The sequence below is a fragment of the Anomaloglossus baeobatrachus genome, chromosome 4 (assembly GCF_048569485.1).
Source record: "Anomaloglossus baeobatrachus isolate aAnoBae1 chromosome 4, aAnoBae1.hap1, whole genome shotgun sequence".
NCBI lineage: Eukaryota > Metazoa > Chordata > Amphibia > Anura > Aromobatidae > Anomaloglossus > Anomaloglossus baeobatrachus.
The window spans coordinates 426,988,965-427,061,053 of NC_134356.1; the positions used below are offsets into that span (position 1 = coordinate 426,988,965).

The 72,089-nt window shown below is 45.4% G+C and overlaps 2 protein-coding genes across 3 annotated transcripts in view; one reads left to right on the top strand and one right to left on the bottom strand.

Annotated features, from left to right (window-relative positions):
• The first annotated feature begins 1,020 nt into the window (after nucleotides 1–1,020).
• GCC1 (GRIP and coiled-coil domain containing 1) lies at nucleotides 1,021–29,443 on the top strand. 2 transcript variants are annotated; one of them, XM_075345410.1, is made up of 4 exons: nucleotides 1,021–1,110; nucleotides 11,852–12,346; nucleotides 22,515–23,037; nucleotides 26,097–29,443. In XM_075345410.1, exons 2-4 carry the CDS (start codon nucleotides 11,874–11,876, stop codon nucleotides 27,207–27,209), a joined length of 2,109 nt encoding a protein of 702 aa, XP_075201525.1. In that variant the 5' UTR covers nucleotides 1,021–1,110; nucleotides 11,852–11,873; the 3' UTR covers nucleotides 27,210–29,443. The 2 variants fall into 2 exon arrangements, with proteins under 2 accessions (XP_075201525.1, XP_075201526.1); XM_075345411.1 differs by lacking the exon at nucleotides 1,021–1,110 and adding an exon at nucleotides 1,113–1,173.
• A 24,593-nt stretch (nucleotides 29,444–54,036) lies between these two features.
• Nucleotides 54,037–72,089, bottom strand: part of DENND6B (DENN domain containing 6B) — an 81,240-nt gene continuing 63,187 nt past the window's right edge. The window contains exons 17-20 of the mRNA XM_075345412.1: nucleotides 64,660–64,769; nucleotides 61,934–62,036; nucleotides 59,841–59,915; nucleotides 54,037–57,868 (exon numbers count right to left, since the gene is read on the bottom strand). Coding sequence (XP_075201527.1) covers nucleotides 57,746–57,868; nucleotides 59,841–59,915; nucleotides 61,934–62,036; nucleotides 64,660–64,769 — 411 coding nt within the window. The 3' untranslated portion in view covers nucleotides 54,037–57,745. The remainder of the gene's footprint in view (nucleotides 57,869–59,840; nucleotides 59,916–61,933; nucleotides 62,037–64,659; nucleotides 64,770–72,089) is intronic.

Below are 72,089 nucleotides of genomic sequence, written 5' to 3' on the forward strand. Positions count from 1 at the left end.
ATACCCCAACGCCTCGTCCATACGTCCGATATTCACGAACAGGTTCTGCGTTTTTCACAAATTCTTTTACGTTATAATCTGTGAAATGTACACGTTTGTGTCAGCAGACACAGGCCTTGGTCCATCAAAGTGCATATTGCATATGCCAAAAATCTGCTGGAAAACACTTTGAAAAGTTGTACAAACATTTTGCAACTTTTTCACGCCAGCTCTGCCAAAAGGGTGACGCCCACTTGTCTAATTAATAACAAGCTGTGGTGTGGATTGTGCCAGAAATCTTACCCCAGTGCTTGACCGGAGTAGGATTAGTGATGAGGTTCAATTCATTTTTAAGACGTGCCAGGTTTCTTAAGAGGCGCGCGCTAATTAATGCCTCTGACGCAATATGCCCCATCATCAAGACCAGAGTAAACAAGGAATGAATCAGGGCCCAAAATAAAAACAAACATGGCTGATTTGGATACAAGTGACCGATCAAACTCAACAGATCTATGGTGGAAAAACAAATGTATGGATGCTGCGCACCTGCTATACAGAGTTTACTGCTCAGACGCTTAGATTTTACGCGCTGTATTCGGACTGCGATGCTCATACGTTTTCTGCCCAAGCATACCGCCTATATATATCGATGAAGCCGCAGGGAGACCATCAGTCTGGGATATGTGGACCCCGAAATCCGAGCGCCTGAGCCTGGACTAATGGGGCAGAAGCTGGAAAAACTCAAACAGACAAAATGGGTGAAAATTGGATCAAATAAAACTAACAACTGATCAAAATTGATCCTTTTTTTCTAGTACACAAATAAGAACGAATTGAGCGGGATTGGAGGGGCTGGTGAAGCGTCAGGGGGGGTCATCAAGCAAAGACCCCAAAATGATGCAGCCCTAACTGCACAGCGGTGACCGCGGCCACATCACGTGTCCGGGAGGCTTTCCCACCAGAACACGGACCTGGCATCCATCATGTCGGGTGTACAGGAAGTCCGCCGGCCGCCATGTTTGTACACCCGCCCGAGAAGTAACCGGAAGTACTGGAAATACCGTGGATGGATCCGGGTAGACGCCGCGGTGACCAGCCGGGGAGCGGACACGTCAGTCTCACCTCCTGGGGGTGAGTACCGGGGTGCGGGGCTGCGCCCTCATGGTGGAGGTCCGACAGCAGGAGAGGAAAGAGGTGGGCACTGATGTACGGGATGGTGGGCTCTGCTGTGCTGACAGGTGTCATGGAGAGCGCCCACCCACAGATTACCTACCTCTCTGTATCATCTATCTATCAATCATTGCATGTCATTCACCTACATACTGTAGACAATCTACATGTCATCTCTCCAGTATCCACACTGTATATAGTAATACACAGAATCTCAGTCTCCAGTGTTAGAATTCAATAGGAGAAGCAATCGGGTATATGCTGCGCTAACAGCACGGAATCCGATATTATAATTCCTTTATTGTTTGTAGAGGTCGATGCGCTTCAGAGAAATCCGTCTCCTTCATCAGGATATCCTATAGGACACGGATGTCTCTGAAGCGCATCGACCTGTACAAACAATAAAGGAATTATAATAATATCGGATTCCGTGCTGTTAGCGCAGCATATACCCAATTTCTTCTCCTATTGAATTCTACCTCTAAGGCTATGTTCACACTTCCGTTGTTTTGCATCAGTCACAATCAGTTGTGTGACTGATGCAACGGATGCGTTGCAGATAGTGGCATGACTGATGCTGCAAAAAAAACGGATCCATGTTGGGTTTTTTTTTTACCGTTTAATCGGCAGTCAGCTTTTGTGGGCGCTCAGCTGATCACTCAGAAAAGCCGGGCGCTCAGCTGATCACTCAGAAAAGCCGGGCGCTCAGCTGATCACTCAGAAAAGCCGGGCGCTCAGCTGATCACTCAGAAAAGCCGGGCGCTCAGCTGATCACTCAGAAAAGCCGGGCGCTCAGCTGATCACTCACAAAAGCCGGGCGCTCAGCTGATCACTCACAAAAGCCGGGCGCTCAGCTGATCACTCACAAAAGCCGGGCGCTCAGCTGATCACTCACAAAAGCCGGGCGCTCAGCTGATCACTCAGAAAAGCCGGGCACTCAGCTGATCACTCACAAAAGCCGGGCGCTCAGCTGATCACTCACAAAAGCCGGGCGCTCAGCTGATCACTCCCAAAAGCCGGGCGCTCAGCTGATCACTCCCAAAAGCCGGGCGCTCAGCTGATCACTCACAAAAGCCGGGCGCTCAGCTGATCACTCCCAAAAGCTGGGCGCTCAGCTGATCACTCCCAAAAGCCGGGCGCTCAGCTGATCACTCCCAAAAGCCGGGCACTCAGCTGATCACTCACAAAAGCCGTGCAATCAGCTGATCGTTCCTGCCGCTGGAACTGAATTTACAGTCGGTCATGGTTTTTTATTGTGCGTATGTTCACAGTAAAAAAAAACAATCTGCTGTAGACAAAAAAACGTTACAGTGTGCGTTCCTACCACCTGACGGTCAGTCAGTAAACGACTGATCCATCACGCGGCAGATGCAACGCAGGGCCATCAGTCACAATCCATCGCTAATAAAGCCTATGGGGAAAAAAACGGATTCCTGCAAAATATATTGCAGGATACCGTAATTCCTCAAGACAACGGATTGTGACTGATGCAAAACAACGGAAGTGTGAACTTAACCTTACACTTCGGGGCTGCGGCTGGTACCATCACTGTACGTGCTTAAAGAGGTTGTGACTGTCACAACCTAAATAGGTGAGTGCGCCTTGATTTTGTCTATTATTTTCCCTACTGGATAAGACCCTATTGTGCTTCTTTGCTCCACAGTATTATTACCTAGTCTCCAGTGTTAGTAATGGGCTGTATGCTGCTGACATTCCTCAATGATCAGTGTTTGTGGAACCAGTGAATCCCATATCAGAATCACATAGTGGTATTTATATACCCGGAGAACACCTGTGACCAGTCTGATTTTTCCTATTCCTTTTGTCCTTGTCTATTCCTTGTGCTTTTATGGTCTTCATAGTCCTTTCTATCCTTTTCTTAAAGGGACCTGTCAGCAGTTTGACCCCTATACTGGTGTCCCTGCTATAAGAACATATAGACGTGTGTGGCACATAATACAGTGTACGTTAGAAAAAAAGTTTTTATCTTATCGCTGCAAAGTTTCTAATAGTGCATTTACATCAGTAGATATTCATGTAATGATCATTCATCGTAATGCCCATTCCAGATTATCTGCCAGTGTAAACATGCCAGCAATCAACCAACCAACAGGATGCTGGCAAAGAACCCATTGGTATCAGCAGCACCTCGTCCAGTGGAAATAGAGGATGTGCAGCAGATTCTCTGATACTGTATGAGAACAGGACTATTGTATTAGTGATCATTCTGCCTCCATCTTTGTCAGCTGCTAAATAAGCACCGAACCACTCGTGTATAGTCGATGAGCATAGGCTAATGGCTCAATGATGAGCAGAAATCACCCCTTGTAAATGCACCACTAGACATGTCCGCTGGTCATATTTTTAGTTGGGAAGTGTTATTATTTTGGGGCCAAATCTTTCCATCTTTGTTTGATTGCCATCTGATTCTGCCTGCGTCATGCACTGTCCCCTGCACAGATGGGAGTTAAAAAGGTTGTCCTCGTTCAGAAAACTTACTGCTATAAGCTGCGGCAGCTATGAAAAACCAATATGTGTATTACTTACACTCCCCAGGTCCGGCACTTCACCACTGCCCCATCACTGAGCTCAGCGGCACTGCCCGTCTAGATGGCGCTATCCTCTAAGCCTCTAAGGGGTGGGCAATTAATTTTCCCATGGGGCCGCAGGAGAAATTGGGATGGTTTTAAAGGGCCGGACTAATATAATTAACTCAGTTCTACCCAATATACTACATTACTACACCCCCTCCATATACTACACCTATAATAAACTACACCACTACACCCCCCTATACTACACCTGTAATATACTACAACCCCCATATACTACACCTGTAATATACTACATCACTACACCCCTATATACACCTGTAATAAACTACATCACTAGACCCCCTCCATATACTACACCTGTAATATACATCACTACACCCCTATACTACACCTGTAATATACTACATCACTACACTCCTATATACTACACCTGTAATATACCACATCACCACACCCCCCCCATACTACACCTGTAATATACTACATCACTACACCCCTATATACACCTGTAATATACTACATCACTACACTCCTATATACTACACCTGTAATATACCACATCACTACCCCCCCCCCCCCATACTACACCTGTAATAAACTACATCACTACACCCCTATATATACCTGTAATATACTACATCACTACACCCCCTCCATATACTACACCTATAATAAACTACACCACTACACCCCCCATATACACTTGTAATAAACTACATCACTAGACCCCCTCCATATACTACACCTGTAATATACTACATCCCTATATACACCTGTAATATACTACATCACTACACCCCTATATACACCTGTAATATACATCACTACACCCCTATATACACCTGTAATATACATCACTACACCCCTATATACACCTGTAATATACATCACTACACCCCTATACTACACCTGTAATATACATCACTACACTCCCCATATACTACACCTGTAATATACTACATCACTACACCCCTATATACTACACCTGTAATATACTACATCACTACACCCCTATATACTAAACCTGTAATATACTACATCACTACACCCCATATACTACACCTGTAATATACTACATCACCACACCTCTATATACACCTGTAATATACTACATCACTACACTCCTATATACACCTGTAATATACTACATCACTACACCCCTATATACACCTGTAATATACTACATCACTACACCCCTATATACACCTGTAATATACTACATCACTACACCCTTATATACACCTGTAATATACTACATCACTACACCCTTATATACACCTGTAATATACATCACTAGACCCCTATATACACCTGTAATATACTACATCACTACACCCCCATATACTACACCTGTAATAAACTACACCACTACACCCCCCATATACTACACCTGTAATATACTACATCACTACACCCCTATACACACCTGTAATATACTACATCCCTATATACACCTGTAATATACTACATCACTACACCCTTATATACACCTGTAATATACTACATCACTAGACCCCTATATACACCTGTAATATACTACATCCCTATATACTCCTGTAATATACTACACCACTCCACCCCCCATATACTACACCTGTGATATGCTACATCACTACACCCCTATATACACCTATAATATACTACATCACTACATCCCTATATACACCTGTAATATACTACATCACTACACCCCTATATACACCTGTAATATACATCACTACACCCCTATATTCACCTGTAATATACTACATCACTACATCCCTATATACACCTGTAATATACTACATCACTACACCCCTATATACACCTGTAATATACTACATCCCTATATACACCTGTAATATACTACATCACTACACCCCTATATACACCTGTAATATACTACATCACTACACCCCTATATACACCTGTAATATACTACATCACTACACCCCTATATACACCTGTAATATACTACATCACTACACCCCCATATACTACACCTGTAATAAACTACACCACTACACCCCCCATATACTACACCTGTAATATACTACATCACTACACCCCTATACACACCTGTAATATACTACATCCCTATATACACCTGTAATATACTACATCACTACACCCTTATATACACCTGTAATATACTACATCACTAGACCCCTATATACACCTGTAATATACTACATCCCTATATACTCCTGTAATATACTACACCACTCCACCCCCCATATACTACACCTGTGATATGCTACATCACTACACCCCTATATACACCTATAATATACTACATCACTACATCCCTATATACACCTGTAATATACTACATCACTACATCCCTATATACACCTGTAATATACTACATCACTACACCCCTATATACACCTGTAATATACATCACTACACCCCTATATTCACCTGTAATATACTACATCACTACATCCCTATATACACCTGTAATATACTACATCACTACACCCCTATATACACCTGTAATATACTACATCCCTATATACACCTGTAATATACTACATCACTACACCCCTATATACACCTGTAATATACTACATCACTACACCCCTATATACACCTGTAATATACTACATCACTATATACACCTGTAATATATTTTTAACCAAGAGAACAAGAGTCATAAAAGTGCAGAAAATAAGTGTAATTTTATTATTAATATAATTTTCTGTATATAAGTGCAACCAGCAAAACAAGAGGATAAAAGCACAAAGGGATGTGAATCACATGAACAGGACAGCCAGAACAAGTAATACAGAGAAATGACCGGTCACAGTAACATGGCAATGGTGGGTGACAAGGATAATACAGGCAATAAATATATTATAAAGTGCAAGTGCATGAGCAATAGATATTTTCCACATAAGCCTGCCAGGCATCCCCAATGGATCAACAAAACCAGGTCAGATCAATGAATGGAGCAATTACTGAAACAAAATAAAGTGGCCAGTGCATTTTTAAAGTGGCCAGTGCATAGTCCTGAGAAAGGAGCTTCCCCATACCCCACCAACTTACGTTTCGCCTATTTGGGATGGAGTGCCCAAATTCGGCTTCCTCAAGGAGGGAGAAGGCTGCGCCTTGCTCGTTGTATCCAGGGGTTTTTTTATATGTTGCGCCCGCTATACTTCTGCATACGTCACCTCCTTGAATGACGCGCACACGTGCTGGCGGCGTCATGGTGAAGGCAGGCCAGCCGTCGGGCGGCAATGCACACGCGCGGGAGCAGGGACGCGCCATCCCACTCCCGCGAGAGCGCAGCCACCATAGCGAAGGCGGGCGTGTCAGCAACAGGAGGACACAGGCGTGCTGCGCGTGCAGAGGTAAGTAAACGTGGGAAATGTAAATAGAGACCGGACTGTGAATCTCAACGGAGTACAGAAAAATACTTAGCATCATAGGTAAATAAAAAGAAGCAATATAGACATAGCACAAATGCAGAGGCCAGGTCCGGTATTCTTAATAACTTGATTGCTGTCATAGCACAATAAATCTGGAAGAGGCAAAAGTCCAATTTCCAAAAAGAAGAGAGGGACCACAGTCCAGGCAGACAAAATGCTGGAAAATAATGCATAAAAAGTATAGAAATTACAAAACTGGGGCACAAGTAGTGGGTACATGGGATTTTTAGGATATTTTATTCCTTTTTATCTCCTGTGATACAGACACGGGCATGGCATATAATAAGAGAGAGAGGGAAAGCAGAGACAATAAAATAGAGAATAAAAACACACAGACCCTAGGATGAAATAAAACCAAACCGGTGATGATAAAACCTGGAAGAATAATATGTCAGAGGAACGGGGCAAAGCTCAATGATTCATTAAGTCCTTTTGGGACCAGCGTGTCCAGACGGTGGATCCAACGAGCCTCACATTGGGCTAATGCTTTCTTAAGATTACCACCCCTGGACCCGCTGTTCACCATGTCGGTGCCCCGCACCTCCAACCGTGCAGAATCACAACCGTGGTGGGCCTTAAAGTGCCGGGGCAGGGTTTTGAGTAACGTATTATCCGTGACTGACTTAGCTGCCTCAATATCGCGGACATGCTCCCTGACCCTAATGCGGAGCTCACGGGAAGTGAGCCCCACGTAGATCAGGGGACATGGGCACACAGCAAAGTACACCACATGTGTGGAACTGCACGTAATATACTTCCTAATTTGAAATGTCTTAGCCCCATCGGAAGAATGGAAAGTCATACTGCGGACCACGTTTCTACACGCCAAACAGTGGCCACATTTGTGGCAGCCAACCAATGGGCTCCTAGTGTTAAAGGGATTGCGGATGGGGGAGACGTAGTGGCTTGCCACCAGGATGTCCCTCAAATTTTTAGCTTGACGTGCTGCGACCAGCGGGGTCTGTGGGAGGAAGTCCGACAGCACGGGATCCAACAGAAGTACCGGCCAGTGCCTATTAAGAATCCCCCTCACAGTACCCCACTCATGGTTAAAGGTGCCAATGAAACGCAGTTCGGGCTCCGAAGGACCTCTCCTGGACTTATATGAAAGCAACTGAGATCTAGGGGTATTCCTAGCACGAAGATACCCCCTTTTAATGGCCCGATTGCTGTAGCCTCGATCCTGGAAGCGGCGATGGAGATCGGCAGATTGATGTTCGAAGGTGGTGTCCGACGAGCAGATCCGCTCCATCTTAAGGAACTGGCCGGTCGGTACGGCCCGGATGGTGGATGGGGTGTGAGCAGAAGAAGCATGCAGCAGTGCGTTGACTGATGTGTCCTTTCTGTGAACGTCAGTGTATATGACTCGTTCAGGACCAACTGAAATTTTGATGTCTAAAAAGTCAACGCAACTGCTGCTATGCTTATGCATCAATTTGATGTTAAAAATGTTATTTAATTCCCTCATGAACATCTCGAGCTGCTCCACAGTGCCCTGCCAAAAAAATCAAAATATCGTCGATATACCTTAGCCAGCACTGCACATGGGCGCCAGCCCCCGCACCTCCGTCACCAAAAACCAACCTCTCCCAAAATCCTAGGAAGAGGTTGGCATACGAAGGCGCGCAGGCCGCGCCCATCGCAGTGCCACGCCCTGAAGGTAATATCAATCATTAAACACAAAAAAATTATGAGTAAGGGCAAAGTGGAGCAACTCGAGAATAAAATCCTACACCCCTATATACACCTGTAATATACTACATCACTACACCCCATATACACCTGTAATATACTACATCACTACACCCCCATATACACCTGTAATAAACTACTGTACACCACTACACCCCTATATACACCTGTAATAAAGTATTGTACACCACTACACCCCTATATACTATATCTGTAATATACCACATCACTACACCCCTATATACACCTGTAATATACATTACTACACCCCTATATACACTATACCTGTAATAAACTACTGTACATTACTACACCCCTATATACTACATCTGTAATATACCACATCACTACACCCCTATATACACCTGTAATATACTACATCACTACACCCCTATATACTACACCTGTAATAAACTACTGTACACCACTACACCCCTATATACACCTGTAATATACTACATCACTACACCCCTATATACACCTGTAATATTACATCACTATACCCCTATATACTACACCTGTAATATACTACATCACTACACCCCTATATACTCACCTGTAATAAAATACTGTACACCACTACACCGCTATATACACCTGTAATATAATCACCACTACACCCCTATATAAATCTGTAATATACTACATCACTACACCCCTATATACACCTGTAATATACTACATCACTACACCCCCATATACACCTGTAATATACTACATCACTACACCCCCATATACACCTGTAATATACTACATCACTACACCCCTATATACACCTGTAATATACTACATCACTACACCCCCATATACACCTGTAATATACTACATCACTACACCCCCATATACACCTGTAATATACTACATCACTACACCCCTATATACACCTGTAATAAACTACTGTACACCACTTCACCCCTATATACTACATCTGTAATATACCACATCACTACACCCCTATATACACCTGTAATATACATCACTACACCCCTATATACACCTGTAATAAACTACTGTACACCACTACACCCCTATATACTATATCTGTAATATACCACATCACTACACCCCTATATACACCTGTAATATACATCACTACACCCCTATATACACCCCTATATACACTATACCTGTAATAAACTACTGTACATTACTACACCCCTATATATTACATCTGTAATATACCACATCACTACACCCCTATATACACCTGTAATATACTACATCACTACACCCCTATATACACCTGTAATATACTACATCACTACACCCCTATATACACCTGTAATATACTACATCACTACACCCCCATATACACCTGTAATATACTACATCACTACACCCCCATATACACCTGTAATATACCACATCACTACACCCCCATATACACCTGTAATATACCACATCACTACACCCCTATATACACCTGTATTATACATCACTACACCCCTATATACACCTGTAATAAACTACTGTACACCACTACACCCCTATATACTACATCTGTAATATACCACATCACTACACCCCATATACTACACCACTACCTGTAACACTACACCCCCAGTATTAGTCACCAGCCCCCCCCCTCCCCCATTGTCCCCTCCTCAGCTTATTAGACACTACTTAGCTCTCCCTTCTTATCGTCCCCGTCCTCAGGCACCTCCGTACAGGTCCCCCGCTGGGCTGCTCCTTCTTTTCTACGGGCCCTGGCTGCGCCGATGCTGTTCTTGTACGGGTCCCCGCCGCTGCTTCTCTTCAGGCCACGGCTGCTGCAGCTTCTTCTCCTGCCCGGCGGGAACTTTTGAAATGACACACGCGCGCCGTACTGACGACATCGGGCGCGCGCGTGTGTCACAGAGAACGGTGCCGGGCAGGGAACAGAGGAGAGATTCCTGCGTTCCGCTGCCTACACTGTGCGGAGCTGCAGTATCTCTCCCTGCCCAGCATGCAGCAGCCCGACTCCACTGCACCGGCTGAAGACGGGTGGGCCGGTCACAGACAGTAGGCGGATCGGATGTGGCCCGCAGGCCGCCCCTTGCCCAGGTCTGCTCTAAGCTCACTGAGCCGTTCGTTACAGCACTGTCAACATGACGCCAGCGCTGCAGCCAAACAGCAGTGGTGGTGCAGCAGGTTAGAACCGTCACTAGATTTGGTGAGGGATGGTTTATACTTTTATTTTCATACCTTCCGCAGCTTATAGCAGACAGTTTTCTGAAAAGGGATAACCCCTTTAGAGGGGTCGTCCACTGCTTAGTCAACCTCTGCCTATTCAATTTAGCGCCCTATGGAAAATAAAAGCAATGTATAGTCTCCTCCTTCAGCGGTGCTGTTCCAGAAACTGTGCCGCTGTTCCAAGTGGGTGACATGACGTTGATATATTACGTGATCACTGCAGTCTTTACTCTTTAGTCAGAGTGGGCTTCTGGCCTGATGGAATATTGATGAGCTGCAGCCGATCAGTAGCCGCAGATTGTTGTCATTTGAATTCTCCTTCCAATGTCATGTTACCCACCGAGAAAAGCAGTGCCAACAATACTGGGATGGCGCCGCTGCAGGAGGCGGGTGGACATTATTTTTATTCTCAGCCTGGCATTGAATTGATTAAGCAGGGGTTATCCAACAGTGGATTACTCCTCTAAGCCTAGATGGCAGGGGTTGCTGCTGAGATCACTGGACATTTGCCTGGTGAAGAAACAGCCAATGGACATTTTTAAAGGAACAGGTGCAAAATTAAAGTTCTATTCCCAATGTATACATTATTACACAAACATGCGTATGGGTCCAATATTTCTCTGTAGCCCCTAAACCGCAGTTCAACATGGTGACAACTGCAGACAGTTTCCCTTTAAACTCAATTTTTGTATTCTATTTCATTGGCATTTGTCCCAACTATGTAGCTACCAATGAATTGTGCAGGAATATAGTCACATAATAAGTGAAGCGTGAAAAAAACAAAGCACAAAAGAAAAAAAAAGAACAATTCATTAGGATAAAGTGTTACCCTGCAAAGAGAATTTGAGTTTTATTTATTTTTTTTTACAGGGTGAAGAATTGAGTAACAACCATGGAGAAGCTGGGTATGAATTTCGGAGGTGGCCCCAGTAAGAAGGAACTACAAGAGTTGGTGGAAACTCAGAGGAAGCAGCTGCTTCAATATCAGACTCGGCTGAAAGATGTTGTGCGGGCGTACAAGAGCCTCTCAAAAGAAAAAGAGGCTTTAGAGGCTAGCCTTCATGTGCTGTCCACTTCACAGGAGCCTGGGACACTTTCCACAGAGGTTGAGGAGCCACATGACGACCAGCACTCCACACACAGTGAGGACAGTGTGGACACAGCAGGGAGCCTGCCCAGTGCTAGAGGTGGAGAGACCAGTGAGGATGAAAGACTGGAACCGGCTCCGCACCATGGTGGCACAGAAGAGGCAAGTGGCTCCGAAAGTGGCGTCAGCACAGCCAGCGGAGATGGTGGGCCCTCTACTATGGCAGATACAGACAGAAGGATTGTGCAGCTTAAAAACCAGCTCGCTACACTAACCAGGTAATCTTACCAATAGCATTTAATGTATTTATATACCACCTTGTCCCCCCATTTGTTTTGTTTAAAAATAAACTTTCTTTGTCGCTCCTAATTGGGAGACCCAGACAATTGGGGTGTATAGCTATGCCTCCGGAGGCCACACAAAGTATTACACTAAAAGTGTAAAGCCCCTCCCCTTCAGCCTATACACCCCCCGTACTGCTACGGGCTCATCAGTTTTTATGCTTTGTGCAAAGGAGGTCAGACATCCACGCATAGCTCCACAGCTTAGTCAGCAGCAGCTGCTGACTATGTCGGATGGAAGAAAAGAGGGCCCATAACAGGGCTCCCAGCATGCTCCCTTCTCACCCCACTCTTGTCGGCGGTGTTGTTAAGGTTGAGGTATCCATTGCGGGTACGGAGGCTGGAGCCCACATGCTGCTTTCCTTCCCCATCCCTCAATTAGGGCTCTGGGTGAAGTGGGATCCCATCGGTCTCCAGGCACATGAGACCGTGCTCCATCCACAGCTCCTGAGGACCCTGCTGGATAGGAGCCGAGTATTGTTCAGGGACATGGCCCTGCTACTTGGAGGTACTCTGTGTCCCCGTGGGGACCGCGCACAGCAACACTCCAGCATTGCTGGGTGTGCTAGTGCACCGGGGACAGCAGTGCTGGCTGCATTTGTGCCACTATACACTTCAGCGTCGCTGAGTGTATTTGTGTAGGGGACTGCCGCGCTGACCGCCGCTGCCATGGTTATCACTGCGGCGCGGCTGGGACTGTTAGTGCGCCGGGGACTTCCGCGCCGACCGCGCTTATACGGCGGCCGCGCTTATAACTATAGTCCCCGGCTTCTGCGGCCTAGTCTCATTCTTTTCCCGCCCCCAGCCCTGCCAGTCAGGGGAAGGGCGGGACGCTGTACAGGACGGCAGCACTGAGGGCTGGAGCATGCTTTGCATACTCCACCCCCCTCACTCTGCACAGTGGGGCACCAGTTCCCGCACTTTTCTGGGTCACGCCCACGGCTCCCTCCTCTCCCCAGGACGCTGGCAGCCATTCCTCTCAGCTCTGCTAACGCTGGAGAGGAGAGACAAGCTCAAAGAGACCCAGGCAGGAATTCTGGTGCCCACACAAACGCTTTGCGCAGGCGGTAAGCAGCACCTGTGGTGCTGGCCCCACTAGTGCAGAAGTGTATTTATAGTTTATATGATTATAGTCTATACTTTACACTGTAGGGTGCACTGTTGATTTGTGGCTATTTACCCTCCTGTATTGCTCAGAGGAGACAACATACTATGCTGCCTGTGCAGCATGTACGGCTATACTGCCGGCAGGTTCCACTGACCCTCATTGTGTGCAATGCTCCGCCCCTGTGGCACTTTCTCAGCCGGAGCCTCTGCTAGGGGTGGCCCAGGGAGAACCACCTGTTAACACTGTCCAGGTGACAGGGACGGAGTTTGCAGTTTTTACTGAAAGACTTTCTGAGACTATGGCTAAGATATTAGAAGCCTTGCAGTCCAGGCCGGCATCTCAAGCCAGGGGCACTGTGGTATCATTGTCCCCTGGTCCCCCTCAGTTGGAACAGCAATGTCTTCCCGGGGTGTCTCATGGATCTCAGGGTGAGGTCTCTGACACGGACCGCAGCCCCAGACCGACTAAGCGAGCTCGCTATGAAATTCCCTCGACATCATCACAATGTTCAGGGTCTCAGTGAGAGGACTCTCTGTATGATGAAGCGGAGGTAGCTGATCAGGATTCTGATCCTGAAGCCGCTCTCAACCTTGATACTCCTGATGGGGACGCCATAGTGAATGATCTTATTGCGTCCATCAATGAAATGTTGAATATTTCTCCCTCAGCTCCTCCAGTAGAGGAGTCAGCTTCTCAGCAGGAGAAATTCCGTTTCAGGTTTCCCAAGCGTACAAAGAGTATGTTTCTGGACCACTCTGACTTCAGAGAGGCAGTCCAGAAACACCGAGCTTATCCAGATAAGCGTTTTTCCAAGCGCCTTAAGGATAAACGTTACCCTTTTCCCCCTGACGTGGTCAAGGGCTGGACTCAGTGTCCCAAGGTGGATCCTCCAATCTCCAGACTGGCGGCTAGATCCATAGTTGCAGTGGAAGATGGAGCTTCACTCAAGGATGCCACTGACAGACAGATGGAGCTCTGGTTGAGATCCATCTATGAAGCTATCGGCGCGTCTTTTGCTCCAGCATTCGCAGCCGTATGGGCACTCCAAGCTATCTCAGCTGGTCAGGCGCAAATTGACGCACTCACGTACGTCTGCGCCGCAGGTGGCGTCCATAACCTCTCAAACGTCGGCATTTGCGTCCTACGCTATTAATGCTGTCCTGGACTCTGCGACCCGTACGGCGGTTGCAGCCGCCAATTCGGTGGTAATACGCAGGGCCTTGTGGCTGCGGGAATGGAAGGCAGATTCGGCTTCCAAAAAGTGCTTAACTGGATTGCCATTTTCTGGCGACCGTTTGTTTGGTGAGAGATTGGATGAAATCATCAAACAATCCAAGGGAAAGGAAACATCCTTACCCCAAGCCAAACCAAAAACACCCCAACAGAGGAGGGGACGGTCGAGGTTTCGGCCCTTTCGGGGTGCGGGCAGGTCACAATTCTCCTCGTCCAAAAGGCCTCAGAAGGATCAGAGGAACGCCGACGCATGGCGGTCTAAATCACGCCCTAAAAAGACCGCCGGAGGTGCCGCTACCAAGGCGGCTTCCTCATGACTTACGGCCTCCTCACACCGCATCCTCGGTCGGTGGCAGGCTCTCCCGCTTTTGCGACACCTGGCTGCCACAAGTAAAAGACCGTTGGGTGAGAGACATTTTGTCTCACGGTTACAGGATAGAGTTCAGCTCTCGTCCTCCGACTCGATTCTTCAGAACATCTCCGCCTCCCGAGCGAGCCGAGGCTCTTCTGCAGGCGGTGGGCATTCTGAAGGCAGAAGGAGTGGTGGTCCCATTCCTCTTCAGCAACAGGGTCACGGTTTCTACTCCAACCTGTTTGTGGTTCCAAAGAAGGACGGGTCCTTCTGTCCTGTTTTGGACCTAAAACTGCTCAACAAACACGTAAAGACCAGGCGGTTCCGGATGGAATCCCTCCGCTCCGTCATCGCCTCAATGTCCCAAGGAGATTTCCTAGCATCGATCGATATCAAGGATGCTTATCTCCACGTACCAATTGCTCCAGAGCATCAGCGCTTCTTGCGCTTCGCCATAGGAGACGAACACCTTCAGTTCGCGGCACTGCCGTTCGGCCTGGCGACAGCCCCAAGGGTTTTCACCAAGGTCATGGCTACAGTAGTTGCGGTCCTCCACTCTCAGGGTCACTCAGTGATACCTTACTTAGACGATCTGCTGGTCAAGGCACCCTCTCAAGAGGCATGCCAACACAGCCTCAACGTTACTCTGGAGATTCTCCAGAGTTTCGGGTGGATCATCAATTTTCCAAAGTCAAATCTGACACCGGTCCAATCACTGACATATCTTGGCATGGAGTTTCATACTCTTCCAGCGATAGTGAAGCTTCCGCTGGACAAACAGCGTTCACTACACACAGGGGTACAATCTCTCCTTTAAGGTCGGTCACACCCCTTGAGGCACCTCATGCACTTCCTGGGGAAGATGGTGGCAGCAATGGAAGCAGTCCCTTTCGCGCAGTTTCACCTGCGTCCTCTTCAATGGGACATCCTACGCAAGTGGGACAGGAGGCCGACGTCCCTAGACAGGAACGTCTCCCTCTCTCAAGCAACCAAAGCTTCCCTTCGGTGGTGGCTTCTTCCCACCTCATTATCGAAAGGGAAATCCTTCCTACCCCCATCCTGGGCGGTGGTCACGACGGACGCGAGCCTGTCAGGGTGGGGAGCAGTTTTTCTCCACCACAGGGCTCAGGGTACGTGGACTCAGCAAGAGTCCTCACTTCAGATCAATGTTCTGGAGATCAGGGCAGTGTATCTTGCCCTAAAAGCGTTCCAGCAGTGGCTGGAAGGCAAGCAGATCCGAATTCAGTCGGACAACTCCACAGCGGTGGCTTACATCAACCACCAAGGTGGGACACGCAGTCGGCAAGCCTTCCAGGAAGTCCGGAGGATTCTGCTGTGGGTGGAAGCCACAGCATCCACCATATCCGCAGTTCACATCCCGGGCGTAGAAAACTGGGAAGCAGACTTTCTCAGTCGCCAGGGCATGGACGCAGGGGAATGGTCCCTTCACCCGGACGTGTTTCAGGAGATCTGTTGCCGCTGGGGGATGCCGGACGTCGACCTAATGGCGTCACGGCACAACAACAAGGTCCCAACATTCATGGCTCGATCTCAAGATCACAGAGCTCTGGCGGCAGACGCCTTAGTTCAGGATTGGTCGCAGTTTCGGCTTCCTTATGTGTTTCTTCCTCTGGCTCTGTTGCCCAGAGTGTTACGCAAGATAAGAGCCGACTGCCGCCGCGCCATCCTCGTCGCTCCAGACTGGCCGAGGAGGTCGTGGTACCCGGATCTGTGGCATCTCACGGTCGGCCAACCGTGGGCACTGCCAGACCGACCAGATTTGCTGTCTCAAGGGCCGTTTTTCCATCTGAATTCTGCGGCCCTCAACCTGACTGTGTGGCCATTGAGTCCTGGATCCTAGCGTCTTCAGGTTTATCTCAAGACGTCATTGCCACTATGAGACAGGCTAGGAAACCAACGTCCGCCAAGATCTACCACAGGACGTGGAAAATATTCCTGTCGTGGTGCTCTGCTCAGGCGTTTTCTCCCTGGCCATTTGCCGTGCCCACTTTTCATCTCAATCAGGACATCTCCTTACCCTCGTTTTTTCCTCATCCAGTTCACCAATGTGAAAAGGATTTGCACTTGTTAGATCTGGTGAGAGCACTCAGACTCTACATTTCTCGTACGGCGCCCCTGCGCCGCTCCGATGCTCTCTTTGTCCTTGTCGCTGGCCAGCGTAAAGGGACACAAGCTTCCAAATCAACCCTGGCTCGGTGGATCAAGGAACCAATTCTCGAAGCTTACCGTTCCTCGGGGCTTCCGGTTCCCTCAGGACTGAAGGCCCATTCTACCAGGGCCGTGGGAGCGTCCTGGGCCTTGCGACACCAGGCTACGGCTCAGCAGATGTGTCAGGCAGCTACCTGGTCGAGCCTGCACACTTTCACGAAACACTATCAGATGCATACCTATGCTTCGGCAGATGCCAGCCTAGGTAGGCGAGTCCTTCAGGCGGCAGTTGCCCACCTGTAGGACGGAGCCGTTACGGCTCTATTATGAGGTATTATTTACCCACCCAGGGACTGCTTTTGAACGTCCCAATTGTCTGGGTCTCCCAATTAGGAGCGACAAAGAAGAAGGGAATTTTGTTTACTTACCGTAAATTCCTTTTCTTCTAGCTCCAATTGGGAGACCCAGCACCCGCCCCTGTTTTTTGTATACACATGTTGTTCATGTTAAATGGTTTCAGTTCTCCGATATTCCTTCGGATTGAATTTACTTTAAACCAGTTTATAATTTTTTCCTCCTTCTGGCTTTTGCACCAAAACTGATGAGCCCGTAGCAGTACGGGGGGTGTATAGGCTGAAGGGGAGGGGCTTTACACTTTTAGTGTAATACTTTGTGTGGCCTCCGGAGGCATAGCTATACACCCCAATTGTCTGGGTCTCCCAATTGGAGCTAGAAGAAAAGGAATTTACGGTAAGTAAACAAAATTCCCTTCTTATAAGGTCTGTTATATTATCATGTTAGAGAGAGTCTTAGAACAGTTACCGGGTCCCTCTGTTTGGTTTTTATGAGTATCTTTGGAAGAGGATGGAGACGTAAGGGTACGTCTCCATTTGTTCTCCAGCTGGATGTGATGGGATGCATGTTCAATGTCATCTATGGAAAAATTTAATTGATTCAATAGACGTCACACATACAAACTTGTTAAAGCGCACTTAGGCTTGAAATGTACTGTAAAGGGAACCTGTAACCAGATTTTGGCCTCCTAAACTAAAGCTAGCCCTTTAAGCACCGCCTGTGCTGTATTTTATAAAGGTGAAACCCCCCCCCCCTCTCTTGGACCCCAAAAATGCCTTTATAAAATCTCCCACCTTGTATGTAATTTGTCTGGTCCGATAGGCGTCCTAATCTGTTCCTCCTGTCCCTCTTTTTGCCCTCCTCCTGTGCTGATTGATGTGGCTGACGCCACGGATGCCATCCATGTAGGCGGGCAAAATCTCCATATTCCCGTCTCACACAGGTGCACTTCACTCTGCCCTGTTGTGGGCAGAGAGGAAAATTGGGTGCGCCTGCGCGAACCAGCAAGTTCTTTGCGTAGGCGTGAGATTTTGCAATAAGGTAGAGCGAAGTGCACGAGCGCGAGCCGGGAATATGGAGATTTTGCCCACCTACCTGGATGGCGTCCGAGGCGTCATCCATGTCAATCAACACAGGAGGAGGGCGACAGGAAGAACAGGTGGCGCAGATTAGGACACACATCGGACCAGACATTTTACATACAGGGCAGGAGATTTTATAAGTTGTTTTTGGGGTCTACAGGAGGGTCAGGGGGTAATGTGCACATTCATGGAATGCAGCACAGGCGCTGCTTGCGGTGCTAGTTTTAGGGTATGTACACACGTCTGCGTTCTGCCGTGAAAAATATTCTGCAGCGTTTTGTTACTGCATGTGCGTTTCAAAATGCAGCCGAAAAGCTGCGTTTTGGATGTATTTTGAGTGTAGAATTGATGCAGAATTCATGCGTTCTGGAAGCTTTCTCTCCCTATAGACAGAGTGGGAAAGCATCCAAAGCGTACAAAATAAGTGACATGTTGCTTATTTGAACGCAGCGTTCCGGCCACAAATTTCAGCATGCAAATCGCTGCATTCTAAAACGCGATGTCGCATGGAATTTGTACAAGTTGCATAGACTTTGCTGGGGACGCAGAACGCATGCATTTACGCTGCAGTGCAAAGCGCTACGTAAACGCATGCAAAGCGCACACGTGTGCTCATGGCCTAAGTTTAAAAGGCCAACATTTGATGCCAGGTTCCCTTTAAGGATACAACCACAGAAAATAAATACACGGAGGAAAAAAGAGACGTCTATTTGCTCCGGAACCAGCAGTAGAAATCGAAGGCAAAATCTTGAGTTTTCTGCTGTATATTTGCAGTTTAATCTACTGTTTCACCTGTAAATTGGCCCTCAACCCATCGGGGTATTCTTCATGCAGCTTCCCAGAAATGGCTTCAATACATGATGTGTTCAGGTGTATGAACCTCACTGCTGTTTTTCCAATTAAAACAAAGTGACACGGTTAGTAGCCACTCTCATACTGATTTCCACACCAAAAATCACATAAAAAAACTTGTTTAACCCCTTCACGACCCATGACGGATATATCCGTCATGGATCGTGTGAGGTTAATCCCTGCCCCCTGCCGTGGGCAGGTCGCAGCGATCCGCGCACATATCAGCTGTTTTTAACAGCTGACATCTATGCCTGCAAGTTACAAGTGGAATCGCTTCCACCTGCAACTTTTAACCTCTTACATTTCGCTGCCAAAGTCTGGCAGCGAGATGTATACGCGCCCTAGGAGGACTAGTAAAATAAAAAAGTTTAAAAAAGGCAAAAAATCTAAAAGTTCAAATCATCCCCTTTTACCCCATTGAAAATTAAAGGGTTAAACAAAATATACATATTTGGTATCGCCGCTTTCAGAATTGCTCGATCAATCAAAATGTAAAATTAATTAATCTGATTGGTAAATGGTGTAGTAGCAAAAAAATTCCAAACGCCAAAATTACGTTTTTTGATCGCCGCAAGTTTTGCGCAAAATGCAATAACAGGCGATCAAAACGTAGCATCTGCGCAAAAATGGTACCATTAAAAATGTCAGTACGAGACGCAAAAAATAAGCCGACACTGAGCCATAGAGCCCAAAAAATGAGAACGCTACGGGTTTCAGAAAATGGCGCAAAACGTACGCCACTTTTATTGGACGAGCTTGTGAATTTTTTTTAACCTCTTAGATACAAGTAAACCTATACATGTTTGGTGTCTACAAACTCGCACCGACCTCAGGCATCACATTGACACATCAGTTTTACCTTATAGTGAACACCGTGAATAAAACATCCCAAAAACTATTGTGCGATCACACTTTTTTTTTTTTTGCAGTTTTTCCACACTTTAATTTTTTTTTGCTGTTTTCCAGTACACTATATGGTAAAACTTATGGTTTCATTTAAAAGTACAACTCGTCCCGCAAAAAAGAAGCCCTCATATGGCAAGATTGAAGATAAAATAAAAACGTTAAGGCTCTCGAAAGAAGGGGAGCAAAAAAAAACCCCCCCAAAAAACGGAAAGTGCTTGGGGGCTGAAGGGGTTAAATACCCTAAAAGATCCCGCATGTAAAAGCAATGAACATGTACTTGGCAATATAAAAACGACTGGCTTTGCATATGTTCAGTCTTTTTGAATGTTTTATCTGCTTTTGGCTTCGAAAGCTGTGAGGCGATTACTAGAAGTGATCTGCTCATCCTTCAGGCAACTTCCACTTAAAAGCTTCACACTAATCCATACAATGTAAAAAAAAAAAAAAAAGGTGCAAAAGATATCCGGAAAGATGTTAATGAAGACATTTCAGAAAATACACCACTAGTGGTTTCGGAAGCGTCCTTTGACGCAGTCTGATAATACCCTGCTTGAGAAATGCTTCATAATAATCTTAGCATAGAAATTAAATCTGTGTAGATATTTATTTTTACAATTTGAAAGTGCAATTCAGCAATGAAGGTTTTTTTAAAAATTTTTTTTTATTTTTTAAAGGTAAAAAAGTTGTATTGGTTATTGTGGATCACTGCTAGCTTCGGTAGTGATGAGCGAGTACTACCATGCTTAGTCAGTATAATGAGCAATTAATGCTCGGATGGGCGCGACTTGAGTACCCGAGTATATTGGAAGTCAATGGGGAGCTCGAGCAGTTTTCTGGAAAATTTTCTGGAACAATGCTCAAGTTCCCCATTGATTTCCATTATACTCTGGTACTTGTTTGACACCCATCCAAGTATCCAACTGCTTGTACCGAGCACCCGAGCATTGTAGTGCAGACTCATCACTACTGGAGGCTCCAACACATAAAGCGCTGAGCCGTAAGTCCTGCAGTCTGGACCTGTGCGGTTACCAGAGGTTCTGGGCATGATGAATGCTGTTACTATATTAGTAAGTGATATAACTTACTGTATAGAGCGGTTTTACGTATATTCTTTTCCTGGAAATTCCCTTTAACAATTTATAGAGAAATAGAAGATTATTTTAGCAGATACTAAAAAAACAAGGTGTTCCGGCACTACTAACACACACTACGTCTTGAAAGACAGCATAGCTGGGAAGGTAGGTGGAGATGCAAGAGTCATGGGGTGTTGTATCTAAGCAGATATAAACTATATACAGCAGCAAAGGGTCTCGCAGAAGCGTGAGCATACGGGCGAAACGGCAGCCGTCGTCCTTCTGCTTTCCGCATCCTCCCCTTCCCCTCCATTCTGCTTTTATCAGCTGAAATAAAGGATTGACTTTTTCGAGATGTCGGGTGAGTGCTGACCTTTCTTCCTGGGTATGCTGCTGTGTATAGAAGACTCTTTTAGTTCGCTTTTTCCTCTGGAATCCAGGTGTCTTTTATGCACTTCAATTTTTAGCTTCTATAGGCCCCTTTACACACTGAGACTTTCTAGCGATCCCACCAGCGATCCCAACCTGGCCGGGATCGCTACAAAGTCTCTGGTGAGCTGTCAAACAGGCAAACCTGGCCAACGACGCAACAGCGATCCGGACCTGCAGAACGACCTAGCTAGTCATTGGGGACGTAAAGCAGCTTTTTGAAAGGGAAGTTGCTGTAAAGTCCCTTTTACACACTGAGACTTTCTAGCGATCATGCTGCACAGCGGGAAACAAAGGACCAAAGAATGGTCCTGAACAATTTGTAGCGATCACAACTTCACAGCAGGGGCCAGGTCGCTGATGTGTTTCACACACTGCAATGTCGCTGGGGAGGTCGCTATTACGTCACAAAACCGGTGACGTTACAGCAATGTCGTTTGCGATGTTGCAGTGTGTAAAGCCACCTTATGTCCTAAAAAGATACCATCCTATGTATCCTGAAGAACATTTTGGTTGTAATATCAGTTCTTTTGTTTTCTTCCATCAGTGCTTTAGCCACAGTAACACAAGAGAAGTCTCGCATGGAAGCTTCCTACCAAGCAGACAAGAGAAAAGCAAAGCAGGACATGGAGGAAATGGTACAAGGAATGGAGGAAGAACACGACCACTTGCGAGGGGAGATTCAGGGACTACAAGCTCAGTTGGCAGAGAACAGGGTAAAACTGATTAGTCAGCAGCATGACCGCGCTCAGGAGCAGGCAGATCATGCCATCATGCTGAAGGAGTTACAGCGTCTGGTGCAAGGAGAGCGAGACCAGAGGCAAGAGGTAGAGCTGCGGCTGGAGGAAGCTAGGCAAGAATTGGCGGGTAGATCTGAACTTGCTGTTAGAACCGAGGTAGCAGAGGAACAAGGCAAAAAGCTCCGCAGGGAAATTGAAGATCTGAAAAAGGACCTTTCTGAGGCAAGGAGGCAGAGAAAAGAGCCTGATCCTATGGTTCACGAGCTGCAGCAAGAGCTATGCGCAGTGAAGAAAGATCTGGAAGCACTGCTACAAGAGGAAAGACGTAAGGTATGGTCCATCCTCAATAAAAAGGATTAGGCAACACTGTTATGATACCACAAGGCAAATTAGAAATGTAATAACTTTTAAATTAACATTTGATTAAACTTTATTTGCTTATAAAATGGTAAAGCAGCTTCACTGTGTATAATAGATGTCACTCACAATATGGTTTATACATGATGTATGTTTCCTGAGGAGCCTCTGTATATGACCAGAATTGATAGATGGAATTGTTAAATGGGAACGGTCACCAGATTTCATGATACAAACTGTATACATTAGTTAGTTGACTTGGAGAGGTTGGTGTACTTACATTTGTCAGGATGCCTGTATAAACCTATGATTAAGGTTTTCTTGCCTAATATTGAAATATCCATTCTAGTCCAGCAACTTATACAAATAGTTATATAGTTATTTCAATATTTGGCATTCACAGCCGTTCTGAGATGGATTTTCAAACTCCGTACACCAGCCTTATCCCTTTCCTAGGTTAACACTTTTACCGCCAAGGACCTGTGTGATACTTATGACTGTTAATTCTAGAATATAAGGAATAGATTAGCATTTGTGTAAAAGCTCCTGACAGGTAAAGGATTGATGGAGTAACCTTTCCCAAAATTACGTTTAATATTTATAAACTAGGGAAGAAAATTGAGGTTGGCAAGTTGAATTGTCTAAAGCTGCTTTCTTCAAGAATAGGACCACATATTTGAATACATTGCGTTCAGTATCCAGATTAGCCTCAGTTATTTTCTGGAAGAAAATAGCATTTATTTTACAGAAATCCCGCTCTTAAGGCCCTCATACACACTACATAAAAGTTGGAAGAACCTGCTGATAATGGTCCGACCATTCAATGTGTCTGGGGCCATCCTGATTCTTCTAATTCTAATTCTCCCGACAGATGATGAACTTCAGCACCTGATCTTTTTGTTCTATATGAGATAAGCCACTGTCAGTCTATATTGGCTATATGTATGTATGTGTGTATATATATATATATATATATATATATATATATATATATATATATATATATATATATATTTGTGCTACAGCTCACCTCTAGGGTTGTGCACCCCTGCACAACTCCGGTGACCATGTGTGATAGTCAGCCTGCAGACTGGATACAGCTACCAGCAGGTAGAGGAGACGTCCAGCGCGGTTGTCAGCAGCCAAGACGATCCAGGTGCATGCAGCGGCCGCCTGGATACAAAGGAAATTCCCATACTGCGCTCCAGATGCTGCTGCCGTCATGGAACAAGACGTCCGGGCATAATCACCACCAGGGAAGCTGGGAGGTTCACACACAAGGGCCCGGGAGCAGGGGGAGTCACACACTGTTAAAGGACAGAGGAGGTGTACTCATGGCGCTCACCCAGCAGGAATGGGGATCTACACACTCCACCAGCGTGTGATGCAGGTCCGGTAGGAGATGGAAACAATCCAATAAATCCGCTGCCGCACTCACAGCCACCCCGCTACAACTTGCAGAGGGGCAGAGGATTTCAATAGAGGTAAAAAATGGCTAGATGCAGGCGCTGCGGACCAGAGGTGTAGAAAAAATAGGTATGATTTATTAATAATAAAAAGATTAATTACAAGGCACCACGCATTTCTGGGACCAATGTACAAACGACCCCTTCCTCAGGTGCTGGTTAAAATAGAACAGTGCAATGTTGTATACTAAGCTAATTGGGTACTAATCCAATCCTAGACATGTATTGTATGTGTTTTATTGAATACCACTAGGAAGTCTGTTCCTCCCCCTCCCTTTAACTTGTCCCAGAAACGCGTAGTGCCTTGTAATTAATCTTTTTATTAAAAAATCCTACCTATTTTTCTACACCTCAGGTCCGCAGCACCTCCATCTAGTTATTTTTAACCTCTATTGAAAGACTATTTTGGCTGAGACCTTCTTATAGAACACGGGAATTTACGTGAAGTCAGGAGATGGTTGTTGGCTAAATAATGGTTTGGTCGACAGCTAATGTGTATGGGGGCTTTTACTTTTAGGACAGTAAGAAACATAATGTCATTACCAATAGGGTACAAGTTAATCCTTGTCTCTCTAGTGCACTATTGTAACAACTTCTTATATCTTGCCTGTGGAGAAACCTTTCTTAAGGTGGTGTCACACACAGCGACAACGACGTCGCTGCTACGTCACCATTTTCTGTGACGTAGCAGCGACGTCCCGTCGCTGTGTGTGACATCCAGCAACGACCTGCCCCTGCTGTGAGGTCGCCGGTTGTTGCTGAATGTCCTGCTTCGTTTTTTGCTCGTCGCTCTCCCGCTGTGAAGCACACATCGCTGTGTGTGACAGCGAGAGAGCGATGAACTGAAGCGAGCAGGGAGCAGGAGCCGGCGTCTGACAGCCTGCGGTAAGCTGTAACCATGGTAAACATCGGGTAACCAAGAAGCCCTTTCCTTAGTTACCCGATATTTACATTAGTTACTAGCACCACGCTCTCACGCTGCCAGTGCCGGCTCCCTGCACACGTAGCTGGAGTACACATCGGGTTAATTACCCGATGTGTACTCCAGCTACGTGAGCAGGGAGCCGGCACTGGCAGCGTGAGAGCACACCGCTTAGCGCTGGCTCCCTGCACACGTAGCCGGAGTACACATCGGGTAATTAACCCAATGTGTACCCTGGCTAGGAGAGCAGGGAGTCAGCGCTAAGCGTGTGCGCTGGTAACCAAGGTAAATATCTGGTAATGGTTACCCGATATTTACCTTAGTGCAGCATGGCTTCCACAGCGACGCGTGTCGTTATGATCGCTGCTGCGTCTGCTGTGTTTGACAGCTAAGCAGCGATCATAACAGCGACTTACTAGGTCGCTGTTGCGTCACAGAAAATGGTGACTTAACAGCGATGTCGTTGTCGCTATGTGTGAACCCAGCTTTACATGAGAAAAGGTAAACTGAGTGTTTTCCATCAGACGGTAAATCTTCTGTCTGATAACGTGCTTCTGATCGTTGATAGCACATAATATAGCTCTCATTTGTAGTTTATAAGTCAATTTCTTTTTCCTTACATTATCCTTTTAAATGTATTTCAGAGGCTGGAGGAGGATCAGCATAATCAGGAGAGGTTCCTTCAAGAAGAGGAAAGGATACGCTCCCTTGAGTCCCAAGTGTCTGAGCTATCTGAGCTCTTGGGTGCAGCTGAGACATCGAAACAGAGGGATCAAGTTGCTATTCGTAAACTGCGAGAACGCCTTTTGCAGCTTGAAACTGAGAACAAAACTATTGCAATGGCCACCTCAATGCATCCTTCACCTGAAATCCTTGTCATGAAATCGTCAGTTGGTGAGGACGTGGATGATGGTCCAGAGCAGCGTGGATCTGCTCTATTTTACCAGCAAGAGCTTCAGCAGGTGAAAGAAGAGTTTGAGCGTTACAAATCTCGAGCTCAGGGAGTGCTGAGAACAAAAGGGGCACGCGAAGGAGAGCTGGAAGCTGGAAAGCAGAAGCTAGCAGAGTTAAAAGAAAAATATCTCAACCTCAGACTTTCTTCTGAGGAAGCAGAGAATAAACACAAAGCAGAAATGGAGGCTGCTCGCAAGGAATATATGCTATTAGCTCAGACTCACAGGCAGGAGCTTGAACAAGTGCGCAAAGAAAGTCGGGAGAATATGGCACGAATGGAGGAAGAGTTAAGACAGCACAGAGAGCGTGTCTTGGCTGTACTTAATGAGAAGGAGCAAGAACTGGAAAGGTTGAGAGAAACTAAGATACCTGCTGGCATATGTCCACCATTTACAGACCCTTTGGAAAATGGGTTAGAGCTTCCTCCGAACAACTCATCAGCTTTTCTGGTATATGTAGATCAGCTATCTCGAAAAGAAGCAGAGATTGGGAGTCTGCGGCGCAGAAAACATGAACTCGAGGCAGAACTGCAAAGCATGCAGGAACGGTTAGCAATGAAACACGAGGAGTCCCATACTCTACGTCAGCAGGTTGATAAGGCTATGCGTGACAGAAGCAGAGAGGGGGCAAACCTGGAATATCTAAAAAATGTTTTGCTAGGGTTCTTGACTCTTACGGATCCTCTTGGTAGACAACATACGTTAAGCGCACTCCTGACAGTCCTGCATTTCTCCCCAGAAGAAAGAAATGCAGCCCTTAGAGCGCAGGATGGGAGCAGGTGGTGGGCAGCTACCAAAAGGTGATCTAAAGTCTTACATAGCGGAAAGTATTAAAGTATTGTCAATGACAACACCTTTTACAAGTGATTTTGACATTTTCTGAATTTTATCTTAGGACCATAAATGACACATGATAAAAAAGGATAATTGAAAAATTCTCTGTAAAGACTGAACTAGAACGGAAACCATTTTTATTATTATGTAACTCTATAAAATATGAAAACAACATTCTGCACCCTCCTTCACGAAGCTATGTGTTAGTATACTGTATGGGCACAACTGTAAGCAGTATTCTACAGCATAGCTTAACTAGAGTACTTTGTTTTAGATGATAAATACTTAATTGGGTCGTAAAGCACCCATCCACATTCGACTAACTTTGACCAATCTTGCTGATACCAGCGGTCACAGCCGGCAGATTATGTGGGAGCCTCCCAACTCTCCCCCAAGAGATGACGTCGGAAGAGATAAGGATCCGGCGTGTCCAATTTCAGAATGCCAATCCTTTTGTTCTTGGTGAGTTATGCTCTAAAGGAGACTGGCAGTGGCTCTCTCATAACAATAACAAGAGCGCTTCTGTGTGGAGCAGTTGGGAGCGCTAACTGGCTAACAGCTCTTTTGTGTATGGGTGCTTTAAGCTTTTAAGCTGACCATACATGTGTTTACCTGCAGATCATTGGTAGAACCAGCCTTAATTAGTAACATCAGCAGTTAATCCTTTATCTTTACCACCACAGACTTCATACAATCGGCAGATTCTACCAATGGGCTACAAATATATATCTCATGTCTATGGTCCGCTTAAAAATACAGCTACAATTTTCTCATTTAAAATATTATCATACCTTAGTTTGTGATCTCTATCACCCTAGTATACTAGAAATTAAGTTATTAACAGCAAATGAAGTGTCAAACGATGGAAAGTTACTACCCTACTTCAATACGACTTTAATTCTGTAACATCTACATCGCCATGAATGAATTAAATTGTGCTACTAAGACCCCCTTCACACATCAGTGAAAAACACATACGCACCTTTATCATGTCAGTGAAAAACGTATGTCCCTCCGTGTGCCATGATGTAGCACACGTGTGATCTCGGTGTGTTATCCGTGATAATACACGGAGATCAGACACTTATACTCACCTATCCGCGGCTGCTCTTGGTGGTACTGAAGTCACAAGTGATATTGTGTCCGGATGGCCCTGTCTCCCATCTGCAGCTACTTCCTGGTTAGCATAATTAGCCGGCCTGGAAGCAGGAGACAGCAGCGGCTGAAGATAGCATCGCTGGAGACGGGTGAGTTTAACAAGCTTTTTATTTTAAATGTACATGTTTTTTCTGGTACGTGCTTCACGGATCACACCACAGTGTGGTCCGTAGGACATCAGTGATGCCGGAAAAAAACGGACTTCTCTCTGTACGGAGCACACGGACATGCGTGTACGCCGCACGGAAACAAGTCAGTGAGAAATCACTGATGTGTGCGCAGACCCATTGATTTAAATGGGTCTACGTATGTCCGTGATTCTGGTATGTATAAAAACTGCAACATAAGTACCAGAATCACTGACGTGTGAAAGGGGCTTAAGACAGATGCATAAAATTGGTAACCTAATGTTGACATTTTACTTAATAAAATCGAATGGGGATGTGCCTATTCTGCAAGTTTTTCTTATTTACATTTTATTAAAGCTAAAAAGATTAGGGGGAGTGAATCACGGAGTCTATAGACCCACATAGAAAATCATTGAACTGTTTCTGCATCTTATAAGAGTTTCCCAGTATTTATATAAAAAAAAAATATGGAAAGGAAAGCACGTGATTAAAAACAAAAAAAACCTTTTTCTCACTTGGTAAATCTGCTACTCAGGTGGTCCTGCTGGAACCTTTAATGGCTGTCCTACAGTGATGGTGGTCTGCATGTCACCACAGCAGCCAGTCACCGGCAAACAACTAAGGCCCATGATTGTAACTTTCATGTAACACAATTTGCACAATCGTCATATTCCAAAAAAGATGCCCAACCATGGCAGAAATATCTGAAGTTATTGTGTAGACCGAGACTGAATGAATAGACTTGTTTCTAAATTCAGTTGTGCAAAAAGTGTTGTAAAATAAAAAGATCTTTGTTAGTTAATGTAAAGTAAAAAAAAATGCTTTGGAAACCCCCCCCCCAAAAAACAACAACCTGATGAAATGTGCATACTAAAGGCCATGTCAGCATATCTGTAAACCTAATAAACGGTCATCTGAATTTAATACACAATGGTTTGTGTGTCTGTATAGAAAAGCTGTTCACAGGTTTATGACCAGTATTAAAGGGGTTGTTCAGATTAAGAAGAAAAGTCTGCAGACACTCTGTGACTTCCAGATCGCACAGTGTTCGGATTGTCATGATGCCCTCTTATTCTCCGTATGGATGGACTGTCACATGATTGTATATACGCGATTTGTATACTGAAAGTCTCACGCCAACTAGACTCTTCTCTGCTAGAACATTGAGAAGTGGAGCTGTAGGGGGGAAAAAGCGCAATAGGGTCTTACCCGGTATGAGGGAAGACAGACAGAACAGAAAGATACAAACTCACCTGGTAGGGTTGTGCCAGTCACAACCCCCTATGATCGCATGTGAGTGTTTTTATGTGGTCTAGCAGTGACCCCGGAAAGCAGGTTATCATATAAATGAAATAGAAAACCGGTTTTAAATAGTTTCATAGTTTCATAGTTTTTAAGGTTGAAGGGAGACTCTAAGTCCATCTAGTTCAACCCGTAGCCTAACATGTTGATCCAGAGGAAGGCAAAAAAAACCCAATGTGTCAAATAAGCTCCAATGGGGAAAAAAATTCCTTCCTGACTCCACATACGGCAATCAGACTAGTTCCCTGGATCAACACCCTGTCATAAAATCCAATATACATAACTGGTAATATTATATTTTTCAATTAATGCGATCAGGCTCTGCTTAAATTTTACTTGTGAATCCCTCAATACAACATCATACGGCAGAGAGCTCCATAGTCTCACTGCTCGTACAGTAAAGAGTCCTCATCTGTGATTATGATTAAACATTCTTTCCTCAAGACGTAGCGGATGCCCCCGTGTTCCAGTCGCAGGCCTAGGTGTAAAGAGATCTTTGGAAAGGTCTCTGTACTGTCCCCTCATATATTTATACATTGTGATTAGATCCCCCTAAGCCTTTGTTTTTCCTAACTAACTAACCCCAAGTTTAATAACCTGTCTTGGTATTGCAGCCCACCCATTCCTCTAATAATCTTGGTCGCTCTTCTATCTACCTGTAAGATTATGCTATTTATAACCTTCTATACTTTTGCTAACAAGAAATGCATCCATTCCTCTCTTAAATTCATTCAGTGAGTTGGCCATCACCACTTCCTCAGGAAGAGAGTTCCAGAGCCTCACTGCTCTTACCGTGAAGAACCCTCTTCTATGCTGATGTAGGAATTTTCTTTCCTCCAATCGAAAAGAATGCCCCCTTGTTCTTGTCATAGTCCTTGGTACAAACAGATCATGGGAGAGATCTCTATATGGCCCTCTGATATATTTGTACATATTTATTAGGTCTCCCCTAAGTCTTCTCTTTTCTAGAGTAAATAGACCTAATTTTGATAACCTTTCCGTGTATTGTAATGCACCCATTCCATTTATTATTTTAGTAGCCCGCCTCTGAACCCTTTCAAGTTCAGTAATGTCTTTCTTCAGCACCGGCGCCCAAAATTGCACACAAGACTCCAAGTGTGGTCTGACTAGTGATTTGTACAGAGGGAGAATGATGTTTTCATCTCGTGCCCCCAGACCTCTTCTAATGCATCCCATCACCCTATTTGCTTTGGTGGCTGCTGCCTGACACTGGGCACTCCAATTTAGATTCTTATTCACTAAGATGCCTAAGTCTTTTTCCATGTCTGATTTCCCCAGCAGTTTCCCATTTAGTAAGTAATCGTAGCATCTGTTTCTCCTTCCCATGTGCATAACCTTACACTTATCTGTGTTAAACCTCATTTGCCATTTTTCAGCCCAATTCTCCAATTTACTCAAGTCCATCTGTAGTTGCAAACTGTCCTCCTTTGTGCTAACTACCTTACATAGTTTTGTATCATCTGCAAATACTGATATTTTACTCTGTAAACCATCCACCAGATCATTAATAACTATATTAAATAGTAGGGGGCCCAATACAGACCCCTGTGGCACCCCACTAGTAACCCTGGCCCAATCTGAGTATGCACCATTAATAACCACTCTTTGTTTTCTACCACTAAGCCAGCTACCTACCCATCTACACACATTTTCCCCGAGCCCAAGCTTTCTCATTTTACTTAGCAGTCAGCAGTATTGAATATTGGTACCACATTTGCTAGCCGCCAATCCAGTGGAACAGACTCAGTTTCTATAGAGTCTTTAAATAAAAGGAATAGAGGCCTGTCTATCACATTACTTAACTCCCTTAATACCCGAGGGTGAATGCCATCAGGGCCTGGTGATTTGTCAATTTTAATGTTACTAAGTCGGTTCTGCACTTCTTCCTGGGTTAGGCAGGTCATACTTAATGGGGCATTTACATGATCACTCTGCATTTCCCCTGGCATATGCTTTTCCTGTGTGAACACAGTTGAGAAAAAAGTATTTAAAACATTTGTTTTTCCCACATCGCTTTCTATGATTTTACCCTCATTATTCTTTAAAGGGCCAACACCATCAATTTTAATCTTTTTTCTGTTTATATAATTAAAGAATAGTTTGGGATTTGCTTTGCTTTCCTTAGCAATGAGTCTCTCAGTCTCTACTTTTGCTAAATATATTTGTTTTTTACACATTTTATTTTTTTCTCTATATATTTTTAATGCTTCCTCGCTGCCTTCTTGTTTTAGCTTTTTAAATGCCTTTTTCTTATTATTCATTGCCCCTTTTACATCCTTATTAAGCCACATTGGTTTTCTCCTGTTCCTAGCCCTTTTATTTCTGTATGGTATGGCTAGCTCGCAGTGGGTGTTTAATACCGATTTAAAAATTTCCCACTTATTTTCTGTGCTCCCATTTTTGAGGACATTGTCCCAATCAATTTGGCGAAGGTCTTCTCTAAGTTGATCAAACTTTGCTTTCCTGAAATTCAGCGTTTTTGTAACCCCCCTCCAAGGCACCTTACTAAAGGACAAGTGGAATTGTATTATATTGTGGTCACTATTCCCTAGGTGCCCATCCACTCGTACGTCTGTTATTCTATCTGGCCTGTTGCTTAAAATTAAGTCCAGAAGGGCTGCCCCTCTAGTTGGGCCCGGCACAAGTTGGGACAGATAATTATCCTTAGTTACTGACAGAAACCGGTTTCCTTTCTGAGATACACAGGTTTCAGTTTCCCAGTCTATATCGGGGTAATTGAAGTCCCCCATAATAATCACCTTATTGTGATTTGCTGCTTTGTCTATTTGTTTCAATAATACATTTTCAGTGGTTTCTGTTATATTTGGTGGCTTATAACAAACCCCTATGAGGATTTTATTAGTTTTCCCTCCTTGTATCTCCACCCATAGAGACTCCACCTCTTCATTTCCCTCTTGAATATCTTCTCTTAGTCTGGGCTTTAAACTGGACTTTATATATAGACAGACTCCACCCCCTTTCCTTTTTTTACGATCCCTCCTAAACAATTCATATCCTTGCAGGTTAGCCGCCCAGTCATAACTATCATCTAACCATGTCTCAGTTATTCCTACTATGTCGTATTTCTCCTCATACATTACCAGCTCCAGTTCCTCCATCTTATTGGTCAGGCTTCTTGCCGCGCTAAAAAACACAGATGCTGTAGATAAAGAGATTTCCTTTATTTCACAGTTCTACGCGTTTCAGAGACATCTCCGTCTCCTTCCTCAGGAAATCATATGATTTCTTTTCCTGAGGAAGGAGACGGAGATGTCTCTGAAACGCGTAGAACTGTGAAATAAAGGAAATCTCTATCTACAGCATCTGTGGTTTTTAGCGCGGCATTTAAAACCGGTTTTCTATTTGATTTATATTGAGAAGTGGAGGGGAGTCTAGTCGGTATGTGACCGCAAGTACGCAAATGGCATGCAAGTGGTTACATGACTGCCCACCCACATGGGGAATGTAGGGAGATTGTGACTGAACACTGCCGTATTCTTACCATGTGCAAAGTGACTAGTGGTTGGTTTATTTTAGACTGGATAACCCCTTTTACCACTTATTTGCTTTTTAGTATTTGCCTTTCTTCATGTACACACAGGTGTATCAATTACTTCCTATTTTTTTAAGATTACAGGTAGTTTAATGCCACATTATTAAAGAGTGATAGTTACCCCAGTGCTGGCGTAGAAGCACATTCTTTTTCATGTCATGTAAAGGACTGATTGAACATTTTAAACTTGGAGAGATCCTTATTGATACCATGAGAACTGTGTATGTATATATAATAGATATATCTTTTGCCTAGACAAGCATGCTGTGGACTCAAACAATGCAACAATATGTGTTAAATCAGCTAAAAGTAAAATTCATAAGGACCATATAATTAACAACGTATCAAAATGCATGGCGGCAGTTATATTATATTGGTCAAGTTCAACAGTACTGACCGTAATGTATTTTCACCCAACATCTAGCTCCATCCATCATGCCACTACTGGTTACAGTATTACTTAAACACTTCATTTCTTTGTCGCTCCATTGGGAGACCCAGACAATTGGGTGTATAGCTTCTGCCTCCGGAGGCCACACAAAGTATTACACTTAAAAGTGTAAAGCCCCTCCCCTTCTGCCTATACACCCCCCCGTGCATCACGGGCTCCTCAGTTTTTATGCTTTGTGCGAAGGAGGCACACATGCACGCAAGCTCCACATTTTACTCAGCAGCAGCTGCTGACTATATCAGATGGAAGAAAAGAGGGCCCATAACAGGGCCCCCGGCATGCTCCCTTCTCACCCCACTCTGGTCGGCGGTGCTGTTGAGGTACCCATTGCGGGTACATAGGCAGGAGCCACATGCTGTTTTCCTTCCCCATCCCTTAAGGGCTCTGGGTGAAGTGGGATCCTAATCGGTCTCCAGGCACTGGGACCGTGCTCCCTCCGCAGCCCCTGGGGAATCTGCTGGACAGGAGCCGGGTATCGTCAGGGACAAGGCCCTGCTACTGTGAGGTACTCTGTGTCCCCTTGGGGACGGCGCATGGAGCGCTTGTGTTATACACGCTGCAGCACTGCTGGGTGTGTTAGTGCGCCGGGACTACCGCGCTGACCGCGCTTGTTTGCCGGCCGCGCTTATAACTTTAGTCCCCGGCTTCTGCGGCCTAGTACCGCATACTCCCGCCCCCGGGCCTGCCAGTCAGGGGAAGGGAGGGACGCTGCACTGGACGTCAGTGCTGAGGGCTGGAGCATACTTTGTATCCTCCTCCCCCCTCACTGAGCACCGTGGGGCACCAGATTCCCGCACTTTCTAGGGCACGCCCACGGCCCCCTCCTCCTCACAGAACGCCGGCAGCCATTCCTGTCAGCACTGCTGAAGCTGGAGAGGAGAGACAACACGGCTCTGGGAGGCCCAGGCAGGGAATCTGGTGGTCACACAACCGCTTTGGGCGGTCGGTAAGCCGCACCTGTTACTAGGTGCTGGCCCCCCTGGGTGCCGAAGTGTGTATATATATATATATATATGCTTATATGCTATACATTTACTCTGTACGGTCGCACTGTTGGTTTTTGGCTATATACCCTCCCGGATTGTTCTCAGAGGAGACAACAGCATGTCGTCCGCAAAAAGCAAGGGTGCCAAAGCACAGGCTTACTTTGCAACCTGTACCTCATGTGCGGCTATGCTACCGGCAGGTTCCACCTACCCTCATTGTGTGCAATGCTCGGCCCCTGTGGCACTTACTCAGCCGGAGCCTCTGCCACTGGTGGCCCAGGTGGAACCACCTGCTACCACTGTCCAGGTGACAGGGACGGAGTTTGCAGTATTCGCTGACAAACTTTCTGAGTCTATGGATAAATGGTCGGCTAAGATACTAGAAGCCTTGCAGTCCAGACCGGTAACACAGGCCCCGGGCACTGTTGAATCATTGACCCCAGGCCCCCCTCGGTTGGAGCAACAAAGTGCTCCTGGGGTGACTCATAGGTCCCAAGGTGAGGTCTCCGACACGGACCGCAGTCCCAGACCGCCTAAGCGGGCTCGCTGGGAGCTTCCCTCGACTTCATCACACTGCTCAGGGTCTCAGCAGGAGGACTCTCTAGAGGATGAAGCGGAGGTGGCAGATCAGGATTCTGATCCTGAGGCCGCTCTCAACCTAGATACACCTGAAGGAGACGCCATAGTGAATGACCTTATAGCGTCCATCAATCAGATGTTGGATCTTTCTCCCCCAGCTCCTCCAATTGAGGAGTCAGCTTCTCAGCAGGAGAAATTCCGTTTTAGGTTTCCCAAGCGTACAATGAGTACGTTTCTGGATCACTCCGACTTCAGAGAGGCAGTCCAGAAACACCGAGCTTGTCCAGATAAGCGCTTTTCTAAGCGCCTTAAGGACACACGTTATCCCTTCCCCCCTGACGTTGTCAAGGGTTGGGCTCAGTGTCCCAAGGTGGATCCTCCAGTCTCCAGACTGGCGGCTAGATCCATAGTTGCAGTGGAAGATGGGGCTTCACTCAAAGATGCCACTGACAGACAGATGGAGCTCTGGTTGAAATCCATCTATGAAGCTATCGGCGCGTCCTTTGCTCCGGCATTCGCAGCCGTATGGGCTCTCCAAGCTATCTCAGCTTGTCACTCGGAGATTAATGCAGTCACACGTGCCTCTGCTCCGTAGGTGGTGTCCTTAACCTCTCAGGCGTCGGCGTTTGCGTCCTACGCCATTAATGCTGTCCTGGACTCTGTGAGCCGTACGGCGGTAGCATCCGCCAATTCGGTGGCAGTCCGCAGGGCCATGTGGCTACGTGAATGGAAGGCAGACTCTGCTTCCAAAAAGTTTTTAACCGGTTTGCCATTTTCTGGCGACCGCCTGTTTGGTGAGCGTTTGGATGAAATCATTAAACAATCCAAGGGAAAGGACTCATCCTTACCCCAGTCCAAACCAAACAGACCTCAACAACGGAAGGTACAATCGAGGTTTCGGTCCTTTCGGCCCGCGGGCAGGTCTCAATTCTCCTCGTCCAACAGGCCACAGAAGGGTCAGAGGAACTCCGATTCATGGCGGTCTAAGTCACGTCCTAAAAAGACCGCCGGAGGAACCGCTCCCAAAGCGGCCTCCTCATGACTTTCGGCCTCTTCAAACCGCATCCTCGGTCGGTGGCAGGCTCTCCCGCTTTTGCGACGCCTGGCTGCCACAGGTACAAGACCGTTGGGTGAGGGACATTCTGTCTCACGGTTACAGGATAGAGTTCAGCTCTCGTCCTCTGACTCGATTCTTCAGAACATCTCCGCCCCCCGAGCGAGCCGATGCTCTTCTTCAGGCGGTGAGCACTCTGAAGGCAGAAGGAGTGGTGATCCCTGTTCCTCTTCAGCAACAGGGTCACGGTTTTTACTCCAACTTGTTTGTGGTGCCAAAAAAGGACGGATCTTTCCGTCCTGTTCTGGACCTAAAACTGCTCAACAAACACGTGAAAACCAGGCGGTTCCGGATGGAATCGCTCTGCTCCGTCATCGCCTCAATGTCCCAAGGAGATTTCCTAGCATCAATCGACATCAAAGATGCTTATCTCCACGTACCGATTGCACCAGAGCATCAGCGCTTCCTGCGTTTCGCCATAGGGGACGAACACCTTCAGTTCGTGGCACTGCCTTTCGGCCTGGCGACAGCCCCACGGGTTTTCACCAAGTTCATGGCAACAGTGGTAGCAGTCCTACACTCTCAGGGACACTCGGTGATCCCTTACTTAGACGATCTGCTTGTCAAGGCACCCTCTCGAGTGGCATGCCAACACAGCCTGAACATTGCTCTGGAGACTCTCCAGAGATTCGGGTGGATCATCAATTTCCCAAAGTCAAATCTGACACCGGCCCAATCACTGACATATCTCGGCATGGAGTTTCATACTCTCTCAGCGATAGTGAAGCTTCCGCTGGACAAACAGCGTTCACTACAGACAGGGGTGCAATCTCTCCTTCAAGGCCAGTCACACCCCTTGAGGCGCCTCATGCACTTCCTAGGGAAGATGGTGGCAGCAATGGAGGCAGTTCCTTTTTCGCAGTTTCATCTGCGTCCACTTCAATGGGACATTCTCCGCAAATGGGACAGGAAGTCGACGTCCCTCGACAGGAACGTCTCCCTTTCTCAGGCAGCCACAGCCTCCCTTCGGTGGTGGCTTCTTCCCACTTCATTGTCGAAGGGGAAATCCTTCCTACCCCCATCCTGGGCGGTGGTCACGACGGACGCGAGTCTGTCAGGGTGGGGAGCGGTCTTTCTCCACCACGGGGCTCAGGGTACCTGGACTCAGCCAGAGTCCTCCCTTCAGATCAATGTTCTGGAGATAAGGGCAGTGTATCTTGCCCTAAAAGCGTTCCAGCCGTGGCTGGAAGGCAAGCAGATCCGAATTCAGTCGGACAACTCCACCGCGTTGGCATACATCAACCACCAAGGCGGAACACGCAGTCGGCAAGCCTTCCAGGAAGTCCGGCGGATTCTGCTGTGGGTGGAAGCCACAGCCTCCACCATATCCGCAGTTCACATCCCGGGCGTAGAAAACTGGGAAGCAGACTTTCTCAGTCGCCAGGGCATGGACGCAGGGGAATGGTCCCTTCACCCGGACGTGTTTCAAGAGATCTGTTGCCGCTGGGGGATGCCGGACGTCGACCTAATGGCGTCCCGGCACAACAACAAGGTCCCGGCATTCATGGCACGGTCTCAAGATCACAGAGCTCTGGCGGCAGACGCATTAGTTCAGGATTGGTCGCAGTTTCAACTGCCTTATGTGTTTCCTCCTCTGGCACTGCTGCCCAGAGTGTTACGCAAGATCAGGTCCGACTGCCGCCGCGCCATCCTCGTCGCTCCAGACTGGCCGAGGAGGTCGTGGTACCCGGATCTGTGGCATCTCACGGTGGGCCAACCGTGGGCACTACCAGACCGACCAGACTTGCTGTCTCAAGGGCCGTTTTTCCATCTGAATTCTGCGGCCCTCAACCTGACTGTGTGGCCATTGAGTCCTGGATCCTAGCGTCTTCAGGGTTATCTCAAGAGGTCATTGCCACTATGAGACAGGCCAGGAAACCAACGTCCGCCAAGATCTACCACAGGACGTGGAGGATATTCTTATCCTGGTGCTCTGATCAGGGTTTTACTCCCTGGCCATTTGCCTTGCCCACTTTTCTTTCCTTCCTTCAATCCGGATTGGAAAAGGGTTTGTCGCTCGGCTCCCTTAAGGGACAAGTCTCAGCGCTCTCTGTGTTTTTTCAGAAGCGCCTAGCCAGACTTCCACAGGTACGCACGTTCCTGCAGGGGGTTTGCCACATAGTCCCTCCTTACAAGCGTCCGTTAGAACCCTGGGATCTGAACAGGGTGCTGATGGCTCTTCAGAAACCACCTTTCGAGCCAATGAAGGATATTTCTCTTTCACGCCTTTCGCAGAAAGTGGTCTTCCTAGTAGCAGTCACATCACTTCGGAGAGTGTCTGAGCTAGCAGCGCTGTCATGCAAAGCCCCTTTCCTGGTGTTTCACCAGGACAAGGTGGTTCTGCGTCCGGTTCCGGAATTTCTCCCTAAGGTGGTATCCCCCTTTCATCTCAATCAGGATATCTCCTTACCTTCTTTTTGTCCTCATCCAGTTCACCAATGTGAAAAGGATTTGCACTTGTTAGATCTGGTGAGAGCACTCAGACTCTACATTTCTCGTACGGCGCCCCTGCGCCGCTCGGATGCACTCTTTGTCCTTGTCGCTGGCCAGCGTAAAGGGTCACAGGCTTCCAAATCAACCCTGGCTCGGTGGATCAAGGAACCAATTCTCGAAGCCTACAGTTCTTCTGGGCTTCCGGTTCCCTCAGGGCTGAAGGCCCATTCTACCAGAGCCGTGGGTGCGTCCTGGGCTTTGCGGCACCAGGCTACGGCTCAGCAGGTGTGTCAGGCGGCTACCTGGTCGAGCCTGCACACTTTCACGAAACACTATCAGGTGCATACCTATGCTTCGGCAGATGCCAGCCTAGGTAGGCGAGTCCTTCAGGCGACGGTTGCCCACCTGTAGGAAGGGGCCGTTTTACGGCTCTATTACGAGGTATTATTTTACCCACCCAGGGACTGCTTTTGGACGTCCCAATTGTCTGGGTCTCCCAATGGAGCGACAAAGAAGGGAATTTTGTTTACTTACCGTAAATTCCTTTTCTTCTAGCTCCAATTGGGAGACCCAGCACCCGCCCCTGTTCCCTTCGGGCTGTTGTTCTTTGTGTACACATGTTGTTCATGTTGAATGGTTTTCAGTTCTCCGAACTTCCTTCGGATTGAATTTACTTTAGACCAATTTATAAGTTTCCTCCTTCCTGCTTTTGCACCAAAACTGAGGAGCCCGTGATGCACGGGGGGGTGTATAGGCAGAAGGGGAGGGGCTTTACACTTTTAAGTGTAATACTTTGTGTGGCCTCCGGAGGCAGAAGCTATACACCCAATTGTCTGGGTCTCCCAATTGGAGCTAGAAGAAAAGGAATTTACGGTAAGTAAACCAAATTCCCTTCATTAGGCTGGTTTCAGACGGCTCTGTTTCAGGTACGTGTGACATCCGTTTTTAACACGGATGCCACACATACCCATGTTATTATTTGCTGTTACTTACACGTCCATTTTTTTCACACAGACCGTGTGAGCCCTCGTGGCCCCGCATGCACACACACAGACATGTCTGTTTTTTCGCCGGTAGCACGGGTGTCACACGGATCGCACACTGATGTGATCCGTGTGACATCAGTGTGACACGTACCGGAGAAAACACGGGTCTTTTTAATAAAAAGATTTTCTATATTTACCTATATCCAGCGATGCTGTCTCCAGCTCCTGACCCCTGCTCATTATACTTACTGAGTATTCAGTGCACTGTGGAGCTGGAAGCAGGAGCAGCGCTGGAGACTTCAGTGCCTGGGACCGCATTGCTGGGTGAGTATACAGCAGAGTGTGTGTGTTTTTTTTCAGTGTATACAGGCATGTGTGCTATGTGTGTGTATGTGCTCAGTTTATCCATGTGTGTCTGCTTTGTGTGTATACGTGTGTGTGTGTAGTGAGAACCTGGAAGCCGGAACATCGCGGGGACAGCATCAGGGACTCATCACAGTTCCCAATGAACTCTGATGAACCCGTGAAGCTGTAGCGCGGGTGTTGCGGGGGGTCATCATGATGTCATCAGAGTTCATTGGGAACTCCAATGACCTCCTGGATGTCACTGTGCTTGCAGAATACTCACCTGCCCCTGCGGTGCTGTCCTCGGAGGTGCTGTGCCCGGCGCTCACCCCAGTGCTGCTCCGGCTTCCAGGTCCTGAGCGCGGTGAATAATCGATGAATATAATGAGCGGGGGTCAGGAGCAGGAGACAGCAGATAAATATGGAATATCTTTGTATTTCACAGACCCGTGTTTTCTCCAGTACCTGTCACACGTATGCAAACACAGATGTCATACGTGTGACACACGTATGACTATAATCATGTGTGTGACTGGTACCTGATTAAACACAGACGTCTGAAACTGGTCTTAGTGCCACTCGAAGATCACCATCTTTAAATCATTCCCTTTGTGAGTTCACATACCTGTCAAGAAGCATCTTCTAAGCTTGATTTTGTCCTTAATCAGCTTAGATCATTCAGGGGACGAGAGGTAAATGTTACAACTAGTGATGAGCGAGCAGGACCGTGCTCGGTACTCGTAACCAATAGGTTGGACGCTCTGACAGGCTTGATTTGTGTAGCGAGTATAATGGAAGTCAATGGGGAACTTAAGTATTTTTCCAGAAGATCTTCTAGAAAAAATTGACTTCCATTGTACTCGGTACACGAGTCGAGCCCGTCCGAGCGTCCGACCTGCTTGTTACAAGTATTGAGCACGGTCCTGCTCGCACATCACTAGTTACAACCCCTGCTATCACATGCGCTCACTGACTGATTTGATTGTTGGCTCATTCTGGAGTGGGATACATGCGAAACCAAACAATCCATTTTAATTAAAGTTGCACAAAAAAGTTTGACGATTCATCATTCACTCCAAAAGTGCCCCTAAAGGTGTCCATATTTCAGAAGGCAGTGGAATACTAGATGTGAACAGGGTTGGCGTGGCCTGAGCAGCATGTGAGGAAGACCTGTGTAGAGAGAGCTCCTGCAAAAAACTCCTGTATAATCCTGTCCAGCTGGGGTTAAAGTTTGTTTTACTGCTTTCCTGGAGTGGTGACCTCTCCTAGACTGAGGGGGCTTCAAAGACCTGAGTGATATGACCAGAACTCGGGCTGATAAGAAGCGCGGGACACAGGCCACACTCATGGACGCTGGAGCTTCAGGTGGGGGCAGGGCGTCTGATGCAATAGCTCGCCTCAGCAAGTTTGCACGAGATCAGCCTGAGATACCTGGAGCTGTTAAGCAGTCTGACCTCAGCGTGGAGGAGCTACAGATCCCAGGACAAGAACTGATGGAGGAGGAAGAGCAGCAGGGAGCTGTGAGTATGTTGGCTGCTGCCAGTAATGTGGAGAAGGGGGACAACCTTAGAGCTGCAGATGAAAACACAGATCCTGGGAGAGCAGAGCCCACCCTCAGTGATGTGCTTGCAGCAGTAAACACCTGCAACAATATGCTAGCCACTTTGAACATACAGATGGGAGGAATTAAAATGGACATTTCATCTATCAGGCACGAGTTGCAGGGGGTCAATGTACGGGTGGGGGCCCTGGAAGACCGGGTCAGTGCCACAGAGGATAAGCTGCCCCCTCTGACTCGGGACCTTGGCAGAGCAATCCACAATATCTCATTGCTTAGGGCTAAGGTGGACGATCTAGAAAACAGATCCCGCAGAAGCAATCTCCGACTGGTCGGGGTCCCAGAAAAGGCAGAAGGCAATAATCCAGTAGCTTTTTTTGAAATGTGGCTCCCCAAGACTTTGGGTATGGATCTGTTTTCTCCTTTCTTCACTATTGAGCGGGCACATAGGGTCCCCACTAGACCCCCACCACCAGGGGCACCCCCTCGTCCTATCCTCCTCAAGCTACTGCACTTCAGGGACAGGGACACTGCGCTCCGCAGAGCCCGGGAGATTAAGGATCTGGCTATTGACGGCCATAAGGTCTCACTGTACCCGGATTTTTCCACTGAAATCCAGCAGAGGAGAGCGCAATTTATTGATGTCAAAAAACGCCTGAGGCAGCTGCAGATCTCTTACTCAATGCTATACCCTACCAGGCTGTGAGTGGTGGCGGATGGTGGGACAAAGTTTTTTGACACTCCAAAGGATGCAGCCGCATGGCTCGATACCAATGAAAAAGGACTGCGCAGAAATCACCGCTGAGGATTATTGCGGATTCCTTGCTGTTGGACTTGCTGAGGTGAACTTGCTATGTTTCCCAGCTGGAACACTTATGGACGGTTGGCAGGAGCCACCCAGATAGGTTACTATGCAGTTGATGACTGTTCAGGAATTTAAACCGTTATGTGCTCTTACGGTTATGTTTAGCCCCACTTCCCTCTGTTTGAGAGGAATGTCCTGGTTTACTGTGTATGTTTTTATGTTGTTTGACCTTTTTGTTTTATGCACCTGTTTGGTCTATGCTCATCTATGGGAACTGCTGCAGATGGGTCCGGGGGTCCCCGCTTGCTGCCCCCTGCTGTTACATATGTGCACTCACCCTTATGGCGAAGGAGGTTAATATAGTGGCCTGGAATGTGCGAGGATTGGGTGAAGCCACTAAAAGATGTGCAGTTTTTCTGTTTCTACAGCAGCTTAAGCCAGACATAATATTCTTATCAGAAACGCACTTGGTGAAGGAGCGGCTCCACTTGCTCCACAAAAAATGGATAGCCCATGAGTATCACTCTGTACCACACATTCCAGGGGGGTGAGTGTCCTGATACACAGGACAGTGCCGTTTGAGTGTCTTAAAGCTTCTGTGGATCAGGAGGGTAGATTTGTATGTCTTTACTGTGTCCTTCATAATGTGCGCTGTGTTCTAGTTGCAATTTATATTCCGCCGCCATACACAGGGGAACCATTGAAACGTATCCTCAATTTTGTTGCTTCCCTCCCTGAGGTCCCCACCCTATTAGTAGGAGACTATAATAATTACTTGCACCCGTATTGGGATAAGTTACATACAGGGAATATCTCAGTGGGGGCGGCAGCTACATCCCTTGCCAGACTGATGGAGGAGGTGGGATATGTAGATATTTGGCGTATTAGAAACCCGCAGGTCCGGCAGTATTCATGCTATTCTAGTTCTCATCATTCACTGTCCCGGATTGACCTGGCCATTGGAAATGCTCAGCTGCTGCCTTGTGTAGCTTCAGTCACTTACCTGGCCAGGGGGGTGTCTGACCACTCCCCACTACAGGTCCGTCTAAGGCTTGGGGACCCAGACCGGCTGGCGGGGATACCTTGGCGGCTCAACCCTTTTTGGATACAACTGATAGGGGGCACTCTGACTGACACTATACGGGAATATTTTGTGACAAATGACGGTACGGCATCTAAACATATAGTGTGGGACGCAATGAAGGCGTATGTTCGTGGGACATACAGTTAGGTCCAGAAATATTTGGACAGTGACACAATTTTTGCGAGTTGAGCTCTGCATGCCACCACATTGGATTTGAAATGAAACCTCTACAACAGAATTCAAGTGCAGATTGTAACATTTAATTTGAAGGTTTGAACAAAAATATCTGATAGAAATTGTAGGAATTGTACACATTTCTTTACAAACACTCCACATTTTAGGAGGTCAAAAGTAATTGGACAAATAAACCAAACCCAAACAAAATATTTTTATTTTCAATATTTTGTTGCGAATCCTTTGGAGGCAATCACTGCCTTAGATCTGGAACCCATGGACATCACCAAACGCTGGGTTTCCTCCTTCTTAATGCTTTGCCAGGCCTTTACAGCCGCAGCCTTCAGGTCTTGCTTGTTTGTGGGTCTTTCCATCTTAAGTCTGGATTTGAGCAAGTGAAATGCATGCTCAATTGGGTTAAGATCTGGTGATTGACTTGGCCATTGCAGAATGTTCCACTTTTTTGCACTCATGAACTCCTGGGTAGATTTGGCTGTATGCTTGGGGTCATTGTCCATCTGTACTATGAAGCGCCATCCGATCAACTTTGCGGCATTTGGCTGAATCTGGGCTGTAAGTATATCCCGGTACATTTCAGAATTCATCCGGCTACTCTTGTCTGCTGTTATGTCATCAATAAACACAAGTGACCCAGTGCCATTGAAAGCCATGCATGCCCATGCCATCACGTTGCCTCCACCATGTTTTACAGAGGATGTGGTGTGCCTTGGATCATGTGCCGTTCCCTTTCTTCTCCAAACTTTTTTCTTCCCATCATTCTGGTACAGGTTGATCTTTGTCTCATCTGTCCATAGAATACTTTTCCAGAACTGAGCTGGCTTCATGAGGTGTTTTTCAGCAAATTTAACTCTGGCCTGTCTATTTTTGGAATTGATGAATGGTTTGCATCTAGATGTGAACCCTTTGTATTTACTTTCATGGAGTCTTCTCTTTACTGTTGACTTAGAGACAGATACACCTACTTCACTGAGAGTGTTCTGGACTTCAGTTGATGTTGTGAACGGGTTCTTCTTCACCAAAGAAAGTATGCGGCGATCATCCACCACTGTTGTCACCCGTGGACGCCCAGGCCTTTTTGAGTTCCCAAGCTCACCAGTCAATTCCTTTTTTCTCAGAATGTACCCGACTGTTGATTTTGCTACTCCAAGCATGTCTGTTATCTCTCTGATGGATTTTTTCTTTTTTTTTCAGCCTCAGGATGTTCTGCTTCACCTCAATTGAGAGTTCCTTAGACCGCATGTTGTCTGGTAACAGCAACAGCTTCCAAATGCAAAACCACACACCTGTAATCAACCCCAGACCTTTTAACTACTTCATTGATTACAGGTTAACGAGGGAGACGCCTTCAGAGTTAATTGCAGCCCTTAGAGTCCCTTGTCCAATTACTTTTGGTCTCTTGAAAAAGAGGAGGCTATGCATTACAGAGCTATGATTCCTAAACCCTTTCTCCGATTTGGATGTGAAAACTCTCATATTGTAGCTAGGAGTGTGCACTTTCAGCCCATATTATATATATATAATTGTATTTCTGAACATGTTTTTGTAAACAGCTAAAATAACAAAACTTGTGTCACTGTCCAAATATTTCTGGACCTAACTGTATATTAGGGAAATTTGCACCCGAAAGGCGAAAACAAGAGAGCGCACTAAGTATCTGACGGACACTTTAGGTGATGCAGAACGACTTCTTATATCTAACCCTACAGATGATGCCAAGCGGGACTAGAAGGGGAATGTAGTGCAGATAGTGACCAGGGCACAAGTAATGAAATTGGGGGTGGTACGGGGGGAAGGGTTAGGACAGTCAATACAGTAAGCAGGAATATAGGTACAGAGTCATACGTAACGTGCATGTACACTAATGCCCGAAGCCTCACAAATAAGGTGGAGGAATTAGAATTAATATTGTTGGAAGAAAATTATGATATAGTGGGGATATCAGAGACATGGCTGGATGAGAGCTATGACTGGGCTGTTAATTTACAGGGTTATAGCCTATTCAGGAATGACCGTACAAATAAGCGAGGGGGAGGTGTGTGTCTATATGTAAAATCATCCTTAAAACCCATCCTGCGTGACAACATATGTGAGGGTACTGAGAATGTAGAGTCCCTATGGGTGGAGATAAGGGGGGGGAGAATGAATAATAAAATACTGATAGGGGTGTGTTATAAGACGCCGAATATTATGGAAGAGGTAGAGAATCTCCTCATAAAGCAAATTGATAAAGCAGCGAGTCTTGGAGAGGTAATTATTATGGGGGACTTTAACTATCCTGATATAAATTGGGGAACAGAAACTTGCAGTTCCAGCAAAGGAAATAGATTTTTGATAACAATGAAAGATAATTACCTTTCACAAATGGTACAGGACCCCACAAGAGGGGGAGCACTACTAGACCTTGTACTAACCAATAGGCCAGACCGCATATCAAATATACAAGTTGGGGGTTACTTGGGGAATAGTGATCACAAAATAATAAGTTTTCATGTATTCTTTAGTAAGATGTATAGTAGAGGGGCTACAAGGACACTAAACTTCAGGAAAGCAAATTTTAAACGGTTGAGAGATGATCTTAGTGCAATAAACTGGGATGATGTACTAAGTAATAAAAGTACACAAAGCAAATGGGAGACTTTTATGAGCATCCTGAATAGGGCTTGTGCAGAAAATATACCCTATGGGAACAAACATGCTAGAAATAGGAGGAAACCCCTATGGCTAAATAGAGCTGTAAGGGAAGCAATAAAAGAAAAACAGAAAGCCTTAAAAGAATTAAAGAGGGTAGGTAGTGATGAGGCATTATATAATTATAGAAAATTAAATAAAATATGTAAAAAGCAAATTAAGTTAGCTAAGTTTGAGACAGAGAGACTCATTGCGAGAGAAAGTAAAAATAATCCTAAAATATTCTTTAACTACATAAACAGTAAAAAACTGAAAAGCGATAGTGTTGGCCCCCTTAAAAATAGTCTTGGTGAAATGGTGGAAGGGGATGAGGGTAAAGCCAACCTGCTGAATGACTTTTTTTCTACGGTTTTTATACAAGAAAATGCCATGGCAGATGACATGACCAGTGATGCCATAAATTCACCCTTGAATATTACCTGCTTAACCCAGCAGGAAGTACGCCGCCGCCTCGAAATCACTAAGGTTGACAAATCTCCGGGCCCGGATGGCATACACCCCAGAGTACTACAGGAATTGAGTTCTGTGATAGATAGACCATTATTTTTAATCTTCTCAGATTCCTTAATAACAGGGTCGGTACCGCAGGACTGGCGCATAGCAAATGTGGTGCCAATATTCAAAAAGGGGACAAAAACTGAGCCGGGAAATTATAGGCCGGTAAGTTTAACCTCTACGGTTGGTAAAATCCTTGAGGGTTTCTTGAGAGATGCTATACTGGAGTATCTCAAGAAAAATAACCTTATGACAGAGTATCAACATGGGTTTATGAGGGATCGATCCTGTCAAACTAATTTGATCAGCTTCTATGAAGAGGTAAGTTCAAGCCTGGACCAGGGAAATGCAGTGGATGTTGTGTATATGGACTTTTCAAAAGCTTTTGATACGGTGCCACACAAAAGGTTGGTACATAAAATGAGAATAATGGGGATAGGGGAAAATATGTGTAACTGGGTTAAAAACTGGCTCAGTGATAGGAAACAAAGGGTGGTTATTAATGGTACGTACTCGGACTGGGTCTCAGTTCATAGTGGGGTACCACAGGGGTCAGTATTGGGCCCGCTTCTTTTCAACATATTTATAAATGACCTTGTTGGGGGCATGCGGAGTAGAATTTCAATATTTGCAGATGATACTAAACTCTGCAGGGTAATCAATACAGAGGAGGATAATTTTATATTACAGGGAGATTTATGTAAATTGGAGGATTGGGCTGAGAAGTGGCAATTGAAGTTTAATGTAGATAAATGTAAGGTCATGCACTTGGGTAGAGGAAATAACATTTATGATTATGTACTTAATTGTAGAACACTGGGTAAAACAGACACAGAAAAAGACTTGGGTGTATGGGTGGATGGTAAACTTCACTTTAGTGGACAGTGTCAGGCAGCTGCTGCCAGGGCTAATAAAATAATGGGATGTATTAAAAGAGGTATAAGTGTTCATGAAAAAAATATAGTTCTACCTCTGTACAAGTCACTAGTGCGACCGCACGTAGAATACTGTGTACAATTCTGGTCACCGATATATAAGAAGGACATAGCTGAACTGGAGAGGGTGCAAAGAAGAGCGACCAAGATTATTAGAGGAATGGGGGGGCTGCAATACGAAGACAGGTTATTAAACTTGGGGTTATTTAGTCTGGAAAAACGAAGGCTTAGGGGAGATCTAATCACAATGTATAAATATATGAGGGGACAGTACAGAGACCTTTCCAAAGATCTATTTACACCTAGGCCTGCGACTGGAACACGGGGGCATCCGCTACGTCTTGAGGAAAGAAGGTTTAATCATAATCACAGACGAGGATTCTTTACTGTACGAGCAGTGAGACTATGGAATTCTCTGCCGCATGATGTTGTAATGAGTGATTCACTACTAACATTTAAGCAGAGCCTGGATGCCTTTCTTGAAAAATTTAATATAACCAGTTATGTATATTAGATTTTATGACAGGGTATTGATCCAGGGAACTAGTCTGATTGCCGGATGTGGAGTCAGGAATGAAATTTTTTCCCCATTGGAACTTGTTTGCCACATTGGGGTTTTTTGCCTTCCTCTGGATCAACATGTTAGGCTACGGGTTGAACTAGATGGACTTAGAGTCTCCCTTCAACCTTAAAACTATGATACTATGATACTATGATACTTAGAGAGGGCGCAGAGAGCTCTGAGAGACCATATGACTTCCTTGGCCACTAACAAACGCTTTTTCCTTAAGCAGCGGTACTTTACGGAGGGGGAGAGTGTGGGACATCTCTTGGCTACAATTGCTAGGGCGCAGGAGGGATTGACCTATATCACCAAATTGAAACTTGACACTGGAGAGGAGGTGAGGGACAGTGGGAGGATTGTGGAGGTCATGCAACAGTATTACACCCAATTATACTCCTCTAAATCGCATTATGGGGATGAGGAACTGCGGAACTTTGTGGAGGAGATCACTCTCCCCAGTCTGTCAGATAGTGAGAGAGAATCCCTGAATAGAGATATAGACCTGGAGGAGGCGCTCGGTCAAATCCAAAATGAAAAGGCCCCAGGTGCGGACGGACTCCCGGGTGAATTCTACAAATTATATACCCATCTGCTGCTGCCAAGACTCTTGGATGTGTTCAGAGATGCTGAGGAGAAGGGATCCCTCCCTGCATCCATGAGGGAGGCTATTATTGTTCTGATTTTAAAACCCGGGAAAGATCCGACCGCGCCTGACTCCTATCGCCCAATCTCGCTGCTTACATTAGATATTAAATTAATCGCTAAAATTCTAGCTAACAGATTGTCCCGGGTGATCACGTCAGTGATCCACGAGGATCAGACTGGATTCATCCCCAATAAATCTACTTCCATTAATTTGCGACGTTTATTCCTGGGGATACAGCTAAGTTCTGAGGGGAGAAACAAGGAGAGAGCAGTCCTGTCATTAGATGCAGCCAAAGCCTTTGACAGTATTGAATGGAATTTCCTATGGGTAGTTTTGGAGAAATTGGGTCTTGGCTCCAGATTTATTGGCTGGGTCAAATTGTTATATGCCTCTCCGCGGGCCAGGATTCGAGTTAATCGTTGTACCTCCTCGTCTTTTAATTTGGCCAGGGGCACGAGACAGGGCTGTCCTCTCTCTCCATTACTATTTGCAGCGGCAATTGAGCCATTGGCGGCTATGCTTCGTGCATCCGCTGGCGTAAAGGGGTTTGAGATAGGCGGTCTGGAGCATAAGGTTTCCCTCTATGCGGACGATTTGTTGCTGTATCTCAGGGAGGTGGGGACATCGGTGGGCCCAGCAATAAATATTATTATAGAATTTGGTAGGCGCTCGGGACTCCTAATAAACTGGAAGAAATCGGCCCTGCTCCCTATAGATGCACTCCCATCTAATTTTAGTACTCTGGGGCTGCCAATTCCGACGGTGGATAAATTTAAATACCTGGGGATTGTGGTTAGTGCCCGACCGCGTGATTACTACTCTCAAAATCTGGAACCAGTGTTGGCTCAGTTTAGGAACAAGATAGATGCCTGGTGTCGACTCCCACTGTCCTTTATTGGCCGTGCTAATCTACTAAAAATGGTACTGATGCCCAAACTTCTGTATCTTCTCCACAACGCCCCAATATGGATCCACTGGAAATTTTTCCGTAAAATCAACACTTTGTTTCGGGAACTCTTGTGGCAAAAGCAGCGGGCTAGAATCCGCCTTGAGACCCTGCAGAGAGGGAAGGAGGATGGGGGTCTGGCAGTCCCCAACCCGTGGGTTTATTATGTTGCGGCACAGATGCAGCACTTCAGGGGGTGGGGAAAGGATGAGGCATATGACGCTGGGGGCAAATTGGTGAGGGGCCTTGCAGAATGGGGACACCCAGTGGCTTTTTTGGATGCAGGATACTCACCCAGAGGAGGAACATTATATCCAACATTATCATTGATGTACAAGGTGTGGGATAGAGGGAAGCAGTTGCTGGGAATATCAGGAATGACTGAGTACTGGCCCTTATGGCATAATCGTGGACTGGCGGAGCTGCAGAGACTCCCGGGTTGGAGAATGTGGGTGAGCAGGGGGGTGCATCAGGTGTCTCAGATTCTTCAGAATAATATACTTAAAAGATTTGACCAGCTTCAAGCTGAGTTTGGGATACCGCACAGTTCCTTTTACCAATACCTGCAGCTCCGTCATGCCTATGAGACACAGACACGTCGTATGGACATTAGGATAGAGCGGAATCACACTCTTACTGAATTGTTGACATCTGATCGCTCCTATGGTATTATTTCTAGGTTGTATACAGTGATGTTATCTAGACACCTCGACAAATTCCCTTTGCAGGCTAGAGAGAAGTGGGAGAGGGACCTAGGCCCTATGACAGAGGAACAGTGGGGTGAGGTCCTGTCTCAGACTCCAAGCCTTGCTGTATCTGAAGGCCAACGACTGTCACAGCTATTCCTGTTACATAGAGTATATAGGACACCTAGTCTATTGCATAAGATGGGAGTTAGGATGGATGATCTGTGTCCTAGGTGCGGACAGGAGGGTGCGAATCTGATGCATATGATGTGGTCCTGTGGGAACATTGAAGATTACTGGAGGGCAGTACTAGATTTGGTTAGACAAGTTTTCAATATCCGTCTACAGCCAAGACCTATTATATGTATCCTGGGTCTACTGGAGGGGGGGTGGACTTGAGTTCGCCGGTAATGGTCGGTATTACACGTCTCTTGTACCAGGCTAGGAAACTGTTGGCCTACCACTGGTTGGACCCAGCGCCTCCGGTCATCGGGGATTTTAGGGAAAGAGTAAACGCTATATTTCGACTGGAGAGAGGAGTATACCTTAAAAGAAATGCATTGAAAAAGTTCTATAAGATCTGGGGGGCATGGTTGGATACCCCAGGCCTTCCCTCCTCGGCGTTACTGCAGGACAGTGCGAGCGACCAGGTCCTTCTCCTTCTGACCGGTTAACAAATTTCCTCAAATAGGGTGATATGCGTACTGCTGGAAGGTGTGTGCATGTATATGTGTGTGCATGTATATGTGTGTGCATGTATATGTGTGTGTGTGCGTGCATGCGTGTATGTATATGTGTGTGCATGTATATGTGTGTGCGTGCGTGCGTGTATGTATGTATATGTGTATATATATATAATGTCATAATGATGCTGGGTAAGCTATACTATGGAGAATATATTGGGAAATAATATGCACTTTGAGACCCATATTGAAATGAGACGTGGACTGCGGGTGCATTGTTTATTATGTTATTTGTGTGGTTTTTCTTATTGACTAAAGGTTTTTTCCCTTTCTGTGATATTTCTATGGAGGGAATTATTTTATGTGTTGTATAATTTTGATGTTAAATAAAAATGAACCTGATTTAAAAAAAAGATGTGAACAGGGTTTTTTGGCATGACCTTATCATAAAAAAAGTGAGTGCAACACCAAATAAATCATGAGTATTGTGAATTCCTTGGGATTTTTTTCTTTTATTTTAAAATAACTAAGTCATCACTTTCTAAGCAAGCATGCAATGGAATGTACAGGTCTACAGAGCACAAGGTGATACTATTAAATAGTGTAACATTACAATTGTAAGTTATTTTATTTTTTTAAGCTTCTTTATGAAACTGCAAATCTAAAGGTAAAAACATTCACACATCGGTAAAGCAAAACATGACGGACAGCTATAAATAGGCAAACTCTGGAGCACATCAGTCCTGTCTGGAAATGTATCACTGTGCCAGATTAGCACAGGTATTCTGCGTCTCCATGAAAATAGAAATGCTTTTATGCTGGATACATAGCTACATATGGGGGGACTGATTCTCCTGCATATAACAAGCAGAGGAAATAATTCCATTGCTGTTTAGAATAAAGACTAAATCAAGACATTTCCTGTAAGGGCTCTTCTCCATTTGCGTTTTAAAAATCACAGCGAAACTCTGCTCAAAATGTGAGTTGAGTGTCCTGTGTATGTCCTGCGCGTGGTCTGCGTATGGTGTTTTTTTTTCTTCCTCACATAGCATCCGTATGACATGCGAGCGTCATGCGGGTGCTATGTGAGTGTTTATGCATACCGCGTCAAACTGGCTACCGGAGGAATCTCCAGTAATACCAGGCCTGGCCGCGGTTACCTGCACTGAACCCCGGATCTGTCACCTGAGCTCAGCCCGGTCTGTTTGCAGCTGTGCTGAACTGAACAGCAATCGCCGGGGAATCAATCACTCAGCGCTCGCTGTTTAGGCTGCAGTCTGGAGCTCAGGTGACAGCTCCGGGGTTCAGTGCATGTAACCGCGGCCAGGCCTGGTATTACTGGAGATTCTTCCGGTAGCCAGTCTGACGCGGTATGCAAGTGTCAAGGATCCGTTTGACATGCGTATGCCATCTGTATGACATGCGCATGCCACCTGGATTCAGATTTTTTTTTTCTCGCTCCCATAGGATTGCATGGGGGTGCGAGAGCTGAGACTCTGTGAAATCGCAGCATGCTGCGATTTCACCGAGAACATGAGACGTGCCGTAAAACATTTAGCAAGAGGACACGGCCTCATTGATTAACACTGGTGCGAGTGCGATCTGATTTTTCTATCGGATCACACTCGCACATAGAAATCGCAAGTGGAGAAGAGCCCTTAATAATGGGTGCATGGATTTTTCTATGGAGTAAACACTCCAAATGAAATCACATAATACTTACATTTATTTGTATGTTGTAGGTTTATATCTAATAGAAAACTTATATGATGACAGTAGCTGTCTATTGGGGGCTGGGAGTGGGATTTGCATCAGCTTTCTGATTGGTATCATCCCTGATCACCAAAGCTGCAGAAAACCATAAGGGCCCAATTCATTATTGCATTTGTGCATTTTTTTTTTATCTAGGTTTTTTTTAGGATTTTTTTGCCCATTTTTTTTTTTCAATTTATGCTAAATTCTTCTTTTAATTTGTACCTATTTTTGAAGTCTATTTTATGTATTTATTTTTATGTTTGACAATATAGGCATGGTTTTAGTTTTCCAGATGCTCACAGCCGAATCATCAATAGCAATTTTTAAAAAGTCTCAATTTGTTTGCAGCCTCCCTCCGGAGTGATTTTATTTATTGCTGAAATTTTGTGTAACACTTTAGCACAACATGCTACTTTTTCACTGAAAAGGTGCACAAAAAAAAAAATGTAAAAGACAAAAATCTAGAGCATGTTTTATTTTGCCCAAAATACATGAGCCACATAGAGAAATGCTGAAAAATCGACAACAAAAATCAAAAGACCTAACATAAAAAGTGAATGAAAAAAAAAGCAAATTTTGAATAGAGTCCTAAATAAAAGCCCTGTCTGTATTCTCAAATGGGCAGCGTGAAAACGGAGTTTTACTTTCCTTTATGTCTAGCCCCCCAATAGTTTACATTTTTTTTTTTATTTAAAAAAAAAAAAAAAAAAAAATACTGGAAAGGTACTTTTGTGATGATACATTCTCATTATAAGATATTATGAATATTCAGTGTTCGAAATGCTGCTGTGTTTATGTATGTGATAATGCATTATAACTTAGGTTCTCCAGAGTGCCAAAAGTCGTAATTTTACTGTTCACCATTTCTTTTTCTTCATACACCTAAATGAGTTTATTTCTGCAGCATGTGCATGGATGTTGGCAAACCCCACTTAGGTGTAGACAGCTGGAAAATATTCCTTCAAGTGATCACACATATTAAATGGAGTACAGTATGTCAGCATAATATCCCCACTTCCCACCCAAACTGTTAATATGACCAAGCTACCTTAAAGATGAATTTACATATAGCGTTATTTCTGTTGCTTTCTGTTGTTGTTTTAACTTATGTGCACATGGGACTTGGTGCACTCGGAGTGTCAAGGCATCGCCCAAGCCCCTTCCTCCTTGGCTTTACTCCCCTCCCACCCCCACGTTACTATGCTTGACTGACAGCTCACTGTCTGTATAGTCAACCCAGAGAGCTTTAACGCACCCAACGCACTTAGGACTCACTTGTAAGGAAATCATGGGGACACATATCATAGGTCTTCATTCCTCCGCACCAAAAAAAAATTAAATAAGATTAGTGAGGTCAAAAAAAGGGCATACCTCGCCCGTACAAAGTAGTGCAAAAGTGCCCCCAAACACAGTATAACTCCACACGCACCGAACGATAACTCTGCAGTACACCCCCCTGCAAAGTATAATACCCCTAGAGTGACCTTAACACAATATAATGTCTCTCGTACAGTATACTGGCCCCTACATCCCCCCCCCATAGTATGATGAGCCCAACACAACTCTCCATACTGTATAACGGCCCTTACTAGCAATTCAAACAGTATATTGGCCCGCATAAAATATAATAGCCCCACTAGCCCTCTAAACAGTATAATGGTCCCACAGCATAGCCCTGTAAACAGTATATTTGGTCCCCACATAGCCCTCCACACTGTAAACTAGCCTGCATATAGAATAATAGCCCCACTAGCCCTCCAAACAGTATAATTGGTCCCCACACCACCCTACATACTGTATAATAGCCCACATACAGTAAAATGCCCCTACACAGCCTTCCAAATAGTATAATGGCCACCACATAGCCCTCTAAAAATAATTGCTCCCCACACCGCCCTACACGCTGTATAATGGCCCACATACAGTATAATGGCCATCTACATAGCCCTCCAAATAATATGATGACCCATTAATAGCCCTCCTAATAGTATGATGGCCCTGGTAATAGCACTTCCAATAGTATGATGGACCCCTAAATATCTGTACAAATAGTATGCTGACCCCCTTATAGCCCTCCAAATAGTGTAATGGCCCCCATAATAGCCCTCCAATAACCCTGCAAATAGTATGATAGCTCCAAATAGCATGACGGTCCTCGATATAGCCCTCCAAAGAGCATGATGGCTCCCCAAATAGACCTTCAAATAATATGTTGCCACATAGTCTTCCAAACAGTGTGATGCGCCCCCCCCCCCCCCCAGTAGTAACTGATTAAAAAAAAAAATACTCCTTGTTTCCTCACTGCTACGGTTTCTGCATCGTGTAGTCTGAAGCGCTGCACATCCCGGTGCTGCAGGCACGATATGGTGACTCCATTGTGCCTGCTGCTCTGAGATGTCAGACGCACAGGGAGAATGATGGAAGAGGGAATGGACGGCTTCATCTTCCATCATTGCCTTCAACTATATCAGCATCCGGGATTCTGTTAATGTTTTAAAAGTATGATGGTGGGCAAAGGTGGTGGTGGTGGGGGGGCACTGGCACCGAGCCCCATAGCGGCCGCATGGTCTGCCATTGCTTATTTGCATATTCATTAAAGTAGTGATTTTTCCAGTCGTGGAGCAACAGATTGCCTCAGCACATGTGTGGATGACGTTATATTTCAAAGAGTAATATGACCCGATAAACAAGTTTGAGGGGTGAATCGTATGGACAATTACCTTTTAAGGTTTTCCCGATATGGGGTTATGTTTATCACTTTTTATTCACTGTTCATTTATACTCTTGTCCATAAAGTGAGTCTCTGAGCACAATGCATATAGGGAATCTATATCATACTCTGTTTATGAACATGTGAATGCACACAAATCTATGCAGAACGTGCATTGCAAAATGTAAGCACCCTATAGTGAAGTAACCTTAGGTCCTAGAGACCACTTTCAGCAAGAATATGAAATGGGAAAAAAAGCCTTGCATTATTTTCTAACTTCTCTGCTGCCTCCCATACAGCGAAGATCACAGGTTGTGTTTTTGGAGGACTGCAATTTGCAAGTTGGAATTAGGGAAGCCCTACTTTGACTTCTCAAGTGACATGACATATGCATTGTATACTATCTAAGGCTATGTGTGCACGTTGCGTATTTGCATGCAGTTACGCTGCGATCTGCACCGCAGCGTAACTGCATGCGTCCTGCGTCCCCAGCACAATCTATGAAGATTATGCAGGAGACGTGCGCACGTGGCTTATTAGAGCGCAGCGCTCCGGCTGCTGCCCGAAGCGCGCGTTCTAAGAAGTGACATGTCACTTCTTTCCTGCGCTCTGCATGCATCCGCCGCTCTGTCTATGGGAGGGGCTGCACTCAGCGCATGTAATCGTCTTTTTTTTTTTTTCTTTTTTTTTCATTAGACTCTTTCTGCAGCGATTTGAAGCGCACGTGTGCTGTTCAAATCGCTGCAAAAAATTTCTGCAGGGCAGAGAACGCTATGTGCACACATAGCCTTACGCTTTACCAGGTCTATGTTAATGGCAAACTATTATTTATTTACTCTCTACTCTCATATATATATATATTTTTATATCTCACTCAAAGATCTCAAAACAGATTTGGGCACAGTTGATGTTTTGATCTTAAAATTTAATGAAAAACGTGCACAAAGATTACGCAGACGTTTGGACAATTTTGCCTGTGTCTTCATGGAAGGATCAGAAGAATAATCCAGAGAAGTACCGTAGATAAGTCGTCATCCGTATATAAAATAATGAATTTTTATTTTCTACTTGCTAAATGGCCATGAGTAGTGATGAGCGAACTGTTCAGTGCTCTTAATGAGCATTTTTGATACTTGGTACTCGCTTACCAAGTATAATGGAAGTCAATGGGGAATTCAAGCACTTTTCCAGAAAATCTTCTGGAAAAATGCTCAAGTTCCTCATTGACTTCCATTATACTGGGTAAACAAGTACCAAGCTCCCGAGAACTGAACGATTTGCTCATCAATATAATAAAAACACTGAAGCCAGAAAATTGCTATGTCACGCGTTTCAGGCCAGTATGGCCATTTGTTATGACTAAGCCTACGACTAAAGACCGTATCAGCCAAAAAACGCTTGTCTACTTTTCTGAACTAGCCTGGTAGCTATTCCACACAGTGGGGTTGTGCTTGTTATTTGAGTGGATATCCCATATTATTCTCAGTGCTATGTACTGTGCTATATTGTATTGTGCCAAGGAAAATAAAAGTGTTGCTCTTACTATAGTATGCAGGGGATATTTGTTTAAATAAAGTTATAATAAGTTAGCGTTCTGGTTTCTGTACAGGTGTAGGATCGTAATGGAGCAGAAAGATGTAAAGTGATGACATGGTGTACACTGATGACTCGCATATTATGGGATGCTGTGGCATTCCTCTTAGTGGGGATGCAAAATGCTCTGCAAGTCTTCGGGAAGGGAGCCAATGACTTCATCAATATGGAGGTTCAGTCTGTTCAGTGAAGCAGGGCTGATGGGAAGGTGTTGTCTGTGAGCCCGAACCTGGAAACCAAGACCATGAACACAAGTCATTATACACGGAGAAAAATACTACAAACTTTACTGTGCTATAACAATACTTTATTTAAATATATAACTTTTTGAGTATTATAATCATCATGTGCTATTAAAATGTTATTGAGGACATGTCATTTAGATATAACTAACAAAGACATCAGTATGGTAAAGTCCAGGCATGAATTTTTGAAGATAGTCTCGCTGATATCATCTTGCTTAATCATAACAGTGTGAGGTATGCACACAGTCAGGATTCTGCTGTTTGATTGCTGGAGTAATTGTCACATGACTGCTACAAAACTATTTGCATACTTGAAGTCACATACCAATTAGCTTCTTACAAAAGATGACTGAGAAAAAGCAGGAAGAGAATCTAGTAGATAACCACTCCAGTAAGCAAACAGCGGAATCTTGACTGTGTAATTATTGCACAGTTAGGATTCAGCAAGATGCAGTTCATTTAGAGTGACTGCAAAAATTCATGTCTGGATCACTTGTGAGATCTAATATATAAAGCTGTGTGTGTGTGTCTGCTAAAAGAATCCGCACCGTTGCATTTACAATCACAAAATTTTGCACAGACGCCCCATGTGACTCAGGGAACGTCATAGACTATGTTTTGACAGGAAAATGTAACCCCACGCTTTACAGTTACACTCCAAAAAACATGTCTCCATTAAACTGAATGGAGGTGGGAGCTAGAGGCTATTAATAGCAACTGTCAGTAGTTGCTATAGGAACAAAATAAACTGTTCGTATAAGAAGCTTATGTGTGAGGTAATAAGATGTCGGTGGGGAGACGGATAGAGAGAGACAGACGGGCAAAGAGAGACAGTTACTATCCTGGGCAACGCCCGGGTACTTCAGCTAGTACAGTATAAAGTGTAAATAATAGATATGAGTCATTCGATTCATGCGGTCATTCGGTTCAGTTGTCCAGTCTACCCTTCTCTGGCAGCTGTTTTTTACTTCTAGACCCTGCATCCTCTGCCCTGTGTCCTGGGAACCTTTGGCATTATTTACCTGGCTCATGATGTCACGGGGTGTCGTAAGTGTGTGAGGTGAAGACCAACTGCTATGCAGTACAAGACTGGGCGCCTAACCAGGGAATTGCTAATCTCTAGTAACTAAGCTTTTACATTTTATTTTTTAACTTGTAACCCTATAAACTGTTGATCAGTGAGGTTCTGAGTCTTCAGCCTCCCATCAATCACTCAACTAAGCTCTTCTGCACAGTCTTTTAAGTAAGCAGAAGTGATTAGCTGCTACATAAACGCACATGCATAGATGTACAGGCTCAATAGGAAGTCTATGGGTCCAAAACACAGCTGTGCACATGCTCATACAGGAACTCAGAGCTCGTCCTTTGTAAGCAATTAGTGGAGATCTGGAACCCAATCAATCTCCTGGGTGTTTAAGTGGCTACAGTTTATAAGATATGTTAAACATTTTATTATACTGTTTGCCTACCAGTATAATTCTGAATATGGATATCTTTATTGTAATTGGTATGTCATAGCAACAGATGTATTCTACACCACAGTATAATCACGCAATATAACCAATGCAATGCAAACAAAGGTGCACGTATATTACTATTCTATGTACAGAAATGGGCATATTATTATTTAAGATATGTATCTTATGGCATAGTTTAACCCCAAAGTTCTCAAAATGGTGGGAATTCTAAGACGTATACACAAAGAGAAAGGCAAGCAGCTATTTTAAAGGACAGGGATTATCTGGGACAAGCAGGCACACACAGAATTGTACGCAATTGTGAGACAAAACGTGACGTGGACCCAGTAAGAAGGTGAAGTACAACTTGTTTCTTCCAATTTCCTATTCTATTGAATTCACTTCTGGGATTGCGGGCATAGTAATGCTAACACATGCAATTGAAAAGGATTGAAAAAAATTGACGTTAACTGATTTATGGAATATTTAGATACCATACCAGTTTGTCTCTCAGCTTCAGTACCAGATCCACAATCTCCACCTCTGATTTGTTTTTTATCCAAGCTGGTATATTCTGTGGTAAATGCACAAAGTACGTACACAAGTCATCACACATACTTTTTTATTTTCTTATAACTTCAGCTGTTTTATTACAGTATATCTGCAACCTATAATTTACCTCAACTGACCCCGAAAAGACTTTATAAGATAAGGTAAAGGTGTACATTCTGAATTCTATAGAGTTTAAAAAAAAAAATGATGTTCTAAGTTTAGTAGCTTCTTTCAATTCTATGCTGTCTAATATATTCATTTCATATGGATAGGGGCTCATTTAGACGTCCGATTTTTCCACATACAAGGCAAACTGCCCGATAATTCTGATCAGAGTTTGGTTCTAGTGTCATCCAATTTTCTCGTACAGGGGGACATTATTAAAATATCTCCACCTTCTCCTCTTTGACAGTTTTTGAAAATCGGACTACACTCGGATGTCATCCGAGTGCAGTAAAAAATTTTATGCACCCCAATATTTGCATTGTCCATTTTGCGTATCAAAATCAGACATGTCTCCATAGGACTTGTGAATGGCCCTATAGACTATCACAGGTTCAAATGCTATGCATGAAAAACACAGATAGTACTCGTATGTAAAAACTGGACCTCTGAATGAGGCCTAACCGTAAGATGACACTTTTTGTTATTTCTTTATGCGAGAAATGATAACATACCTTAACATTTTTCACATCGCCATCCATCCCTTATAGCAATGAAGTAGTAAGTTGACACTTTAAATTACTACAGCCTTTTACTTTCTCCCTGCTCATGTGAGCCACTGGAGCAGAATAACTAGCTAGCACAAGATGGTTGCATAAGGCCTCTTTCACACATCTGTGCAAAACACTAAAGTTGGTGTAGGTGCGTATGTGTGTGCATGTTGTACGCATGTTGACAGATAGCACACGGCCAGCATGAGCTGGTATACTTACCTCTCCACAGCGCTGCTGTCTTCGTTCTTGCTGTCTGTGGTGCTGCTGTTACTTCCAGGTCTGCAGTAAGTGCGGAAGTAACAGTAGAAGCAGAGCCAGCAGCGCTGGAGAAAGTTAAGTATACAAATTCTTTATTTTTATGTGACCCCTGGTTTTTTTGCTACGTGTCACACTGATGTCAAATGGATCACATCAGTGTGTGGTCCATGTGTCACCCGTGACACTGGCAGAAAACATCTATCGCCATGTGGCTCTCAAGGAGATGTGTATGCTCCACATGGTCCATGTCAAAACACAGACGTGTTAAGGACGCGTGAACAGACCCATTGATTTTAATGGGTTTATGTGCGTCTATGTCTCACACGTACCAGAGACACAAATGTGTGAAGGAGGCCTAAAGGAAATTTGCTAGCTAATAAAGTCCTGTGATTACAGCAACATTGGCAATGACCTATGCATTGGTAAGCCAACAGGTTTGAAGAAATACTGACCAGTAACCGGATTGCAGCATCACTGTCATATATCAGACAATGACAAAGAAAGAAAATAAGGGTTTACAGCAGAATGCTGAGATTGATAGGAAATGTTCTTTTTTATTTTTTAAACTGGAGGTAAACTGGTGTTAACAATTGGTGATAAGTAGAGATGATAAAAAAGATTTTCAGAACCCTGATCATCTGTCCAATGGCAGTCCAAGGCTCGTCACCAGAGCCCTGTGGACCTGCTCCTATCTGTTGGCATTGTCATCGCCTCTTCTGATTAGTTATGCATATGTCACACGATGTGATGATGTCATGCGGGGCTTACTAATCAGAAGAGGTGCCGTGGATCCCTACAGAAGGAAGTTCACATGGCTTGTGGTCACTGGCCACAGACTACCAATTTGACCAATGGACCAGGGTTACTTGCGTCCTTTGACCATATCAAGTGATATTAAAATTGAGATTCAATTGAATCTTGGAAACTGGCTGGTAAATGTATTGTTGTGGCTTGTTATCTTCTGGTCAGGTCACTTATAGCTGACTAATGTCAGATCAGAAATGCATTACATTACGTTACTTCAGAATCCAAACGTGTATATTATAACATGTTTAGCAACACTTACGGCTTCACAGATGACTTTGAGATGTGCGGTTTCAAGTCTTTCTCTCATCTCTTTCTGTTTATGCCGATACCATCCATCAAAATGAGGAGACTTCAAGAACCGCCTAAAATAATCAGGAGAGCAGAGAGAATCAAAAGAATAAGGGATATATTATCCACTTATGTCTGCAGTATTAACACCCAAATGGGGGCTATAGTTTACTATCCAGTTTGGACAGACATACATCAGATAATGTCATCTTACAAGTCAGGCTCTGTTCACACATCCAATTACCATCACTTTGTAATGGCTCCAGAATAAAAAAATAAATAAATGGATCCATTACAAATGGGGCAAAAATGAAATGAAGGAAAGAAAGAATTTGTCTTCAAAAATAAATTTAAAAAGTAGACGTTTAAAAATGGACATTTTGTTTTTTGTTTGGCAGACTTTTTTTCCATTTTCAATGGATCCTTTTTTACTATAGGCGTTTTTGAGCACCTCTTGTGTTCAGGGTGTGCACAGTGCTAAACAACGGATCTACTAATGGATGATTTAACGGAAGATCATGTTATGATCTATTTCCTATAAACTTCAATAGCTAAATCAGTACCACTTGCTTTAAATTTTTTGGGGCTGGACAAACAAACTTGTGCAGACTACATTTTTGGATCCAGTAGGAAAAAAAAAAGGTAGCTGGAAATTAGGCAAATGGAAGACATTTTATGACAATTCTGTTCTCATTCAGTACAGGGAATAACTTGCTGATTGCTGGGGGATGGCTCCACTCAGGGCCGGCTGCAGGTTTTTGTGGGCCCTGGGCGGAAGAGTCCCGGTGGGCCCCATCCACACGCAGACACACACATACGTACACATACATATACATATTTAAAGACAAACTCACAAAAATACGTATAGAACTGACATATCTATACAGTCATATACACTGACATACATAGATACACATCATACATGCATACAGACACACACAACACAACTCTGCTAGATACATACATACAGACACACACAGCTCTGCTGGATACATACACACATAGCTCTGCTACATACACACATAGCTCTGCTACATACATACACAACTCTGCTGGATACATACACACATAGCTCTGCTACATACATACACACATAGCTCTGCTACATACATACACACATAGCTCTGCTACATACATACACAGCTCTGCTGGATACATACACACATAGCTCTGCTACATACACTCATAGCTCTGCTACATACACACACAGCTCTGCTGGATACATACACACATAGCTCTGCTACATACATACACAGCTCTGCTGGATACATACACACATAGCTCTGCTACATACATACACACAGCTCTGCTACATACATACACACATAGCTCTGCTGCATACATACACACATAGCTCTGCTACATACATACATGAATCTGCTACATACATACACACATAGCTCTGCTACATACATACACACATAGCTCTGCTGCATACATACACACATAGCTCTGCTACATACATAGCTCTGCTACATACATACATACACATAGCTCTGCTACATACATACATGAATCTGCTACATACATACACACATAGCTCTGCTACATACATACACACATATCTCTGCTACATACATACACACATAGCTCTGCTACATACATAGCTCTGCTACATACATACATGAATCTGCTACATACATACACACATAGCTCTGCTACATACATACATGAATCTGCTACATACATACACACATAGCTCTGCTACATACATACATGAATCTGCTACATACATACACATATAGCTCTGCTACATACATACAGACATAGCTCTGCTACATACATACACACATAGCTCTGCTACATACATACAGACACACACGTAGCTCTGTGGGGCCCACACACACAGCTCCAGGGGCCAGCACATACAGCACCGGGGGGCAGGGCATACACCTAAGGGGGGAGAAGCCCATACAGCTCCCCAGGGCCCATAAATCGGGGGCGGGGAGGGCACATACCTCTCAGGTCACGGTGGAGAGGGGGCCCACAAAGCGCCGGAGAGGGGGCCCACAAAGCGCCGGAGAGGGGGCCCACACAGCGCCGGAGAGGGGGCCCACACAGCGCCGGAGAGGGGGCCCACACAGCGCCGGAGAGAAGAGCTGTGCTGGGGGTCGCTGGCTGGCACTGCAACTCCTTCATCTGTGGGCCTGAGCAGGCCGGTCGGTAGCTCCGCCCACAGATGAAGTTCAAACCAGGAAGTCTGCGCGCCTTAAAGGGACGGCACTGCAGATTCCTGCCGAGGACTGCGGAACTCGGCCCGGGGGCAGCAGAACTAAGGCGAGGGGGCCCCGGCCAAGGGGCACCAGAACTGACGAGGCCGAGTGGGCCCCCCCGGCTCTCCAGGGCCCCGGCATTTGCCCAGGTATGCCGCGTGCTGACGCCGGCCCTGGCTCCACTGATCACTATAATGAGGCTCTACAGCCCTCTTGTGCATGAGACATGTGCAGCCTGTATTCCATGCGCTGTTTATAAGACTGCCGAGCACAACGCTTGGCTATTTCCAGCAGTCCCATAGACAATGAATGGAGCAGAGGCCAGATGTGTACACTACTCCTTTGGCCCGTGATCACTGAGGGTCCCAGCGATCAGAGAGTTATCCTCTATCCAATTGGAGGAATGTCACTTGATTTTTTTAGAAATAACTCTTTAACTGAAAATGTATTTGGTTTGCTGAATCTTAAAATTTGCCAAGCTCACCTGTACAGTCCACTCCAGTCCCCCTTTATTGTGGAGCTATACTGTGGACCCGTGTGCTCTAACATCTTCATTAGCTCTTCTTGCTGAAATGGCCGTACCTGCGGGGGATTCTGTGCATATAGAGACACATTATGAAATGTAAGACATTGGTTCTTCTCACTATGCAGATATAGTATCAAAATGCTACAAAACCCTACATCAGCATTGAATTTTAATAAGGATTTCAATAAGGATCACTTAGTTTGTACTGTACTTATTTCTCTTATGTAAAATGACTGGAGAAGGTGGGCTGACCAGGAATACTGCTTATTTACTTAGTGTATAATTATATTTCTGCAGAATTTCATAATGCCGCAGATGTACATGATTTATTTAATGAAAGTAGAGTTGCCTTTTAAATCTATGCATCTGCGAAAACATAAGAATAGACACAGCAGAATTGTTTTTAACATTATTATCAGTAAAAAAATAATTTTGCAAGTGATAGTGTAAAATTATAACAATGGAAAACTGTAATTGATGTGTACAGAGACAATCTTTTAGTGTCTAGTACACATGAAAAAGCCGGCATTCACAGGAACTTCATCAAGACAGCAACAGGGTCTTCAGCTGACCCCCCTCCCCACTGTCATGACAGCCCATCGGAGCCTCGTGTCACGGTTGTTGTGATACCATTTTCCTGATGATTTTAGTAAACCGGAAGCAAATTCTTGTCAGCTGTAAGGATGAAAATTGTGTTTGACATGTGTTTTTTCCTTTATATGTGTTACATTTTCTGGGCCAAATGTTTTGCATATTTTATTATGGGTAGTCTAATTTTGCCTAATTTTTTTGTGTGTGTGTTTTTGGACAAAACATGGCAAAGACAAATTTATCACCAGATGTCAGGAAGCTTATTATTTTGAGAGGTAAGTCAGGCAAAAGCCAAAAATAGGTAGCTATGGAAGTCAACTGTTCTAAGAGTCAAATGTCACGTATAATAAAGAAAGAAAAAAGATTATAGAACAGCTGACAAACCTACAAGTAGATGACCACGGGAAACGTCCTTAAAAGTTGATCACAAAAATTAAGACAATGTCTGTTCTGATGTCCATAAAAGTGCTGTACAAATTTTGCACAAAATGAACAAAGAATGAGGTCAAAGTGAGTCGCCAAACTGTGGTGCGACGGCTAAGAGCAGTAGGCTTGAAACACTATATATACTGCCTAATCGGAAAACGTAATGATGTAAAGTATCAGGACAGATGAGATCCCTGCTGATGGGGGAAGATCATGTGGAGCACGGAGCTCCGCCTGTCGCAGAGGCCTCCCAGACTGCACGGGACAGACTCCCTCTACCTAAGATTGCGGATGGAGAGCTCATCACGGTGCCTATGTTCAGATGCTTCCTCAATAAGACTAGGTCCTGTTCCCCTACTCTTCTGTTGCAAACATCAATCAATTCTAATCAAGGCCCGGGTAGTTTGGAGTATTCTTCAACTATTTATGCTCTCAGCTTCCTTGAAGTGGGAGGCCCTTCTGTCTATTGCTATACCCCTCTTCCCCTAAGCAGTCTAAGGGGAGCTTGCAGGAGAATCCGTCACAGGTGGAGGCGGTTTGAGAAGACCTTAGAGCACAGATACATGCTATCCCAACAAAGGGGAACATGGAAAACTATACACTGAAAATTAGAGAACAAGGTATGATCACTTGTTTTTTTCAGAAATAATGTAATCTAAATTGATCAACATTTGAAGGATTTTTTTTGTAAGGGGTATACCTTGCCAATAGAACAGTGTTTTACAAAATATGCAAAGTTTATCAACATAAAACCTTTATTTTGCCCAAAACATGATGATCATAATTAGAGATAAGCAATGACTGTAGCACAAAGAAAGATTATAACTACATTTTCTGAAGGTAACAACAGTCAGCAATCAGTAGGACGTGTACAGGCCTTTGCTTTGAATGACTTCAGCACATCTGCGGCCACAGGACTTTAATAGTCTCTCACGCTGCTCTGGTATGATTTTGGTCAACTCTTCTTTCAGTCTCTTCCACAGTTCTTTAACTGTTGTGGGTTTATTGGCCATAACTTTGTAGGTAAGGATTTTCCAGAAGTTTTCTATTGGGTTTAGGTCAGGACTCTGGGCTGGCCATTTCATTGTTTCAATATTTTCTGCGTCAAGTAACTACTTTACCCATTTTGCTGTGTGACTGGGGGCATTGTTTTGAACGAGTATTGCTGTCTGACTGAGTGATGAATGCAGGTAAGAAACCATGTGTTGTTGAAGAAGGTTCTGATACACACTTACATTCACTCTGCCATGTAGCTGTATGAGAGGTCCAACTACTGCTGTGGAAAAGATTCCCCAAACCATGACACTTCGTCCACCACCTTTCACTGACTTCTTAATACATATTGGGTTCAGTCTTTCCCCAGTTTGTCGATGAACATAATGTTTCCCATCAGACCCAAATAAATTAAAGTTGCTTTCATCACTTAAGTGAACTGAAGAACACTTCTCCTCTGTCCACACAACATGTTCCTTTTGATTGTTTCTGCTAATGAGAGGTTTGGTCACTGCAGAGTGGGCTTTCAGTCTAAATGCTCTTAAACATCGTGACACTGTATGATGAGACAGATCTTTACCCTGTTCAGTGCTGAACTGGCGAGTAATTCCAGCTGCAGTGTTGAAACGATTACCAATGGAGAGTATCCACATTATCATGTCCTCTCTTGCATTTGTCTTTCCAGGGTGACAAGCCTTCTTGTGGGACTTGAAAGAATTTGTGATGTTGTAAAGATACAATATTCTCAAAATCACAGACTTGTTAAGACCAACTTCTCTTGCTATGGCTGATAGTTTTACCCATTTGGTCTTTATCTGGACAACCTGCTACTGGAGGGTTTCAGTCTGTTTGGAACTGCACACCATTTTTGCAAAGTCAGTGCAAACTGGAAAGTCAGGCTGCCAGTTAAATAGGGTTTGTAAAATAATTAAGGAAATTAGTACCATGTGCCACATTAACACCAATAACTTGCAGGTACCTGAAAGTATTCTCTAATTTTGATCAGGGTTCTTTCACATTTATCTCATTTACATTTTTATTATGTACTTTTGAAAAAAATTAAGTTATGAAATAAGCTTAAAATACTGTTAGTTTACTCATGTTAGGAGATAATCACATAAGACTGTACACTGACATTAATATTCAGGAAATTGTGTGTTGTGTTCTAATTTTGATCTCTAGTGTATATCGAGGCTGGAATCTTCATACAGGGCTGAGGCTGCAGGCGCAATAGGGGAGATGCGACAACTAACAGAAAGAAGGGAATTTTGTTTACTTACCGTAAATTCCTTTTCTTCTAGCTCCTATTGGGAGACCCAGACAATTGGGTGTATAGCTTCTGCCTCCGGAGGCCACACAAAGTATTACACTGAAAAGTGTAACCCCTCCCCTCTGCCTATACACCCTCCCGTGCATCACGGGCTCCTCAGTTTTGGTGCAAAAGCAGGAAGGAGGAAACTTATAAATTGGTCTGGGGTAAATTCAATCCGAAGGATGTTCGGAGAACTGAAACCATAACCAAAAGAACAATTCAACATGAACAACATGTGTACACAAAAGAACAACCAGCCCGAAGGGAACAGGGGCGGGTGCTGGGTCTCCCAATAGGAGCTAGAAGAAAAGAAATTTACGGTAAGTAAACAAAATTCCCTTCTTCTTTGTCGCTCTGTTGGGAGACCCAGACAATTGGGACGTCCAAAAGCAGTCCCTGGGTGGGTAAAAGAAACACCTCAATAAAAGAGAGCCGAAAAACGACCCCTTCCTACAGGTGGGCAACCGCCGCCTGAAGAACTCGCCTACCTAGACTGGCATCTGCCGAAGCATAGGTATGCACTTGATAGTGTTTTGTGAAGGTGTGCAGACTAGACAAGGTAGCTGCCTGACACACCTGCTGAGCCGTAGCCCGGTGTCGCAATGCCCAGGACGCACCCACGGCTCTGGTAGAATGGGCTTTCAGGCCCGAAGGAAGAGGAAGCTCCGAAGAACGTTAGGCTTCAAGAATCGGTTCCTTGATCCACCGAGCCAAGGTTGACTTGGAAGCCTGCGAACCCTTACGCTGGCCAGCGACCAGGACAAAGAGCGCATCTGAACGGCGCAGGGGCGCCGTGCGAGACACGTAGAGCCGGGAGTGCTCTCACTAGATCTAATGAATGCAAATTCTTTTCACACTGGTGAACTGGATGAGGGCAAAATGACGGTAAGGAGATATCCTGATTGAGATGAAAAGGAGATACCACCATAGGGAGAAACTCCGGGACAGGACGCAGAACCACCTTATACTGGTGAAAAACCAGGAAAGGGGATTTGCATGACAGCGCTGCAAGCTCCGACACTCTTCGGAGTGAGGTAATTGAGATAAACCCGACGACGCTAGGAGCCAGGACTCAATGGCCACACAGTCAGGTTGAGGGCCGCAGAATTCAGATGGAAAAACGGCCCTTGTGACAGCAGGTCTGTGCGGTCTGGAAGCGCCCACGGCTGACCCACCGTGAGATGCCACAGATCCGGGTACCACGACCGCCTCGGCCAATCTGGAGCGACGAGAATGGTGCGACGACAGTCGGATCTGATCTTGCGTAACACTCTGGGCAACATCGCCAGAGGAGGAAACACATAAGGGAGTCGAAACTGCGACCAATCCTGAACTAACGCGTCCGCCGCCAGAGCTCTGTGATCTTGAGACCGTGCCATGAAGGCCGGGACCTTGTTGTTGTGCCGTGACGCCATGAGATCGACGTCCGGCGTTCCCCAGCGGCGACAGATCTCTCGAAACACGTCTGGGTGAAGAGACCATTCCCCCGCATCCATGCCCTGACGACTGAGAAAATCTGCTTCCCAGTTTTCTACGCCCGGGATGTGAACTGCGGAGATGGTGGAGGCTGTGGCTTCCGCCCACAGCAGAATCCGTCGGACTTCCTGGAAGATCTAGCCGCCAGTCTAGAGACTGGAGGATCCACCTTGGGACATTGAGCCCAACCCTTAACTACGTCAGAGGGGAAGGGGTAACGTGTGTCATTAAGGCGCTTAGTAAAGCGCTTGTCCGGAAATGCTCTGTGCTTCTGGACAGCATCTCTGAAGTTAGAGTGATCGAAAAACGCACTCCGTGTACGTTTGGGAAACCTAAACTGGTGTTTCTCCTGCTGCGAAGCCGACTCCTCTATAGGTGGAGGTGGGGGAGAAAGATCTAGCACCTGGTTAATGGACGATATAAGATCATTTACTAAGGCGTCCCCCTCAGGTGTATCAAGATTGAGGGCAACGTCAGGGTCAGAGCCCTGAGCTGCGACGTCCGCCTCGTCCTCCAGAGAGTCCTCAAGCTGAGACCCCGAGCAGCGTGAGGAAGTCGGGGAAGATTCCCAGCGAGCCCGCTTAGCCGGTCTGGGACTGTGGTCCGTGCAGGAGTCCTCCACGTGAGACCTAGGGGCCACCCCAGGAGCACGCTGCGGCGCAGACCGAGAGGGGCCTGGAGGCGATGATCCAACAGTGCCCGGGGCCTGTGTAAGGACCGGTCTGGACTGCAAGGCTTCTAGTAGCTTGGCAGACCATTTGTCCATAGACTGAGCCATGGATTGTGAAAGCGACTCAGAGAGTTTCTCAGCAAAAACTGCAAACTCTGTCCCTGCCGCCTGGACAGTGGAAGCAGGAGGGTCTGCCTGATCCGAGGGGCCCACTAGTGACCGAGGCTCCGGCTGAGCAAGTGCAACAGGGGTCGAGCATTGCTCACAGTGAGGGTAGGTGGAACCCGCAGGTAACATAGCCCCACAAGAGGTACAGGTTGCAAAAAAACCCTTTGCCTTAGCGCCCTTGCTCCTTGTGGACGACATGCTGTTGTCTCCTAGGAGAGTGATCACTGAGGGTATATAGCCAAAAGTAAACAACCCGGCCGAACAGAGAAAATATATACAAATATATATATATATATATACTCCGGCACCCTAGGGGGACCAGCACCGGGTGACCGGTGTGGCTTACCGACCGCTCAAAGCGGAGTGTGTGTCCACCAGATTCCCTGCCTTAGGTCTCCCAGAGCTGCAGAGCTCGTTCCTGAAATCCTCCACCGGCAGAATGTGTGTAAAAATGGCTGCCGGAGCTCTCAGGGGAGGAGGGAGCCGTGGGCGGCGACTAGTAAAGTGCGGGAATCTGGGGCCCCACAGTGATCAGTGAGGGGGGGGGGAGGAAACCTAAAGTATGCTCCAGCCCTCACTGCCGACGTCAGGTCGACCGTCCCACCCTTACCCCTGACTGGCAGGCCCGGGGGCGGGAGTTATGGTACTAGGCCGCAATGAAGCCGGGGACTAAATTTAATACCGCGGCCGACAAACAGGCTCGGTCGGCGCGGAAGTCCCGGTCTTCACAAACCAGCAGCTGCTGCAGCGTCTGTGAAACAAGCGCTCCATGCACAGTCCCCATGGGGACACAGAGTACCTTTAGATGCAGGGCCCTGTCCCTGAGGATACATAGACTCCTGTCCGGCAGATTCCCACAGGGGCTGCGGAGGGAGCCCGGTCCCAGTGAATGGATGACCGGTCAGGATCCCACTTCTCCCAGAGCCTCTAAGGGATGGTGAAGGAAAACGGCATGTGGCTCCAGCCTCTGTACCCGCAATGGGTACCTCAACCTTAACAGCACCGCCGACGTAGTGGGGTGAGAAGGGAGCATGTGGGGGCCCTCTTTTCTTCCATCCGATAAAATCAGCAGCTGCTGCTGACTAAAATGGGAATGCATGAGTGGATGTGTGCCTCCTTCCACACAAAGCATAAAACTGAGGAGCCCGTGATGCACGGGAGGGTGTATAGGCAGAGGGGAGGGGTTACACTTTTCAGTGTAATACTTTGTGTGGCCTCCGGAGGCAGAAGCTATACACCCAATTGTCTGGGTCTCCCAATGGAGCGACAAAGAAATTGTATTTAATGCCGAATCACAAAAAGCGTCTAGTGCACAACAAATAAAGTTTCATGAACAGACTATTACTTCTCATTTATATCAGTTTGAGTGCCAGACAGATCTTGTGGATGATACTGAGAACAGGAAAAGCCGTAATAACATCAGGATCAGGGGACTATCAGAATCAGTTGAGCAACATAACACTCTGCGTCATCTCTTCAACTCTAAATGTTCCACATGATACAGGGCTGGAATTTGACAGGGCTCACAGGTCCCAGGGCTCGAGATCTACTCATGTGACCAGACCACGTTAGGGTATATGTCGAATCCACAGGTATATTGTGAAGGAAAGTATCCTAACTAAAGCTCGCAAAATGGACTCTTTCCTTTACCAGGAGGCTCCAATACAGCTTAGGCCTGACTTGTCACGTCAAACGCATGCGCACACACAGCTCATGTCATCCACATCCTCAGGAAAAAATCTTGTGCCTGTG

Excerpts from the sequence above, each read along its gene's own strand:
- GCC1 (XM_075345410.1), top strand. The coding sequence starts at position 11,874 with ATGGAGAAGCTGGGTATGAATTTCGGAGGTGGCCCCAGTAAGAAGGAA. Across the intron at positions 12,347-22,514 it reads CAGCTCGCTACACTAACCAG|TGCTTTAGCCACAGTAACAC; the intron begins GTAATCTTACCA and ends TTCTTCCATCAG. Across the intron at positions 23,038-26,096 it reads TACAAGAGGAAAGACGTAAG|AGGCTGGAGGAGGATCAGCA; the intron begins GTATGGTCCATC and ends AATGTATTTCAG.